We start from the raw sequence: 60,032 nt of genomic DNA, 5'->3' as shown, positions 1-60,032 counted from the left end.
TGCATCCCAAATGCAAAAATACCGATCGCAAAGGGGCAGATTCTGAGAATCTGCCAGTTTGCAACCGTTTCTCTTTTGATGCATGTGGTCCAATGTATTGTTCAATGTAGGAGTGATGCTTGTAATGCTGCTGCATGTTCTATGTCCGGTTACGGAATAATGTATTGTTCAATGTGTGAGTGAATCTTGCAATGCTGCTGCATGTTCTATGTCCGGTCGGTTAAGGAATAATATATTGTTCAATGCGTGAGTGAAGCTTGCAATGCTGCTGCATGTTCTATGTCCGGTTAAGGGATAATGTATTTTTCAATGTGTGAGTGAATCTTGCAGTGCTGCTGCATGTTCTATGCCGGGTTAAGGAATAATGATAGTATTGATCAATGTGTGAGTGAAGCTTGCACTGCTGCTCCTGTACCGGAGGCACCCTCATTACTTCGACTCCTCCTATCTGATCCACGTTACTTGAACTGCATTTACTAGCACGCCTACTATTACTTCGACTCTACTGCTGAGACATACCATTGCTTTGAGCGTGGCATCCAGACTTCGACTCTAGTCTTGGGGAAGTAGAACGTTTGAGCAAAATGAAAAGTAATAACAAACAAAGGAGATCTGAAATTGTAATGAAAAAATGCTAAATTCATACTTAAAAAGAAACTGAGCTGTCAGTGTGATAGACATGGGACACTTAAAAATGTATATATACTTTTTTTAATTTCCTTATTGTTACACGTAAGCCAGTGTTATGGTCAGGCGTAGAATGACCATTAATGCTAGCTGGAAAAAAAAGAGGGTTTTACATTTGGCCGATGTGGTGACATATATCCCTATTCTGTACCTTTTGAGTGTGCGAGGGAAGTTTAGTGCTATCACTTTCTGTGCTGTACCTTTTCAGGGTGTTTTGTCGCCATGGTGGGAGTCGAATCCGATGCTAGTAACGAGCATTCAAACACTGACCCATTTAAAGACTGAATAACAGAAATAGTGGGCCACACAATGTTTAGAGCTGCATTGTAAGGATGTACAATATTTATCGGACTATCAACAACTACAGTAAGAAAATAATTATTGGAACTTAGTTAAAGAGTATTTAATGGAATATGAAAAAAAACTTGGGGATCACCTAGTCGAAATACGTTTTGCCAAATGGAAAAAGCACAAAAATAGGGTAACAGATGCATCAGTCAAAAAGAGTTCACTCTCACCCAACATGCCAATATTCACACAAAACTGGTAGACAATTTTCTCTAAAACAATATGATCATCTAAAGTGCTATGTTTCACTAGAGCGAGTGACATTATGTACCCTGTGACCTGCCTCTCCTTTCTGCCTCTTCTCGACTCCTGTCATTCGTCATTTCTTTCCTCTCTTCTTTCCTTTGATTTGTTTTACTATGATGGGATCTCTTAAAGATATTGCTAAGTATGGAATGTAGCGTTTTTACTATTATTATTAAAACGAAACCACCGCCATGCCATGCTGGTTCCACCATACCGTATTAGCTTCAATGTACTGAAATGTTGATTTGCTTCACCGAAGATGTAATTAGGGCTGACAATATATCCAGCTCAAAGTCAGGCAAAAAGATGTTGTTTTAATATTTGTTAATGCAATAATAGAAAAGTTATTAGAGCATTTTTCTAATTCACTGGGGCCGATGTGATCCAGAGTTATCACACTAGACTAGGAGGTCTGCTTGGAATTTGTTGTTAACACTAACGCTACATATGACTGACTGCCCGGTGGGTTCTTTTCTTTGCCAGTTTTACTTTCAGCATTGAACTAAGTTATTAGATCCAAATTGTACCTGGACTCTAATTTGTTCTATAATTGGATGGAAGTTACGTTCCCTACAACTGGAGTTTTTCAGAAAGCTGAGCCTATTTGTTCTAGTTATTTTATGTTGGTCTTTTATTGCTATTGTTCTCATCTCAATACTAATGCATAACCAACTTCAATTGGTCTAGTAAGTGTAATTCCCTCACTCTTGAGACCAGATCATTTGCCCACACTAGCTCAGTTATTTCATCTTTCCAAGTTATTTTTGATCAGTTACCTTACGGGGTACTCGCACTCGTATCATGCTAGGAATCCATTCTAATGAAATAATATCTTCAGATTTAATATGTGACAACTTGGGAATGTCTGCAATTAATCTCATAATGGAGCCCCTGCTAAATATATCATAGGTTTCTTCTGAAGCATAATTCAGAGCAAATATCTGTATTTTCTCAGAGATCTATAAATCCCCAATTCGAGAATCCCCCACCTGATGTTATTGCAATGAGTCTAATGTTCTTGCACTGTCCAACTATTAACTGCACAGATGTTGCCTAGTTTGACATTCTTAATAGTATTACATTCCCTATCCAGAACCCTAGTTTTAGAAGCAACCTTTATATGATCAGACTGTGTCTTACTCGTCCATATTAGCTCTGGGGCCAAAGATATGTGGCTTACATTCACAACCATAGTTATTCTCTAATATGTGAAGCAGTCATCTGACTTGTCTTCACCCTCTTAGTGATCGTAAACATTCCAGACTGATCACCAAACATTAATTAAGTAACTGGTCTGGCCTCTTGTATGTGAAGTACATGTGAGGCTTGTTCAGCTGTTGTATATTACAACCTTATTTCAGTTTATGTAAAATGCTCGTTCTCTTGAGATGCTACTATTCAACTGAAAGGCACAGTCTATATTCAATGGGACTGTGAGCTCACGTAATTTGCAAATTATATTCTAAAAGTCTACATTTAATCTCTTACTCACGTCTGATGCTAGTGCACCACACATTAATTGCTTCCCTGAAGCAAAGTGTGAAAAACAGTATGAACTTCTTTACTAACCATGGTTACAAAAGTACTTTTTAGGTTTCACCTGCACAGCTCTTGCGCTGTGCTTGAGAAATCTATTATTTTTAATATAAACTTAGAAGGGACTTACATCCCGCCTCCTCTCTTTCCTGGCTTCTCATTGGTTTCTGTGCGTGCCACTTACCTTTCCTCAATTTCTATTGCCTGCAGCATATTATCCTGTATTTACCAATACTTGTTCCTCTTCGCTTCGCTTATCAGTTTCCCGCAGCCAAAATACTAACAACATCCACTTTGGTGGAACTATATTTTCATAAAGTTTTGCCTTTTACTATTGCAGCATATTTATATAACAATGTATCACCCAGAGAGATTAAGTGACTTGCATGGAATCACAGGATGTTGCATGGCACCTCAGAGACTCAAATGGGATACCCAGCTCTCGAGTCAGCAGCTCTGGCCACTAAGCCACATCTTCACTCCCATGGGGGAACTCTTTTCTTCTACCTGTCGATGATTGATGAAAACAGCTTTTTTTTATTTCACAGGCGAAACCGATGCATTACCAATGCTTGTTTCTTGTGCTTTCAGTAACTTTAGCATTTTTATTTTTTAGAGAGAACCTTTTCAAATAGTGGTTCCCCAATTATAGTGTCGCCCCTAGGTTCTCCTCTGTAACAAGCTAAGGTTTCAAAACTCCTAAGGACCAGGAATTAGGGAGGGGGGGGAGGAATCGCAGGGCCTCTATGACCTCTCCTTAGCATTCTGCTCAAATCTCTTTACCTTCCCCAATCTGTATTAAATACATCTACTTGTTTTCTTTTCTGTCATCCACATACGGATGATTTTTTTCCATTTTCTTCTGGTTCCCTTTCCCCTGTGAGCTTCATTATCTAGCCTCTGTATGTACTATGCTCTACCTCTCAAACTCGACTTGTACTTCCCAGATCACCCTACGTTCACTCCCAGCTCCAATCATGTTCTCAGATTGCTTATACACTCTAGAGAGCGCACTCTCACGTCTGCTTCTAGTCTTCATTCATTCCGTGTTATCCTCAATGATCCTTTGCTATGTCTGGTCCATGATTCCTCTGCTTGTAATGAAATCATAGACATTCGTTTTTAGAATGTCTAGATTTGTGCAGCAGTTTGTTGAAAGTGCTTTATATATCTAAAGAAATTAAATGAATGATTGAAATTCAGTTTGACATGGATGTACCTGATTTTTATATTTGAGACATTTTATAGTTAACCTTATACACCCCCTGAAATTAACCGGAAGGATTGTGTATTGGAGTTAATGAAGTGATAAATGTAGGAAACAATGTTCAAACTTCATTAGTAAATGAAATTTGAACACTATTATATTGGGATTGACCTAGAGATGTCTGTCCGCCTTCTTGTGATTTCTTTTTTGATTATTTAGTGCGTTGCTTCTCCATATGTATTGTGTATGTATAGTGCTCGGTAACCCCAGACGAGGTCACAGGAGCCTCACCCTTTTATTGGACCCTCATGTGGTGTCCCTTAATAGGATGTAGGTAGTAGTTTGGCCTAGTGGGGAAAAAGGTGGATACAATGTATGAGGTATGGAGCAAAGATGACCTGGTGCAGGGGAATATAAGGATAAACATAGAAAGGCATGTGGTACTTACCATATTTATGTATTGTTTGTTAGAAGAAGTTGCCCTAGATGACATTAAGCAGGTTATTTCTGTACATAAGTCAGCATGCAGTTGTGTGTAACTAAAGAAGGATCCTCCCAATAATTGAAGGTTAATCCAACTGCACTTTGTGCTTACGGGGGTGGGGGAGGGAGGGAAAGAGAATTGTCAGGTAGTATTTGGAAACAGAGGTGGTAGTTGCTCAGTTATTTTTATTTTTTTTATTTACGGGATTCACACTGCAGACGCTCTTCGTGAGGTTACTAGTCACTTACCATGGGTGGTTCCTTGGGTTCCTAGCACTTCTACGTCCTCCCGATATGTCTTGACTCGAGTCGTGGTTCCTATACCACTTTTTAGGTCTCGGCGTCAACGCGCGGAAGCGCGTCTCCGCCGAGATCTTTTGTCAGCGACTATCATTCCCAGGAGACAGTCCTGGCCACGCGCATCCTTCCAGGCAATTTGTAACTGGAACGCGCGCTGTGGCCAGGCGCTGTCTCCTGGGAAGCGCAAGCACCACACACGCATGCGCATACACACACACACGCGCCCATGCACGCACGCACATACATACATACAGAGACACCACCCCTGACTCATACACACACGCGCGCACACACACAAGTGCACCGAGGCCCCCCCTCCCCCTCCCCCGCCGTCACCGTCGCACACATACATACACACACACACACACGAGCATACACACACACAAGTGCACCAATCGCGCTCCAGAACTTACCTTACCTCAGCACGCGGCGCCCAACCTCCTGCTGGCGCGGCCCCGGGGTTCTACACCGCCCACAGGAGCCCCGGGCCGCGAGACGCTACGACTCCGCCTGCCTCCTCTTCCGGTGTGAACGTGGCCCCGCCCCCGTCACAGGCGACCGTGCCTGACTTCCGGGGCGGCCGCGAGTTCAAAGCTGCGCTGCTGATGTCCGGTCCCAGGGGCCTGTAGCAGGTCCTTATTTCGTGCCACCACTCGCCATGCCCAACCCACTCGCGGTAGCTTGCCTCGCTTTATGGCTCTCTCCACACGCCTAGCGGTTGCCACTTCTCACCTCCTTTGCAGAGTAGGCCTCAGCTAGCTTCGTGCTCCATCTACCAGTTCGGGCCGAATTTGCAATCGGCACCCTGGGCAGTTCTTTCAGGGCTTGCGGGTAGGTCTCTGTGCCCCACGGGGGGGTGGGGGGGAGAAACACCAACCTCAGCGAGCAGCTCCGACTTCACCCGATGGGCACACCAGGCCGCAGGTTGCCTCGTGGCACGGCCTACACCTCCTCGGGCTCGCGTGATGTTCCCAGGTGGGCGCTCCAGTCAATCCTCCCCTCACCTCGCCACCAGACTCCGCTGCTCGTCGCTTCCCTCCGCTATCTTTGATCGGCGTCAATGTCGGGGGACAGATGCAGCCCAGTATCCTGCTTCGATCGGTGATGTCGGGGGTCCAAGTTTTGCTGCCGGGATGGGGTTTATGATGCGTGTTTCTCGGAGTACAGCGGGAGCCTCACTACAGTGCGGCCATCACCTAGCGCCCCTCACTTCACGGAAGGTTGAAAGATGACACTTAGTATCACCGGTTCGTGCAACAGAAAGAGAAAAGACCATAGAAATCACTTAATTCGGTAGGTGAAAGTGATACACACCATGCCGATTTATCAGCCAACAGTGTCTATAAGTTTACGCTGTGTGCTGTCTGAGAGGGAGTACAAACTTCCACAGAGACCAAGCAGAGTGGTGAGTGCAGAGTGGTGAAGAGTGGTGAGTGGTGCAGAGTGGTGAGTGCAGAGTGGTGAGTGCAGAGTGGTGAGGGCAGAGTGGTGAGGGCAGAGTGGTGAGGGCAGAGTGGTGAGGGCAGAGTGGTGAGGGCAGAGTGGTGGTGAGTGCAGAGTGGTGGTGAGTGCAGAGTGCAGAGTGGTGAGTGCAGAGTGGTGAGTGGTGAGTGCAGAGTGGTGGTGAGTGCAGAGTGGTGGTGAGTGCAGAGTGGTGGTGAGTGCAGAGTGGTGGTGAGTGCAGAGTGGTGGTGAGTGCAGAGTGGTGGTGAGGGCAGAGTGGTGGTGAGGGCAGAGTGGTGAAGGCAGAGTGGTGAGTGCAGAGTGGTGGTGAGTGCAGAGTGGTGGTGAGGGCAGAGTGGTGGTGGTGAGTGCAGAGTCGTGAATGCAGAGTGGTGAGTGCAGAGTGGTGGTGAGTGCAGAGTGGTGGTGAGTGCAGAGTGGTGGTGAGTGCAGAGTGGTGGTGAGTGCAGAGTGGTGGTGAGTGCAGAGTGGTGAGTGCAGAGTGGTAGTGAGTGCAGAGTGATAGTGAGTGCAGAGTGGTGGTGAGGGCAGAGTGGTGGTGAGGGCAGAGTGGTGGTGAGGGCAGAGTGGTGGTGAGGGCAGAGTGGTGGTGAGGGCAGAGTGGTGAGGGCAGAGTGGTGAGGGCAGAGTGCAGAGTGGTGAGGGCAGAGTGGTGAGTGCAGAGTGGTGAGTGCAGAGTGGTGAGTGCAGAGTGGTGGTGAGTGCAGAGTGGTGGTGAGTGCAGAGTGGTGGTGAGTGCAGAGTGGTGAGTGCAGAGTGGTGAGTGCAGAGTGGTGAGTGGTGAGTGCAGAGTGGTGAGTGGAGAGTGGTGGTGAGTGCAGAGTGGTGAGTGCAGAGTGGTGAGTGCAGAGTTTTATTTTTGATTTAAAGAAAAAAAATGTCATGAGCAATGCCAATAGCTCTACCTTTAATGATGCCGAGACCATTGCATTGCAAATGCTTGTTTGTATATGGTTTGGTCCCCCCCTGGGGTCCACTGTGTATTCTGTGCTATTTACTGTGTTTCTTTGCAAAGTATTGTGTACATCGTGCATATCTCCGGATAGGAGATATTTGTATGTGTTAGAGAGTATTCTATAATAAATACATATTTTTGTAAATAACTTGTGTGGTTCTTTTCACATAATCTATAATATAAGATTGCATTCTGGTCAAACAAGCTGCTTTGCACTCCTTCTGGACTAAGCCGGAAGGCTGCTCTCCACAGCTATCACTTAGAGAGCTTTCTAAGGTTCTCCAAGACCTCTTAAATCACCATAAAGATTGTCTGGACTGGTGGATGGTGCCCACTTACATAAGTGGATATCATACACCAGGCCAGCTTCTCACAGTCTCGCTGTCCAACCCAGGAATTTTGTGGCATCTCTCCAGACCCTGACTACTGTCATTGTATGTTGCAGTATGTCTCGGTCTCTCTTCACCCCACAGAGGAGATCTTCGTGTCCCCCACACCCCATCGTCTCTATATTCACCCTGTATGCAGGGTTCTGGCAGTCACCAAAAAACAATTTGTTAATCACTAGGAGTTGTGAGGACCAGTAGTATATTAAAATGTCTGGGACTGCCAGTTCCCCATCGTAGACTCCTCTTTGCAGTTTAACCAACACTAGTCTAGGGGTCTCCTGCCATCATAACCGTTGAACCTCCTGATCTAATTCTTTAAACACCTCTGTTGAGATTTTGTAGGGTGAGTTTTGCATAACCTACAAAAACCGTGGGAAGCTCATCATTTTGTTGAGGGCTGCTCTTCCCATTAGCACCAGCGGCAAGCTGCCCTAGAGTGTCACATCTCCCCTAAGCCTTTCCAGTTGGGGGAGGATATTTCTTTTGAGGAATTCCTACGGAGCTTGTGTAACAAACATCCCCAGGTAGCGGAACCCTTCTGAGGAAAATAGAGCCAGACAATTGTGTGGCATGCGGGGCTTTTCTCCCGAGAGTGGGTAAATCACCTACTTTAAGCAATTAATTTTGTAGCCTAAATGAGCCCCAAATAAACGGAACACCTGCATGATACAATCTACAGAAAAAGTGGGTTGTGTAACATAGAGGATGTCATCAGCTATATCGTTCCTCCCAGCCCCCAGATGTCGGAATTCCCCGTATGAAGGGTCCTGACGGACCCATGCCGCCAGTGGCAAAGCAAATAACATGGGGGAGACGTCCCTGGTGAGTGCCTCTCCACAGTTCAAAACTGCAGGACGTTGCTTCTTTCACCCTTACTCTGGCCATAGGAGAACGGCAGAGTAGCCTGACCCAAGCATAAACTACGGACCGAAACCCAGCCTTTACCACTGCAAACAAGTAAATTCACTCAACGGAGTCAAAAGCCATTCTGGCATCCTGTAGCATCTGAAGCAAGGGCTTAGCAGCGATATCCGCCAAGCCCTTATATAATTCAAGTGGCAGGCCATTAGGGCCCAGTATCTTCCCCGACTGTAGGTCCCGCAACGCTTGGGTCAGTTCGTGCTCCGTCAGGTCCTTGCGGTTGTACGCTGTCAACTCCTGAAGAAACACGTCTCTGAGGAGGTCAGTGCAGTCAGCTGTCTCCATGGCAGTCTTGGGGGCGTAAAGGGCCTCTGAGGCAAAGGCCTACTCTAAGGCTTCGTTGAACGAATGGTGGAGGCCCAATGTGTCCAATATAGTCAGTACCCATGAGTGTTCCTTGTACCGTTTGCCGAGCCACGCCAGAAGCCTACTGCCCTTTTTGGCCACTTCATAGAGGATGGATGATGGAGGATATTTTCCGGGCGGCCTCAGAGCCTCTCTAACTTTCTAGTCACGCCCCCCTCCCCCCAAAGGTACCATTCTTTATCTACGGTTCCTCCTATGGGTGTAGAGTTTCAATCTAGGCTGTGTTAAAAATGGGCCAGTGTGCTCTAGTTTGTCTTGTGGGCTGTGAAAATAACTTTGAAAGAGACACTTCTCACAACTAATAACCAGTGCAGTGCTTTGAGGACAAGGGTTATGTGTCAAGTCAGTTTAGGCTAAGAACTTGTGTTGTGGTAGCGCACTTGTTTCTTTGTTTATAAGTTGCTTTGTAAGCTTTGTGTAAAGCCTATTAGCATATTCTGGACATGACAGCATTACAGGAATGGAGTTTTGTACTGCCTGGGGGAAACTCAGATAGTGGAATGTCACTCATAATATTCGGATTGTGTTGAAGGGAACTTTTGTCACACTGTTGACCTGACTTTCAAGGCAGGGCTTTGAGTTTATAATTGCAGAAAAGTTCTTTCTTCTGTCGATTGTTGGTAGGGAGATCCAATTTCCTTAAGCCAAACTGCAGTTAGGACTAGGTTTTCCATGTACCACAAGCTAAAACTGTTTTGAAGGATTTAGTTTCAGTTGATCTTCTAACATCCAGCTGTCTGCAGGCACTCAGCAAGTCCAGGAGTCGCAAGGTTCGATGGTTTTACCAATTTAACACCTTGACCGCGGCACGAATTAAGCCACTGTGCTGGTGATTTATTGAGTGGGCGGGGTTCAGACGGTCCCCAGCCGTCCTCCACACACGCCCACTGTGACGTTGGACTGTCGATGCATTGAAGGGGTTAAGAAAAAAACAGTAGATATAGCAGGTAAGTTTGAAGCAGTTCATAAGCACAATTAGTGGGACTGGGTATAAAATAGGAATAGAAGAGACAATCACTGGACCTTCGGGGACATCTTTATTGAGAGTGCCTCATAGAACGTCTCGGCTGTGGCTGGGGATTTCAGAGGAGACAGAGGAAGCTGTCTCTGCATACAAACAACTTTGTAGACTAATTGTGATTTGATATTTCCCCTATTGTCACTGTGGAACCTTACTCCTGAAACTGGAGAGTGTAGAAGATCGTTTGAATAGAGAGAGTGAAATACTGAGAGCCAGTTAGAAGGTTAAATTTTTCTGTCAATCTGAACTGGAGTTCTAGGATCCTCCCTCTATATTGAAAACTGTGGACCCTATCTGAGGATCCCATCCTGATGATCTGACACTTTAGTATCCAAATACCTTTTTAGCAAGAACATTTACCGCAACGTTGAGCAGTTGCACAGAAAGCGAACAGAACTTCTTCCTGAACTAATCTTTTCAAAGCTAAAAGGGTCTCATTGTGGTCAAGTCAAGTCAAGATTCTTTATTCGAATTTAAAAAAATTCACAAAAGTCGCAACGTAACAGAGTATCATAAAATAATAAAATCCCGTTTAAAAAACTTTACACAAATTTCCAGAATTTACAACAAATTATTGTAGCAATTAGGACAATAACAGTTCATGGGTTTTCCATCATTTTACGGGTGCGAATGATCAATTTCAAGAAAGTGCTAGTGCGGAAGACTAGTTCTTCAGTATCCAAAGAGAGCAGCAACAAACATGATTCTCCCAAGGAGAGGGGTCTGTATTTTTTAAAATATGGAGTTAAAAACCATTTAATATATTTTAAATAGAATTTACAAAAGAAGAAAAAGTGCAAGTCATTTTGTGTGCTCACTCCATCACAAGGACATGGTTTACAATGCATTTTTGGACAATAACCCAAGGGAAAACATAACAAAACTCTTACGTTTCCAGCCCTTAGGCGAAACAAAAGCGATCTTTCCCAGTTAGTCGTTGGTAAAATAAGGTAGAGAGGTAAGGGATATCTAAACATTTCCTTATTCATGTATGCTACCACAGTTGTTTTCCCAAGTGCCTTCTTTGACCTCTCTGAGTTGTAAAGTGCATATAGTGCAAGTTGTAGCTCCCTCTTATCACTAGGCACAATTCTGGTGGTGTCCAGGAAGAGATGTCCTTTGCCCACGCTACATAAACTTTTATAGACTCCTGATAACCAGGGAATCTCCATACCTTTATCACAACTGAGACAGTCACTTATAATTTCTTGCGTCAGGGTGGCTGAATTATTCCTCCAGATGGATAGCCAAAATGACGCTGGTCTTGTCCCAATAAAATCACAAATAAAATGCAGATTAAGTTCCATGTGACAGATATACTCAGAGGTAGAAAACGGTGCACCCAAGATTTTCCTGCAAAATCGATTTTCTTCTAATTGGATGCAATGGTTTTTTGCCAGGCCCCATATCTCTGGCCCATACGTAACCACTGGGGCACATTGCAATTTAAAAATGTTTTAAGATGGCCTTAGTGGCACCTACTTTCCTCGGGAGGGGTAAACTGAGGATTGAATTGATGGCCTTTGAGAACTTGCTTGTGGAGTGGGCCAAATGCCCAGTCCAAGAGCCGATCGCAGCAAAGACCATCCCTAAATATGGGAATGAGCTGGCAGAGTGTAATCTGTTGCTCCCCACTGAAATGGAATTGAGCTGTCGCTTCCCTGGCCCACACGACATAATAAAAGATTTTCTAAAATTCACGCGTAGGTCCAGGTCATCCATATATTCAATGAAAGTTTTCACCAGGATACGCAGGGAGTTAGGGGTGCGGCCCATAAGGACCGCATCATCTGCGTAAAGTAATGCTGGGAGTAGTTTCCCTTAGATTCTTGGTACATCTGGGGTTGCCTGTCTTAGGGAGTTACTCAGCTCATTAATGTAAATAATAAAAAGCAGGGGTGCTAAAACGCACCCATGTCTGACACCTCGTCGCACCTTGATCGCGCCCGAGGTTCCCCCCCAGTCCAATCCTTACTTATGCCTTAAGGTCGGTATGTAAAAATGCTAGGAAGTGTACCAGGGGTTTGTCTAATCCATAGTCCAAAAGAATGGTCCAGAGTTTCGCCCGATTTACTAAATCAAATGCGGACGATAAGTCCATGAAAGCTAGGTAGACCAGTGATGATCGAGCAATATTGTATTTACCAATTACTAATTTGAGATTCAAACACTGCTCGACCATACCGACCTTACTTCTAAATCCCATCTGGCAGGTATCCAATATCCCGCTTTCCTCTGTCCATTCCAGGACCCTATTATAGAGTACCCTCCCCGGATCTTCAGCGTGTTGTCCAACAGCGAAATCGGCCTGTAATTGATTGGGTCAGATCTATCTCCCTTTTTGTATATCGGCACGATAATGCTAGTTGACCAGGTGTCGGGCATGGGAGCTAAGGGCACACTGTTAAAAACGTTTAATAAAATTGGGGCCCAAAGATCCGGCTTCCACTTGATAATGTCTATTGGGAGGCCATCAGGACCAGGCGCCTTGTTACCAAGGCTCTGTTTGATTGGCTACTTCTACCTCGTGTAGCGTAATTTGTAAACAACATAATTCTCCTGGTGTATAACAGGATTCCTGTTCTAAAGGTGCAGCATATATATTAGAAAAATGGTTCTCCCATATATCGCTCGAAATGGTACAGCTGATAGTTGCCAAATGTTGACCCATATTGCGCATATTCCTAACTGTGGGCCTAAAGGATTTTCCGTTCTTCCCACCTGCGAAAGCAACTAGGGCCTCCCAATGCTCTATCAGTAGGGTAGCCTTTCGTTCACCCATCTTGATTTTATATGTCTTCCTAGCTGCTCTTATCTCAACTGGGCACCTAGGTTTGGAGGACAGAGCCTTACGTAGGGTCCTATTCGCCTAAGAGCAACTATGATCAAACCATCTAGGATCTTTCTCGGTCTTGTGTGGTGGCACTAACAAAAGGGATTTTATTACGGAGCATAATTTGGTAAACTCATCAATTTTCCTTGTTTAACTCCCATCTGTTGATAGGCAGGAGTTAATTAGTTGCCCGTGTTATGCTAGCATGGTTTCTAGTATACCACCACTGTCTACTCCCCTCCATTTTATCCTTAGATTATTTGTTGAGGCAGTAATGTCTCTTGACCCATGGGCAGTTGCATACACATGCCTAGTACCTACACATAAGGCTACTGATAACGGATTATGATCTCCAAAGCTTGTTGGGAGAACTTTAGCCTCTATGAGCCGATCTACTAAGCATGGGGACATAAAGATATAGTCAATGGTTGAAGAGCAATCTCTCCCTCTAAAAGTCGGTATCTGTTGTTCTTCCGCAAAATGGCGCAAATCCATTACGTTAGTAAGAATATGTTCGTTAATAAAACGTTTCAATTCTGAGCCCCTTCGAGTTGCTGAGTCAACTTGGAGTTTGTCCGTGCCTTGAGATGCCCCTAATATTTTCACATTAAAATCTCCTCCAAGGAGGATCCCTATGTCATCGCCCATGACATGTTGTTGGGCTAGGTCTGATATTATTTTAAAAAGTTCAACAACATTCTTATTGGGAACCGAGTTGAAATCGTTATTCTAAAAGTTAATCAGATATAATGGTACCTGTCTCTTATATTTTATTATTTTGATATTTAGACTGGTGGTCGGTACCTGCGCCACATTACCCTATGCTGAGCTTATTTTTACATGGTGTGGAGTTTTCACTATCGGTTGTCCCTCCTGGCAGCTTGCACTTGGCAACTTAGTTGGAAGTCAATCTTGGTCATCCAAGTTGGAAAATGCCTGTTCAAAACGGTTAAAAATCGGGACGTTATAATTGTATCACCCAAGATTTTGTGTAGCGGATAGACTGTTACACCGGTGGGGAGGTATTGTATGTGGGTTTCGATAGAAGAAACCCAAAGGTAAAATAGGAATCTCCTCCCTTCCCATGTGCGTTGCCCCTGCCCTTTCTAAGATAGTTCTTACTAGCTCAGGAGAGCCAAAATTCAGAACTATGCAGTCACCCTTTACATATTTATTTGAGCTTCCTATCCACGGCACCCTACGTACCATTTTGAAGTCTTCCAACAGATGGTTGCCCAGTCCAGTTCTAATGTTTACTAAGTGTAGTGCTTTATTCTTTAAAGAGGTCCAATGTTCCTCCGAATTGGGTTCAATCGGTGGGACATTCGAAAGTATGACTGTATAAGGTGTGCATTCTGGTGGTAGGCTAAAATGTCCCTTTCTGCTCTTGGTGGTAGTTTCTCCCCTGTCTTGTCCCGCTAAACCATTATTATTTCCTCCTGATTTCCCTCCTGCCCCAGTAGAACTAGCAGCTATCGGCTGTGCGTTGTCTTTATTGGATTTTTGGGCCTGCGGGTTTTCTACTGTTATGGTATTTCTAGGTGCTGAGGCGGTGTTAGCCTCTGCGGCCAAGTGTACTGGTTGTCTACTCAGAGCTGAAGGACCCTTATTTATTAATTGGCTAGTGGGCAACAGAATTTATTTATCCATGGCATTCAGGCGGTTTTCAATAGGCACAAGTTTGTCTAATAGTGGTTTTAGCAATGTGTTTAGCCTTCCCTCCATTTTTGCCACAATTACATCTTCCAACTCAGATGAACGTTGTTCACTACAGTCTGTCGATGTGTCTATGGGAATGGAGGTGAGGCTACCAACTAACGTTTGTGTTTCCCGGACCTCTTTGCCGGGTGTGTTGCCAGTTGTTTTTGCCATTTTACGGGTTTGATATGTTGTAAGCGGTGCCTTCCCTGCCTTTCTTTTCCTTGCTGCTGCCTGGGCCTTACCCCCCTTAGCTTTGTGATGTGTCTGTCGTGTAACTCTAGCTACGAATGGGGAGGGTGGTGGTGTTGGTGACAATGTTATGGCAATAACATGTGGTATTGCTGGGGGTTCTATAACAGTTATCAAAGGTTCTAGTGGCACTTGTGGGGTGATGATCAAACCAGAGTTATTAGAACTAACTTCCTTACGGTTAGTATTAATGTTGATGAGGGAACCTCCCACTGGGTTTGGTTCTATTGAGTTCCTGCATGGTTCTAGAGAGTCTTCTCTGCGTCAGTTCAATTTCCTTTATTAGGACCAACTCTGCTCTGATGAGGAAGGCATAGAGGGTGCCCACTGCCCCTTGGCCCCCTCTTTCTTTGCGAGTGCACATAATCAAATATATAAACAACCACAATCTAGCAGCAATATTCAAAAGCACGATGTTGAAAAATCAAGAGTCACTGACCATTACAACGTTTTTACAATGTCCGTGTGTCTGGTCCAGGATGATCCCGATGGGTAGATGTTAGATAGGTGGCCCTGCCCTGCCTCGTTCTGCCCGCCCTTTGCCCGGGCTTAGCCCGGCGCGACGCGGGGGCTGAGCGAGATTTAAAGCGCCTCCGGGCGCGGCAATGACTGTGGCGGCTTCCGCCGCTGAGGAGCCTGGGCGTTGAAGTCCTCCACTCAGCGGCCGGTGAAAATTGCAGCGGCGGGAGGGCTGGTGCAGCAACCAGCGTCAGGAACCAACAAACAATGCCCCCAATCGATCGCCTCATTGTGGTATTTTGGTGCCAAAAAGAAATACACTTCTGCATATTTGTGAAAATTTGGCGAACATTATTGTTTTGCTGGAGCTGAATGTATCTATTTTTAACCAAAATAACTCCAATATGTTTGCTGTCTTATCATCCTTGTATCAGAATTCCTGCATACATGTGTTCTGTTATCTTTAACATTAATAACGTTCTAACTTGGTTTGAGCCTTTTACATTCATTCTTTATTTTCGTTACTATTATTTTGATTTGTTGCACATGCACCACATTCAGAGAAAGCCTTGACGCTTGAGCTTAGCTACCAATAGTGATACCCGGGTTCCTTTCCAGTTTACCTGTTAGCATGAAGGCTACTTAGACCTTGTGGAAGATCTATCAGAATCCACATCAATGATGTTGCCTTAATAGATCAACAATTTGATTTCTAACATTCACCATTCTTATGTTTAGTAGACCTAGAATCCACAATGTCTTCCATGGCTTATTTTTGCTAGGCTTGGGCGGAGTTTGTGGAGTTCCGTGTGACTAAAAACCTCCGCCACGCTATGCGGCGTTGCGCAAACGGCAGAGTTCATTTGGTCTGCCACTCGCGTTGATTTTCAGTGCCGGGTGTTTGTCCCGCACCGTAAAATCAGCACAAATGGCACCATGTGCAACGCAAGAGGGTGCTGCTTCTTTTCTGCCACTCGAGTAGATTTTCTACTCGAGCAGCATCTTTCTCAACGCAAACTGAACGTTTCTCAAAGTGAGCGGCCGTGACCGCCTGCATTGAGAAACCCGACCGCCTGCGTTGAGAAATCTCACCAAGAGGTGGATTTTCCTTGCTCGGCAACTTGATGCTGGGGAGTGAGAGAGAAGAAAAAAAAATCTGCTACTCAGAGCGGAGTTTTTTGGAAAAATGGAGTGGAGTTAACCGCCCAGGCCTAATTTTTGCACCAGTCCTTTGATGAAGCATAAGATCTTGTACAAAAGGAACATAATCAATCAAAGAAATGTTTTCAAACATCTGCAAAAAGCTAGTCAGAGGTCTGATACTGTTAATAGACATACCGATATAGTTCACCACTCTGTACATAGTGTGTGGAAGAGTAACAAGAATCTAAAAATGTGTTGTTACATAAACTAACCAATGCCTTGAAGGTACATTGTGATGAAAAGGTCTGGCAGCGTGTCTAATTTTTCACTCTAAATTGATTCCCTTATTAGGCCTTTTAGATATCCTTATTGAAGCCAGTTAGAGTTGAATGATTCTGTAATATGCTACATTACAGAGCAGCAGATTTAGATGGGACTTCAAATTTGAAATCCAGGATATAAGGTGAAGACTCTAGGTCTGAAAAGATGTACAGGAGTTTGTCATACTTTAAATAGTAATAATAATAATAAAAAATAATAATAGCAGTTTCCAGCGGTTCGTTCATGGGAACCTACAAATTCAGCCCCCGATTTTGAGTGAATTAGTGTTGTCCAACCCCTACGCAAACTCCTGTTTGCGCATAGGTCGCAATTAAGAGTTGAGTGTTATTTAACATACCCAATAATCACTGGGTGCATTAAATAACTCACTCTTTGTTACATTTCAGTAGGTCAAACTTGCCGGAAATTAGCAGGCAAAATGTATAAAGTATTTACAGTTCCATGTGGATTTGGGTCACTAATCAGGAGAATCCACGTTATTCCCTAAAAAATCATTATCCGTGTTATTTATTGCATCCGATAAATAATGGACCCTCCGTGATCGTTGTTTCTGAGGTGCAATAAATAACACCTTGAGTCCAAAGAACTTTGTATCAGGGCCCAAGGGTTTTTATTTCATATTCCCTAAAACGTATGGGAATACTTCGATTAAAGCTTGATGAAGGTTCTCAATAGGGTATACTGTAAGATATCTGACAACACAAAGAAAAGTTAAGGTGATAAGCTGATTTTGAGACCTGCAAGTTTCAAATCAGAGTACCAATATTTGATCTTCGCCTGAAAGAGAAACCTGCTGGTCCATCATCTAGAGTAATCACATGGAAAATGGTCATTGCCATATTTGGTGGAGAGAAGCAGTGTTTGTGTATGGGTGGTCTTCCATGTAGGACATTTGTGTTTTGTAAGGAACTATTAAATGTATTTGTAATGTAATGTAAATTGCATTTATATAGCGCGTAAATCACCCGAAGGTCTCAGAGCGCTAGCATAGACATCAGACAGAAAAGTAGGTCAGAGAAATTAGAAAAGCCAGGTTTGAATGACTTTACGGAATCTGAGATAGTTAGATTGTGCCCTGATAGATAGGGGCAGGGTGTTCCAGGTTTCAGGAGCTGTTTTACTGAAGGACCTATCACCATTTCTCACAGTGCGAACTTTAGGAACCTGTAAAAGCTGCTTGCTGGAAGATCTAAGAGCTCTGGCTGGTTTGTGGGGTTTAAGCTTTTTTTCCAGATAGACCGGCCCTTATCCATGGATGATTTTGTGTACTAAGCAGCACAGTTTGAATTGGATGCGTTTCTTAATGGGTAGCCAGTGCAAGGTCTCAAGGGAAGGATCTGATGGGGTACGGGAAGGAAGGTCATGTACCAGTCTGGCAGCAGTGTTCTGCAATACCTGCAGTTTTGCCAGAAGGTTTTCATTTATGGAAGTTAATAGGGCATTCCCATAATCAATACGACTAATGATAAGGCCTTGGACTAGGGGCATACGAGACGAGAGGGGAAGCCACTTGAAAGCTTTCTTCAGACTGCGAATCAGGCCAAAGCTAGTCTGCACTACTTTATTGACATGTTCAGTCAGTCATAGATAGCCTATTGTCGACATCCCCAGATTCCTGACCGAGGGCCTGGGGGGAGGACACGGTCCGAGTGTGATTGGCCACCAATCGTCAGTCCAGAACTTGTCTGCTGTTCCGAAAAGCACAATCTCAGTTTTTCTGGCATTTAGTTTTAAAAAATTGTTGGTCATCCAGCTGTCGATTGCAACCATACAATTTTGGAATCTTAATTTGGTTTCCACAGGATCAGGGCCGATTGTGATCAGCAGCTGAGTATCATCAGCGTAAGATACAGTGTCAAAGCCGTGGGCTCTGACCACCTTCGCCAAAGGAGAGACATATAGGTTAAAAAGCGTTGGGCTCAATATCAAGCCCTGGGGAACACCTTTATCATTTTCCTGGTGGCTGGAGGAGTACATTCCGTTGAACCTTTGAGTGCCTTTTGGACAGATAACTTTTAATCCAAAGTAGCGCTGAGCCTTGGACACCAATCTCTGCAAGCCTCTCCAAAAGAATGCTATGCGAGATGGTGTCGAAGGCAGCAGAAAAGTCGAGCAGGAACAGTATGGCCGATTGTCCTGTGTCAAGGGTCATCCTGACATTGTGTACTATTTCAAGCAGGGTGGTCTCGGTGCTATGGAACGCCCTAAAGCCGGATTGGGAGGAGTCTAAAAATTGGTTCTCCTCTAAGTAGGAGCCTAATTGTTTATTGATCAAAGATTCCATAACCTTGCCAAACAAGGGCAGGAGAGAGATAGGCCGATAGTTCGAAAGCAGTTTAGGGTCGGCCGAAGGTTTCTTTAGGATAGGTCTAATAATGGCCTCCTTCCAGTGCATGGGGACCGAAGCATGGGCTAAAGACAGATTAAGAATCTTTGTGAGGTCAGAGATTAAAGCGTGCGCAATTTTCGCCAGGATCTGAGAGGAGGCAGGGTCGGCCGGGGATCCTGATTTGATGTTACGAAGGGTGGATTCTACATCTGCTTCTGAAAAGGGAATACATTCCTTAAGGGCTATATCTGGGAGATTCAGGTTTGTGGTGGCTTTATGGGATAGGGAAACAAGCTGATTAGACAAAGTTGGTTGGGGGAAGAGTTTATGTATAACATCAATTTTTTCATGGAAATAAGAAGAAACAGAGCTAACCCAGTCTTGGGATGAGGTAGGGGCGGGCTGACAGGTGGGGGGATTTGTAAATTCTTTCACGATTTTATATAGCTCTTTATGGGAATTGGCTGCCTGAGTTATTCTGACCTCGAGATGGACTTTTTTTGCCGTGGCGACTTCTTTCATATATACTCTGTGCAAAGTTATATATTGTTGCCTGTCAAGAAGGGTTTTGGTTTGCTGCCATTTCCTTTCTGCTATCCTGACAGCTCTTTTTGTTTTTTGCAGGTAAGGAGTAAACCACAGGGAAATTTATCAGACTGTAGTTGACTGCATATTGATGTCATTCATACAGAGTCTATCCAAAGAATCAGCAGGCTCACAACAGGCATCCTCAGAGACTACACATGTTCTGACAAGTAGTACTAATTTCTGAAAGATGTACTTCTTGTTTGCAGACAGGCCTGATACTTCAGCACTGCCAAGAGAGCTTCATTGCTACATATATGTGCCCTCCTTTGGCCTTGATGGCTGTTCCAGCAGTGCCCAGTAGGACTTTCTCAACTTTGATGTCAATGTCAAGGTACATTTATGAAATGAACTGCCTCAGCTTATTGGGTGAGACAAGCCATTCTTCTCACAACACTGCATTTAGGTTTATTACAGACCATGAAAGAAACTCAGATGCTTTCACAAAGGACATCATGACGGATGGATTGTGAATTTTCACAGGAGACTACTTTAAGAAGTTGTGTTTTTCTCTCTACTATAAAGATAGGACACACATAGACTCATGCAGTGAGAGGAGCCATTCAAATGATAAGAGAGAACATGCCACCAAAGGCAGTCAGACCAACCATCCCCAATAGGTAACCACCCCAATGTACACCATAAGCCTCTTTATTGAATAGTGACTATTCCAGCGGAGATAGGATGTCTCTTGCAAACATGATTGCTTTTTCAACGACTGAAAACATTAACCCACGCTGGATGGAATTTGAAAGTGATTTTTTAAAGCTATAAACACACACAATCAAAATATTACAATCTTCAAATTTCAGAGGTAGCAACACTGATGTAAAAGCATTTTCATCACTTGAGATAGTTCTGGTGGTTTAGTGAAGTTCATAGTCAATTTGGGTTCTTCATATGTTTTTCTTCATCCAGAAGATAGGAAGTCCTCGGAGGTCTCTGTGCGGTGTCTGCAGCAGAGTCTGTTCAAAGCGCTTTTGACTTTCTTGAATGTTGGAATCAGGTGGACCCTTTGTGGCATTGTGTGAAGATATTCCTGGTAAAACAGGGGCTTTAGAATTATGCTGGAGACTTGCAGGGCATAGAGAGGAAGCCATTAAAGTACTAGGTGGTAAAGGTGGGGGTGGAGGTGGAGAACTCATTGAACATCCAAATGGATCTCTGCTATTGAGAAGTGGTAAAGGTGGAGGCGGAGGAGGTAGGTTCATGGGGAATACTGAAGGAGCAGATGAAGATATAGGTGGCAACGGTGGTGGAGGGGGAGGAAGAGGAAGAGCATTTTGGCAAACAGTAGAAGGTGTGGAAGCCAAAGGTTGCAATGATGTACAACCCAGAATGCTTAGCGAGGAAGGTGATGGAGGTGGCGTGGTTTCGATTGAGGATCCATCACTGAAACTGGGCATTGCAGAATGAGTTGTCTTAGATCCTGATTCACATGTACTTGCAGATGGCTGCCTGGAGAGTGCCTCCAGAAACTCCATTGATACAAAAGAGGACATGGCTCCTACATTCTGGACTGGCTCAGACAAGGCATACCCAAGATGGGCATAGAAGTGCTGCTTATCGTGGGTGGTTAGATGAAGCTGTCTGAATCCACGAGAGCGGGCATAGCCCTCGGTGGCTTCCATAAGCTTCCGTCCAAGACCTTTGCCCCGGAATTGTTTGCTGATCACCACTGACTCAACAAACAAACTTCCGGGTTGGCCCAAAACTCGAGCCAGCCTAGCGTGTCCCAAGAGGTGACTCTGGACCTTTACATCCTCACCAGAGCTTTGGGCTGCCCTTTGACTTTTGATAAGCACTAGGCATACTGGAAAATCATCACAGGATTTCTGGAGAGAGTGCATGCGAGAGGCTTGGCTTCTTTTCCATTCTTCATTGATGAGATCAGCACAGGCTTCAACGAGATCAGGCCTCAGGTGAATAGGAACCACTGCAATGGCCTCAGGGGTGGAACCCATTGCTTCACTAGGGAGAAGAAGCAGCAGAGCCTTACCAGTCACATTCGAACTTCCTTCCAATGAACAACATGCATCAGAATGGTAAACAACATGTGTACACACTCGCATGCAAAAGTGAGAGCACAGGCGATTGGAACTAGAGCATGGTAAGCACAACTGATAGTGCTCTTCCACACAGAAGGAAACATAGCGACAGGAAATCTGAACAGATCACCTGTGTCACTGAAGACCATGTCTATTTGTGTAACCTCTTTTATGGCATATCTCTTTTCATCAATTAGAAAGCAAAGAACTAAAAACAACAACATATTTTCAAACTACGTGTAATACGAATTATCTGAACAACAAGTGTGCTACCAAATCTAGAATATGGGATCTGGTTAATAAGGAAAGTATGCAATTACATGACGTGCACAATGCAATACAGACTATGAATCATGAATGGTAATCCTGCTGCTCCTGTACACCCTCATATTTGCTAGATGCTGGCCTGTCAGCATCTTTCAGTTTACTAAATTTCACTTTTCTGTTCAAAAAGGCATGAATGTAAATGTATAGGCATTTATATAGCGCACTACTTACCCGTAGGGTCCCAAGGCGCTTCGACCGCTGCGAAACCCTTCCTGGCTTCCCTGAGAGATGGTCCCTTAATGGGTATCTCCAGGGTGAAACCAGGCATCCCCGGCGGTCTGGTGGGGCCGTTAGTGAAGATGAGGCAAGCTAATGCCCAGAGTTGCCGAGTATGATCGCTGATCAGAGTGGGCACCAAGGCGAGAGAATTATCGAGTCCGCTGACCCTGGTCCAGAAACTTGCCGCGCCGGGAATCGAACCCTGGTCCCGGGCCGTCCTCTGCTCTCGGGTCTGCCGCCTCTAACCAGTGAGCCACACTACTTCACTGGAATCATAGACAATTGCCTATCTTTTTGCTATGTACTGCTTGGTGCTGTGGTTGAGACCCAGACCTTTATGAATATTCCAAAAGGCAATAAATAACTTGATGGTTATTTCTGATGACATATGTAGTTGCTGTCTTTATTTGCATTACCTTAGATATTGAATGCCAGCATTTTTTGTAAGGAAGGTAGTACATCACATATTCACATCGGGTGGAGGAAAACGCAACATGATCCACTTCGTTTGAGACTTCAAAAGTAAATGGTACCTAAAAAGTAGACTCTCGAACAACAAACTAATATATACCCTTTTATTAGCCTTCCAGTAAACATTTTACCTAGAACTAGATTTCAAAGCATGGATGAATCAGTAGAGCAGGCCTCTTTCACAGGACCCTGACTTCAAACCCTTGAAAGTCACCAAGCTGTATCGAATTGGAACTTGGCATCTTACGAGAAGCAGACTTCATGACACATACTAGTCTCCAGTACCATGTCACAGTAGAACCTGGCATCCATGAGTTGCAGCAGTTTACTAGGTGAGAATTCATGTTTACCTGGTTTCATTTGACTTGTCAGATTCGTGCTGCATGTCTTGTGTGAGCCCGACCTGAAAGTTTCCATGAAATGCCAAAGTCCAAAGAGGCATAAAGGTATTTTACAAAGTTCTTAAGTATTATCTGAATGAAAAGTGATTTCAATAGACTTACCGGCTTTGCAGTACACTTCAGTGTTGAACTCAACCACAATGGTTGTGGCAGTCTTCCAAACCACATTTACGTGCACCCTAACCGAAATGAATGAATGTCCTTAGCTACATCTCACTAGAACCAGAACTATATAGACAAAGGGCCTTATTACGAGTTTGGCGGTCTTCCTGTAGGACCGCCGAGCCAGTGGTGAACCTGCATGCCGGATTAAGACTTGAATCCAGGGCAGGCGGGCGGTGCGGTGGCGGTCCCCCGGGGGCGGCATGCTTTGGCTGAGGGTTACAGCCAGCAGTCATGCCACCACCGTGGGATTGCTACCGCATCGGGTGCACTGTGTGGCATGCACGATGTTGTCCATGCCACACAGTGCATGCTGAAGCATGCACTTGTGTCGGGGACATTTGCCCAGAAGCCCTGTTGGGGGCACTTTTCCCTACCTTTTCGACAAGCATTTCATGGCGGGGTCACCGCAATGATATGCTTGGTGGAAAGGCAGGTCGCAGTTCATTCAGTGGTGCCGGCATTGGCACCACTGCTAACCTGGCCTGCTTTCCGCACCGCCGCGGGATCCTGGATCCTAATGGTGGTCTTGTGGCAATCCCAACGCCACCATTGTAATAAGGTGATCAGATCGCCGGGGTGGTGGTGGTCGGACCAGCTAGAGTACGGTGGTCCCAGGACCGCCGTACTTGTAATAAGCCCCAACGTTTTCATATGGCACGTTTCCTTTAACTGTACTGGTTAAAGCATCAATGGGCTTACCCACCAGTCAGGGCACTATTCACCACAACTCGACAATAACCGCAATTATCTAGTGGACCATATCGCAAGCCAACCCATCATCAATATATGTATTAGTTGCCCAGGCTGCACATCGCCTAGCAAGGATTAGGAGGGGGTTCCTTGATAGCAGAACTCCATGGAGAAGGACCTCGCCTCAAAGACCATTTACAATTCAAATGTGGTTGCCATGAGGATCAGTTTCAAAGGACAGGGCTGTGGTGCGGCTAAACGATACCTCCGACTTCACGCCTTTTGGTTCCTTTGCACAGTCATCTTCCTGTTCACAGGTTTACTTTGCTAAACCCCATGTAAAAACACATTTTTATCTGACACTCATAGTAGAAAGCGCCTGCCCTTGAGAAAAGTAACACGTTTATCTGTAGTGCCGAAGAACATAAGAACCTATATTCTTATACTACCCCGTAGCCAGTGAAGATAGCTCAGTGTGAAAACCTAGTGCAGAAAGATCAAGGGTGTGGAGGCAGCTGCACAGAAATTCTGCCCCAGATCAGGGGCAGAGTAGAACATAAGTACATACATGTTTAAATAAATTGCGTGAACGGGGCAAAGAAACTCTTATGAAATGAAGGAAAAGCGTGGTACAGATGTTCCGGACTAAACAAAAGGGGCATAATTGCATTTATGTAGCGCTTCCTACACCAGAGCGCATTGCGGCGAGGAGCACACTACTCCGGAAACCACGGTTTGCGGTAAATAGGTAGCAGGTTAGTAAATTGTGCTTCCTTTTTCTGGTAAGATTAGCTGCGCTAGTGGAAAAGGCGTTTTCTACAAGTCTTGAGAGAGATTTTTGATCTAATGACTGCTCTGAGCAGTAATTCAAATGTACCAGCTGCTAAAAAAAGCAAACTACGCAGGATACCCAACAATAGACCATCAGAATACCCACTCCTAAGGCTAGCAGCCCCATTGGGTTCATGACCGCTGTCTGTCACTTTGCATGCATTTGTCTGTATGTCCAAGTTCCTTCTCTGAAGTCCTAGGCTCACTCCAAAGAGTTTCTCCACCCCTGTGCTCCAGCACCTATCCTCTGTGTTTCTCCACCCCTGTGCTCCAGCACTTATCCTCTGCGTTTCTCCACCCCTGTGCTCCAGCACTTACCCTCTGTGTTTCTCCACCCCTGTGCTCCAGCACCTATCCTCTGTGTTTCTCCACCCCTGTGCTCCAGCACCTATCCTCTGTGTTTCTCCACCCCTGTGCTCCAGCACCTATCCTTTGTGTTTCTCCACCCCTGTGCTCCAGCACCTATCCTCTGTGTTTCTCCACCCCTGTGCTCCAGCACCTATCCTCTGTGTTTCTCCACCCCTGTGCTCCAGCACCTATCCTCTGTGTTTCTCCACCCCTGTGCTCCAGCACCTATCCTCTCTGTTTCTTCACCCCTGTGCTTCAGCACCTATCCTCTGTGTTTCTCCACCCCTGTGCTTCAGCACCTATCCTCTGTGTTTCTCCACCCCTGTGCTCAAGCACCTATTCTCAGGATTTGCTCTCGGGCTTCTTGCCCCTCTTGTTTCAGTAATGTGGCTCTCTCTACATCTCGAAAAAGCCTCGCCAACCCAACCTTCATTCTCTTCCGTTTTGGTCTTTCGCTACTGAACTCTTTCTAATAAATAAGCGCTTTGATGTATCGTAAACGCTATATGAATACAATTTACAATTTCGATTATCACAGTTTACATCTTTGCAGTCACAGTGTAAAAGTGCTCATGATAAAAATATCAATGGCAAAATAAATAAAACCCAATCAAAATACCAGCCTACAACACAAGAGAGGGGTGGGAACTTTTACCTCAAATAACTTACACAAAAAAACATTCACAGCACCTAGAAATCAGAAACTGCCAAGGCAATGTCAAACAAAATACCGTGGTTTGCTGTTGTATTTTTGTGCTAGGCTTTACTTGCTCTGTAAAACTACTACAATCTACCCTTTCACCTACATTTTAGGGGTGTGGATGAGACTGGATGGAAGGCTTGTCCCCTGCATACCTTGGCCACTCTCAAGTGGGTTAAAATACTCTGCAACAACACAAACGCCCATGATAAAGATAAACTTTGGAAGGGAACCAAATATAATGTAAGTTAGTATCGCACTGACCTCTGCAAACTATTTTAGGGAAGCCCAGATCTTATGAATTTTCATTTATTTGAGATTTGTAGACAACTGTGATTTCCTGAAGTGCAGTTTCCAAACTTCATGAAACGGTTGGAGTTTGTGCGCTGCAGTTAAATATGTGATGAAATGCCACGACAATCTCTTAGCCTCGCAGTTTGTTGAGAGTGTGTCCACTGCATGACGCTTAAAAAAGACCATTACTTGCACCTTGATTCTGCACTACACAAACCCTTCCCATTAGGGCCTAGAATCCCTATTTTTATCCAATAAGATAAGCAAGTATTTGCAATGCAATAGGTCTCGTATTAACGCAAGTTTAAACTATTGGCATTGTAAATGACAATGCCGATTATAGCTTCATCTCCCGTAAATGCGAAACCTATTGCATTGCAAATGTTTCTTTAAGTTTAAAACTGAGCGTGACGCCGCTTCAAGGACACCGTGCTCAGTTTCTTTTTTTTTTAACTTTAACACTGATCATGGTGTCCTTGGAGCAGGCACCCCGCTCAGTGTTAAAGTAAAAAAAAAATAGAAAGAAACCGAGCGCGGTGTCCCTGAAAGGGGCACTGCGCTAACTCAAAGTTAAATGATCGCAGTGTCCCTAAAGTGGGCGCCACGCTCATTATGCAAATACCCAAAAAAGCACCCGCCATTGTCCCTATCATTGACAATAACAACAAAAATAGTGCTCACTTACTAGATAAAGCAGTCCGTGTAACGTGCCAAGTAAAAGGTCCAGTCCTTATGGGCGGTAACAAATGGCGACAAGGCGGTAACACGAGGGACTAACAAGCCTCATAATGAATCGGAAGCCAGCATTTACCAAGGACAATGACACCAGCCAATGAAAAATATGGGAGGAGAGTGTGCGAGGCTTCCACAGCATACTCTTCTACAGCATGCCTCACAGAGCGAGCAGAGCATGCGCGCTGCTGAAAGGCTCGACCTAAAAAAAAACACAAATGACTCCCAGTGCAGCGGTCTCAGTCTTCATGAGATCAGTAAAAGGAGTACTATTAAGAACGGTAATAATAGCACCTATTTTTCATGCACATAACTACTCAATTTATCGACATTAAAAAATCTATTGCCATATTTGCAAGGCTCAGGGGGTTAGTGTGGTCCAAATGGTTACAAAGGCCTGTAAATCATCCAGAATTTGGCTTTCCAAGACACCTAAAATATGCCTAAAGATCTTGACACACCCACACTATCATCCAGGTAGGTCCACACTTTTTATATTTAAAGAAACAGAGCCAGCTGCACATTTTAAAATTTAAAATGCGCCCTCTAAGTAACGTTGCATGAGCATGGCTAATAAAACCTGTTAAAGTACGACATTATATAAACCTAAAATCTGTTAAAGTGATAACAAAGGTTGAATACATTTCAATCAATTGATCAACAACCAGTTGGGTGCTATAAAAATCTTCCCATTAAAATGACTTCACTCTCAAAAGGCAAATTCCAAATCGTGCAAAGACCTTCATGTCACCTTCTACCTATAGCAAAAACTTAAAAGCAGCAACAGCAGGGCAGGAATATGCCTAATACATAATTTAATCAAACAATGAATAAAAAACAATAACACTAGGAATATGGGGAAATGGGTAGTAGTGTATGCAGCGGGACAACTATAGCTTAAAACTTTACTTTCAAAAACAGTAATACAATTGTGAAAACAATTAATTGGGCATGCAGAAGAAATATCAATCGAATTAAATGCAATGTTGTCTAGCTTTCACTAGTCTATTTTCCACCAACATCATAAACTTCGTAAAAGCAATGTTCAGTTGCAAGTTCTTCAGGTCCAGGCATGGAATTATTGCCTGCCTTCAGAAGTGGATGCCCTTTTTGTTGGGTCGCGCCTAGAGCCAGCGTGCAAGCACTGCTCTGCGAGACTTATTGTAGAAGAGTAGGCGAATAAAAGCTCCGCCCACTCTCCACCCATATTTGCCAATGTGTCATTGTCTGTCCTAAATGCTGGCTTCTGATTCGTCAATAGGCTTGTTAGTCCCTCCTTAGTACCGCCTCTTCTTCATTTATCACCTCCTATGGCCACTGGCCCCTTTACTTCGGTTATTACATGGTACGTGTTATTTAGACTGTGAGCACTATTTTCTTTAAGGAGGTTCTCCCACTGCAGGCACAACATGCTTAGGTGCCTTCTTTACTCCCCCCTCCCTCCCTCCCGTTGGCATGCCTTTTCCACACCCTCCCTCTCGTTGTTCGTGCCTTCTCACCCCCCCTCCCATTGTCCGTGCCTTCTCCTCCCACCAGCCCTCCCTCCCGTTGTCTGTGCCTTCTACCCCCACGCCCTTCCTCCTGTTGTCGTGATGCCTACCATGTGCAATGCAATAGGTCTTGCATGGAATTATTGCATGCCTGCAGAAGCAGATGCCTTTTTGTTTAGAAGTTCTCTCAAAAGGGATCTCAGTTCAACTAGTAGACGGGAACAGATGCAGATCATGTGAAAAATAGTCTCCACTGCTGAATTGCTAAGTCTGCACCCATTGCTTTGCTTAAATTTGATCCAAGGTGGGGCAAAGTCATTTGTATCCAAATATTTTCCGAAAGAGCTCATAATATTCATGCTGGCAGTTTCCATCCAGGTCGCAGAATCAAGAGTGTCAGGCTTTGCGGCCTTTAGCTTGAAACATGTTTTTATACAAGCACCTAGACTTGCAACTGCCTTGCAATTTAAGCCAATTCCATGCAGATTTGGGCCAGCTGGGCATTTCTTGGGAGGCGAAAAACTTGCCTATATATTTTTGCAATGATATTATACAGAAAAGTTCACGCTACCACAAAAGGCTTCACAGTCAAAAGTTTGAGATGGCAGCAACTTGACATTCATTATTTTGACCACTGGTCCATCGTCATTCTACTCAAGGTTCTGTTAAGAGGAAAAAAGGCTTTCAGCAGTACATTAGCTTTTAATGTAATGGCCTGCTTATGAGCTTTCAGATTGCCTCGAATGTCCACAATAACTCCTAGGTACTTATACTCCGATTTTCTTTCCACTGCATTGCCACTGATGAACCACTTGCCTTCTTTATTCACTTATGTGCCGACAAAAGGAATTTTTGCTTTTTTCCAATTAATTTCTGTTTTATTGGTTGCAGAAAACTCATCCAGTTTCACAAAAAGTCTTTGCAACCCACCCCGGTTTTACTGAGAAGTAAAACATCATTGGTATACAATATGCATTGTAACGCCTCTCCTCCCCACTTAGGGCAATGACCAGGCACCTTACCCAGCTTGATTGTAAGATCAGCAATATACAGGTTAAACAAGAGTGGCGCAAGAACACAGCCTTCCTTCAATCCAAACTCTGTTTTTATTTGTGAGAAGGTAGAGCTGCCACCAATCTTTATTCGTACACATGTATCTGAGTATAGTAACTCAATCCCTTTCAGCAGGGTTGGTGGGATCCCCCATTGGGAAAGTTTTAACTATAGGATGTTTTCTAGATACTCCATCGAATGCAGTCTTAAAGTCCACAAAGCAAAGATATAATAAAGTTTGCTATGAAAAGGTTTGGTCACTTATTAGGGATAAAGCCATCAGATTCGAAGTTGTTCTCATAAAGCCTGTTTGATGCCTTGTGGTACTTTTTAGGTCGAGGGACCGTAGGCTCTCACTGCGAAGCAGTGGGGGGCGGAGTGCCGAAGAATTAATGTTTTGGAGTTAGGGGCTTTGAACCCGCCTCTCTCCTCCATTCTCCTCCATTGGCTGGCTTCCTAAACAGAGGCCAGCCATTGGAGGAGAAGGGAGTCACTCCAATAAAGCCCCGTCTCTTTCGGATTCGGGGGCGTGCTTTTTTCGTTCTTTAGCCCTGTGACGTCACCCGTCACTCAGAACGCCAAAACACACCCCCGAATCCAAAAATGTTCGGAGCTTTGCGCCGTCATTTCTGCCCGACTGCCTGACGCGACAGACCGTTTCCCTGCCCCTGCTCTCTCCCTCCGTTGTTTAATCCTCGCTCTCTCTGCCTCCCTCACTCCCCGCTCGAGTGGTGACGCGCCCCCTTTGCCTGCTCTGTCCCTGCTCCGGCTCAGTGTGCTCGGCTTGGGGTTTGGGCCTCTCCCTGCTCTGTCGGGATCTCCGCTCCGAGCGTGCCTCCTCCCCAGAGCCTGGAGAGATGCTGCGCTGGAAGCCCCGTTCAGTGGCTGTCCATGTGAAAGCACGCAAATGAACGAGTGATTAATCACACCTGTACTGGATCCCGGGCCGCAGCCTAGCCGACGAAGACTTGCCGGAAATATATAGAGCCGAAGGAGAGTGCAAAAGAAAATAAAACTGTGATTGTTAGTTTGACAAACGCAGACCTTGTAGGCGTGTGCTGTGTTTATCAGATTGGATGAGCTTGCTGGAGGAGGGGCCAACAGGCAGGGACACTGATCAGCTGTTTGTTGGAGGGCGGTGATTCTAGGAGGGAGGGACGGGGCAAAGATGCAAGTTACAGAACATCCAGTGTTGTTTTCTTTTCAGTTCCGATCAGCTGAACTCTTGTACCGTAAGGTGCACCCCGCTGACCGAGTAGGCAGATCGCGCACATGAAAACGCCCATTCCTTACAGAAAGACCCACGATTGCCTGTTACAGGCGGGATGCTGCTGCTCCACGAGTGGTGAGACTGCACTCCTTCTGGCGGCCCCTGCTCTCCGCGGCTGCACCCATGCTTCTGGCCGGTCTCTCCGCTTGCGCCGCTGCGCTGCTGGCCCTGCACCTCGTGCTGCGGCTCTTCTTTCCCTTTTTCTGGCTGGACCTGGGCTACTTGCTGAAGGTGCTCCGCAGCGGGTTGCGCGTGAAGCTCTACAAGCGCAGAGGTCGCGTGGAGACGGTCCTGGACCGCTTTCTGGCCGTGGCAGAGAACGTGCCCGACAAGACGTTCCTGATTTTCGAAGGGCAAAGCCACACCTATCGGCAAGTGGACTGCAGGAGCAGCCGGGTGGCCCAGGTCTTTCTCCGCCATGCATCGTTCAAGAAAGGGGACACGGTGGCCCTGCTCATGAGCAATGAGCTCGACTTTGTGCACGTCTGGCTGGGGCTTGCCAAACTGGGCTGCCGGGTGGCCTTCCTCAATGTAAACGTTCGCTCCAGGTCACTGCTGCATTGTTTCAGCAGCTGTGGTGCCTCGGCGCTTGTGGCGGTGGCAGGTACGTATGATGTAACTTCCGCAAGTGACTTCAAAGCGATAAAGCTAGTTTAAGAAATCGGAGGTTTCTTTATACAAAGTAATAGAGATGTTAAGTAACTTTAATGCCATGTGAAACCGTCAGTTAGCCCAGACGCTTTGCCAACGCACTTCGCACCCCCCTTCCCTCCGCCCGCAGCTCTCCTTCGTCCCGCTCTCGCCCCCCCTTCCCTCCGTCTGCCCCCCTTTCCCTCCGCCCGCAGCTCTCCTTCGTCTGTCTTCGTCCCAACAAAAGCACATCTGTAAACACTGCCTTTCCTCTGATGCACCACGTGAAACTAGGCAACAACGACCACTCACCCCCAACTTTCGGGGCAGTCTACTTGGTTTTATTGTCCCCTAAAAATGTTCATCTGACCTGTGCTTTCCTCAGCTAACTGTTTCACATCTCCCCCTTGGCACCTTACTCGCCCCCATCCTCACCGGTTCCTCCCACCCCTCAGCTCTCGCTCCTCCTGGCTTCACTCCCTCTCCATGGCTCACTCGACGGATGCACATCTCTTCGCGCGCGGACCCCGGCAAAACAACATCAGGAAAGCACGGCCAAGCTCGGCAGGAACTGGGGCTCACACAGTGTGGGACCCCGGGCCTCGTGCCAACCAACACCAGTCACATGGGTGGGACGGGAGGGGAGCAGGGCTGGAAAGACAAGGGAACCACAGAGCCTGTGTCAGGCACCGTCACACCTCAGGACAGGCAGGCTCGCGTCTCACGCGAGATGCGTGGGAGTTGGTAGGACCGTTGCTGATAGCCGTACCGAGGCGCTCCAGAGGGCTGTGCTTGCTCCCCTGCCCCCTGGCTGTGTTTGCTCCCCTGCTCCCTGGCTGTGCTTGCTCTCCTGGCTGTGCTTACTCCCCTGCCCACTGGCTGTTTGCACCCCTGCCCCCTGGCTGTGCTTGCTCCCCTGCCAGCTGGCTGTGCTTGCTCCCCTGCCCCCTGGCTGTGCTTGCTTCCCTGTCCCCTGGCTGTGCTTGCTTCCCTGTCCCCTGGCTGTGCTTGCTTCCCTGCCCCCTGGGTGTGCTTGCTTCCCTGCCCCCTGGCTGTGCTTGCTTCCCTGCCCCCTGGCTGTGCTTGCTTCCCTGCCCCCTGGCTGTGCTTGCTTCCCTGCCCCCTGGGTGTGCTTGCTTCCCTGCCCCCTGGTTTCCCTGCCCCCTCGCTGTGCTTGCTTCCCTGCCCCCTGGGTGTGCTTGCTTCCCTGCCCCCTGGTTTCCCTGCCCCCTCGCTGTGCTTGCTTCCCTGCCCCCTTGCTGTGCTTGCTTCCCTGCCCCCTTGCTGTGCTTGCTTCCCTGCCCCCTCGCTGTGCTTGCTTCCCTGCCCCCTCGCTGTGCTTGCTCTCCTGTGTGTGTATGTGGCTCTGGGTGTGTGTGTGTGGCTCTGGGTGTGTGTGTGTGGCTCTGGGTGTGTGTGTGTGTGTGGCTCTGGGTGTGTGTGTGTGTGTGTGTGTGTGTGGCTCTGGGTGTGTGTGTGTGGGGCTCTGGGTGTGTGTGTGTGTGGGGCTCTGGGTGTGTGGCTCTGGGTGTGTGTGTGTGGCTCTGGGTGGGTGTGTGTGTGTGTGTGTGGCTCTGGGTGGGTGTGTGTGTGTGTGGCTCTGGGTGGGTGTGTGTGTGTGGCTCTGGGTGTGTGTGTGTGTGTGTGGCTCTGGGTGGGTGTGTGTGTGTGTGGCTCTGGGTGGGTGTGTGTGTGTGTGGCTCTGGGTGGGTGTGTGTGGCTCTGGGTGTGTGTGCGTGGCTCTGGGTGTGGGTGTGTGTGCGTGGCTCTGGGTGTGTGTGGCTCTGGGTGTGTGTGTGTGTGTGGCTCTGTGTGTGCGTGTGGCTCTGGGTGTGTGTGTGTGGCTCTGGGTGTGTGTGTGTGTGTGTGGGGCTCTGGGTGTGTGTGTGTGTGTGTGTGGGGGGGGCTCTGGGTGTGTGTGTGTGTGGGGGGCTCTGGGTGTGTGTGTGTGTGTGGGGGGCTCTGGGTGTGTGGGATGGGCTCTGTGTGTGTGTGTGGGGCTCTGTGTGTGTGTGGGGGGTGTGGCTCTGTGTGTGTGTGTGTGGCTCTGTGTGTGTGTGTGTGGCTCTGTGTGTGTGTTTGTGTGGCTCTGTGTGTGTGTATGTGTGTGTGTGGCTGTGTGTGTGTGTGTGTGTGTGTGTGGCTGTGTATGTGTGTGTGGCTCTGTGTGTGTGTGTGTGTGTGTGTGGCTCTGTATGTGTGTGGGTGACTTTGTGTGTATGGCTCTGTGTGGGTGTAAATGCAATAGGTCATGCATTTGCGAGCTATTAAGCTATTGGCATTGTAAATGGCAATACCATTTATTTATGATTTAAAAACAATAAAAAAAATGTCATGAGCAATGCCAATAGCTCTACCTTTAATAATGCCGAGACCATTGCATTGTAAATGCTTGTTTGTTCTGTTGCCCAGGAGAGCAGATCTTGCTATAGAAGTCTAGCAAAAAGTTTGGCCTCGACATCTAAAAGAGTAATTAATATGTAATTTGACAGGTCTTTCAAGCTACCCCCTTTAAAGATTGGATGGGTTACTGCTGTTCTCCAGGAGTCCTGGACTTCTTCATGTCATAGGGCACAGTTGTACAAAGGAATTAATTTATTTGCCCAAAATTCCGGCATTGCCCTAAATGGAGCTTGCTGGAAACCATTAGGGCCAGGTGCGCACTCCGATCGGCTATTTGTTATAATCTTTTGAAGCTGCAGAACGTTGTATGCAAGCTCAGTGCCATTCCTTTGAAATTTTTTCCTCGGAAGAGGTTTTGCTGTGGCTGGTTTCATAAATGGGAACACCTAAAAGATAGTGAGTTAATATGCGAGTTTTCCAAATGTGCCTTCGAGTTGGGTCTAGTTCGACAGCACTGCCATCTGCAAGACATATTGTTACCAATTATTTCAAATATATATACAGTGGGCTTTGGCTCCCCCCAGAGGAGCATTCCACTCGCAACTCTTGTTATTGGCTGATTGGGGTACGATTCTGCCTCCTTTGGAGTGCTAACATTCCAGTGCATGCGGGACAATTTTACTTTTCAAACGTGCACCGATACATCACATATTAATGTACTGTATACTGAAAGCAATCTGTTTTTTTCGTTTTTTCCACTGCAGCAGGCATTATTTTCATGTTTAAATTACCGGGACTCAAAATGCAAGTCAAACCGATTAGCTTTGACAATGCTGTTTATTTCTATTGCTTGTAGTAGCTGCTTTTAGAATTTCTCTTACTTAGTTACCCTCACAACTTATGACTTTTATTATTAATGCGAAAACAATTGCGCTCCAGGCACTCCCATGGACACAGCTCTGGCTCCCCATTTGGCCAATGTCAGATTCCTGGATTACTGTGAAAGTTTACAGTAAGAAGCATCTTAAGTGCCCAGGCTGGGGCACCACTGTCGTGACGGGGAATCCAAGAGCACCACAAAGAAGCTGCAACTCTCTTTGCTCAAGGAGAATAGGAAATGATGAATGTAAAAAGCAAATGTGTTTCAGCTGCTGAATTTTATAATAAAGAGGAATAGTGCACACACAAAAAATAATGGTAAATCAGTGAGGTATACTAGTATAAACGGTGATGTCAGGTTGTCCAGGTCAGGTGGTAATAGATTTAGGTTTAAGTGAATTTACTTAGAGCTAGCGTGCGTGGTCTAGTAAAAGTTTTTTAAAAATACAGGACATGGTTTATATTGAGACTCTCACGTAGATACAAGTATTTAAGTTAGGGCCATGTATAGGCATCAGGCCTTCTACCCAGCACATCCCCTTTTCTCTGCTGTAATCAGCTTTTGCCTCACTAGCAGTTGCCACAAGACCTTTCAACACGTGTGTGTAACACACTAGATCAGATTAAGGCCGGGGTTAGCACTTAGTTCTCAGGAAAATAAACTACTTATCACTCTCTGAGAAAAAGAAGTAATGTCCTAAACTTCCTCAACAGCGGTCACCACACAGATCCACTTCTGTATACATACATCTGTTTATTCGACCACGCTTTCCATCTGCTACCTATCCACCTTTCTCTGCATTTACCATGCCTTCCTTCTACTCACAACACACACATAACCAACATTAATTTCATCGAACTACTGGAGTAACCAAGTCACAACACCCGCTATTACCTAGATCCTAGCTACTCCAAGCTCCATTGTTCCATTGATGAAGAACAACATCTGCATGCAGATCTATGCATCACTCATAACACCCCCTCACCAGTCAATCACTCCTGTATCACCCATGCCACTGCTTTGTTTGTGGTCCCAAGAGCCCATTTGAGATTGAGAGGTATATTCAAAGTACTCCATACTTAAGTAACTCATTCAAACACATCTGCCCCAGACCCTATCAGCCCAGCAGTAAAAAGGTATAATAAGCACTGATCCATTAACAGTGCACGAGAAAACAACGTGTTAAGCAGTAGTTTTTTAAATTGCACAATGGTGCAATATTTCGATGTAAAAATTATTTTCAGAACGCCAACTGTGATGAATAATAACATTTTTTGTTACCACACCCACTTTCAAGAGCGAGCCTTAAAGTACCTCATGGATCAATTAACCACACCGTTACTATGAAAGGAGAAGAGTACCTTGGAAACGTGGAGCATCTTGGAATGAAATGAATGACAGGTTATGTGGCTTAAGATAACCATATATTTTAAAATACTTTAAACCCAACGACCCACACATATTATTCACACGATTAACTACATTCTCTTTAGGAAGCGTAATACTTTTTTTTTTTTAGTTAAAGGAGAAGTGGCATTTACTTTTAGAGATACAAAAGGATGTAAAACCCTTTAGCAGGCCATATCAAACTAAAATAAGTGACAACGTGGACAGCAGGAGACGGTACCGCCCAGCTCTGTAGCTCTCGGAAAGGGGGTAGCAGGAACAGTATTGGAGGCCCTGAAAACCCCTTTTCCTATGGAAAGGCGTCCCTAATGTTCCCTACCAATAAACGAACTTATTAAAGTGAATATATTACAGGCAACTAAGAAACAAAATGTATTGTACAGATTTTGTGGTTTACCTAAAAAGCATGTTTATACGAATATTCAAAGTTCTACTGTTTTAATGTGGATTGGCTCTCAAAGCCATTTTTTAAATTAAAGGGAAATATGTTATTTACCAACAATGTTTTTTTTCACATTTTTCTTTTACCTATTACAGCATACACCATGAGACAATGGGTCAGCCCACTTCAGCCACCAGCGAACTGTATTGTGCCTGACGGATTTCTGCCCTTCTAGAAGTAGCACAACCACACACAAAGTAGTTCCTTCAATGCCAACGACCATTATGCCAATATGTGCATTTTGAGACCAAAAATATATTTTTGATTTTAGCCAATTTTGTTTTTAATTGACAAGGGCTGTAAAGCTTTCCCAACAATAAAGTTTGGCAAAAACCGCAACAAAACAAGTATTGGCAAAAACAAAAAGCGCAGGCAGTCAACTCTCGACCTATTGGTTTTGCAAATGATAGTTTCATAGAGGCTTTACCCTGCTACAACAATGACCACTGGCCTGACAGGCCTGATTCACAAAGTCATTTGAGAGTGTAAGCTGATCCTATATACGCACACACGGCTTTGTTAATAATTCAGAATTTACGTTTGGAACTCACAAAGCATCGAATTACACTTGTAAAGGGATTTATTTATTGTATGATATTTAAAAAGAGCACATCCTCCCTCGGTGCAGACAGTTGACATCCAAGGGCAGGGAAGGCCTAAAAAGAGTTTGCATAACCCACAAACTCATAAAAGTTGTGGATATTCAAAAACTTCTCGCCTACCCATCGAAAACCGAGGAAACAAACCCTGGAAACAGTAACATATACTCCTGTGAAGAGCAGGAGCAAATCTGTCCTGACAGTGACAATAGAGCAGCCCCAAAAAAGGGCAAACGTAGAGGATTTATATATCCCCTTCGAAAATATGTTTGCACTTTGGGCTTCACAGAACTAATCTATCATTATGACTGTTGCATGTATTCAGGGGTACTAATGGAGCATTTTGTGAATTCCGGAAATTTGTAAATCTGCACCATCGAAGGGTGCAGACTTTTTAAAAAACAAAATCTGGCACCAAGTCTCTCAGTAAACAGATATATCAGCAGTATGCTTTACGTGTACACCCTATCGCTTCTTTAACAGGAGCGGAGGAAGGGAGAGAAAAAATGGCAACTTGAGTGAAAAAACACCAGTAAGACCCGGACTTTAGCCTAAAATGAGCCAATTTCACACAATTTGCCTTGCCCAAACACAAAGTCTGCTTGCAGCACTTAAGAAGAGTCCAGGGTCAGGACATTTGAATTCAAAGGACTCTCAGACCAAAAGCTCACCCTTTCCTGGGTGTGTTCCGAGGACGGAACAATGGGCTACATAGATAGCCTGGCGGTATTGTTCTTAGAGGGTCACCAGGAGTAAATCGTGAGCCATAAGGGAGACATAGACCTAGTTTGCCCTGCAGTGGGAAATTAAATCAACAAAGGTACTATCAGAAGCAACCAACCTTCAAGGTAGTCAAGCTCCAAGACAGAACTATTGTCATACCACAGTGCGCCTCTTCAAGGGCTTTATGTTTAACAAGGTCAACTCAACTTTAAGAACCTACATTAGCTCCCACTGCAGGTCTCTATTAGCTCCAAGACTAGTAGCATCACTCTTATCTCGAGAAACTAACCACCACAAGTGGGTAGTGCCACACCAGGAGTAGAACATCTTCTGACTAGAAACAAAGCGTAAGTAAGAAAAAAGCAGAAGGTCGGCTTTCTACAGCTACACACAAAAATCTAAAACAATGTTCCCATAAACACTGTAACCAATCCACACCTTACGAGATTTGGAAAGAAACTAAAAACTCCTCTCTTCAAGCATTATCATAACCCCTCACACGAATCACAAATACACACACCTACGCTAGCTACCTCTTGTAAATAACTTGAATTTGAAATGTACCACCTGGGCCTTTACATACTGTTCAGCCCTCTGTTGAGTCACAGCTAGGTTTGCACTATAAAAGCGCTGATACATACTTGCATACAATTTAAAACAAGATGGTTGATGCATCATAACCCTGGTCATGGGCAAAAGCTGGATCAAGGTTATCCAGGCAAAGAACTGGTCACGGACCACTAGTGCGTGATCGCTCATTTTAATGAACCACAAATAGCTCCCCTTAATACACTGCTGCCAGGTGAGGCTTGCTACCTTCTTTTGTAGCCTTTCCTGCCTGTCTCCTGACTTACGGAGACGTTTTTTTTTCAAATTAATTGTGAATCGGCATCAGCTATTTGGCCATTTGTGTGGTTGCATAGCGGCAAAGAAGAAACACATTTAACTGCTCCTGGAAAAGGCAGAGAATGTCCTTGTCAAAGCTCTAGGGGAACAAAGTATTTAATTACTCTTCTATTCTCTGAGTACTTTAGCATACAAAATAACATAAAAATACATCCTACGCAAGAGTTTGTGATATTTCTCGTATGTGGCAGAAAATGTGCTGCACATGCTTTCCTTGTGATGGGAAAACATAACACTCCTTGGATGCCGCTAGTTGTGCTAGTTGTGTGCGTGTGTGTCTGAGTGGGAGTATTCATGTGAGTGTGAGTGTGTGTGCATGTGTGAGTGTGAGTGTGTGTGCATGTGTGTGTGTGTGTGTGTGTGAGTGCATGCGAGTCTGTTTGCAAGTGCATGCGTGTGTGTATGTGAGTGTGTGCGTGTGTGTCTGTGTGTGTGAAGAATTCTCTCATGCTGTATTTTGAGAAAGCTTTTTTGTATGCTGTCTATGTTTGTAAGCGCTGCGTTTAAAAAACAAGACGGAGGGAAGGCAGAGAAGGGGAGAAGCTTGGCAATGAAGCCATCTGGTTTAAAAGGGGGAAGGCTGTCGTTTCTCTGACATACAAGATAACATAAAGCACTGAGTGATGTTACCATAGTGTAGCCCACTTCTTGGTAAAGTTAGTGGCAAAATAACAAGACGGTTGATGCATCATAATCCTGGTCATGGGCAAAAGCTGGATCAAGGTTATCCCGGCAAAGAACTGGTCACGGACCACTAGTGCGAGATCGCTCATTTTAATGAACCAAAAATAGCTCCCCTTAATACACTGCTGCCAGGTGAGGCTTGCTACCTTCTTTTTGTAGCCTTTCCTGCCTGTCTCCTGACTTACGGAGACGTTTTTTTTCAAACTAATTGTGAATCGGCATCAGCTATTTGGCCATTTGTGTGGTTGCATAGCGTCAAAGAAGAAACACATTTAACTGCTCCTGGAAAAGGCAGAGAATGTCCTTGTCAAAGCTCTAGGGGAACTAAGTATTTAATTACTCTTCTATTCTCTGAGTACTTTAGCATACAAAATAACATAAAAATACATCCTACGCAAGAGTTTGTGATATTTCTCGTATGTGGCAGAAAATGTGCTGCACAAGCTTTCCTTGTGATGGGAAAACATAACACTCCTTGGATGCCGCTAGTTGTGCTAGTTGTGTGCGTGTGTGTCTGAGTGGGAGTATTCATGTGAGTGTGAGTGTGTGTGCGCATGTGTGTGTGTGTGTCTGAGTGTGCATGTGGGTGTTTGTATGTGAGTGCATGCATGTGAGTGTTTGCAAGTGCATGCGTGTGTGTGTCTGTGTGTGAGTGCGTGTCTGTGTCTGTGAAGAATTCTCCCATGCTGTACTTTGAGAAAGCTTTTGTGTATGCTGTCTATGTTTGTAAGCGCTGCGTTTAAAAAACAAGACAGAGGGAAGGCAGAGAAGAGGAGGAGAAATGCGACACGGCGGGCAGGGGAGGGGGCGGAGCGGGGAGAGACAAGATTACAAACAAGACTGAGGGAAGGCAGAGAAGGGGAGGAGAAATGAGACACGGCGGGCAGGGGAGGGGGCGGAGCGTGGAGAGCGGCGATGAGGGTGTGAAGCAGCAGAGGCCTTTGAAGTGAAGCTAAGCTTCACTTCAAAGGTGTGGGAGGAGTGCTGCTGGGCGATTGACTGGCGATTTGATGATGGCGCACGGGCACAGCATCAAATCGGCAGTCAATCACCAGTCTAGGTAAACCTTATTTAAGCCCCTATAGTCTCGCTCAATGCGCATGCGCATTGAGAGGCGAGACATACAAACAGTAGGAATAACCATCCGAACTGCCTCCTCCAGGTTAATGCGTTTGTCTTTGATGTTTTAAACACAATGTATACATATTGTACAAGAACGGTTATTTAAAAATAAATAGATACAGCATTTAGCTTCTTATGAGTAAATAATCATTTACAAATGTGAGAACGCTAAGATGCTATATCTACAATGTACATCTTGGTAGGCTAGAGCGGATGGACTAGGTGTAAAATTTTAATGGACTTTGCTAACTCTCCATTTTGGAGGCACTCTGTAACGAACCAAGATAACTAGCGGAGGTCAGTAAAGGTAACTGTACATGGGCATCCTACGTTTAGACCCAAATCCCGAGGTGTCAGAATCATTTTGGGATCAGAAAATAAAGAACTGCTGATGAGATATGGAAGATATGATCCGTAGATCAGTATCTGGCATCCGTAACATCCACAACTACTTTTGGGCCACCTCTGTCCCACCTCTGACTCCTACAGTAGTCAGGATTAATAAGAAAATGTGTGGTAATCCAGTTACCTACCTGTAGGCATTAACACTTTATTGACAGACAGCACATCATTCCTTAACTCTCTCATACAGTGTTGAATTAATATGTAATGTAACAAATGGCTCATCAACCTTCCGAGATCACTTGAACCCTGCATTCATCTGCCACAGACCCCACTCATACTGCCATCGAGCTCAAAAATATTCAGACTGCTCCTAGAAACAACTGAACTCATCCCAGTACATGGATCAATGACCTTTCCAACAAGGACAAACTTGCCTTACAAGATGTCTATAACTCCCAAACATCCTCTAAACTGTTTTCCTTACAAACCTCTTTGCCCTTCAACAATGCCCATTGCCACTTAACACAGACCATTGAAACGGGTAGTGCACAATAACCTTATTCAGGTTTCACAGGACTGAATAATAAACAATAAAACAATTTGTTTTTAAAGAGTGCTTCGTATCACACATCTGTCTTTCCTAGGTGCTGTAAAAACAGATATTACTACTGTCCAATTTATGGCACGTAATTTACTAACTTTGGAAGGACGAGAGGCCGTGTCGCCCTTGCTGACATGTGCACTTGTGACTGACTGGTCACTACCCATGCCAGTGGCGAGTATTCAGCTCCGTGAGCCATCCTGCTAGCTAATAAGGACCTTCATACTGATTTGGTATGGTATGTATTACCATTTTGCAACCGATTTCTGGTCACAAAATAGTTATACTTTACCACCATTCTAAACATGGTGGTAAACCATTTACAAATAGGAAGGAGTCCCCTTGGGACCCCTTCCCCTTTGAGAATGTTGAAGAACTATTTTTTAAAAGCAGGCAATTCTCACACAGACCACTGCCTACTCTTAAACAATGAAACTTCCCATTTAAAACATTTTATTTTAAAAAGCATCCAATTTTTTTTAAAGAAAACAGATTGCTTTTTAATAAAGCAATCTTTATTTTTTAAGGCAATCACAGACAGGATGGCCTTCAGACCTCAGTGGCTACCATCAATGAGATGGCTATGATCCCTAATGGGTCGCAATTTGAGACCTACCTCATTAATATTCAAGAGGTAGGTCGATTGGCGACCTACTAAGGATCGCAGATTAAGAATGAAACATTTTTTACATTTAGAATACAGATTACCGAATAGGGGTTCAGAAAAAATGCTATTTGGGAATCGTCATTCTAAAGGTACGTACGTCTACCTTTACAAATAATGATCTTCTGTGGCCAGGTACGCAATACAAATAAAATGCAACTGATGTGGCACGGATATTTGAGTGTACTATCCGTATAGATAGAAGACTTTGGTGAAGAGTTTTGCCATTTATTTAGATTCACTGGGGTGAGATCTTGTTCACTGCGCTGCCTTCACAGATTGGCATTTGGTGCAATGTTGTGCACAACAGGTTGCAGTGTATTTACATAGCTTACTCTCAATGGTTTTAAGACATATATTGGTGTCGTGACTGGGATATGCTGTTGAGGTAGCTACACCAGTTACACAATATTGGTGCTGAGTTCAGGGATTGAGGGTGACTGGGTCAGGTAGACTATGCAGGGTGTTATTTAGCCTCCTGCAGCCCAGAATGGCCCCCATTCCCCATAAGGCCAATTAAAGTATGTGGGAAATATGAGTCTCAGGGCCAAGTGACATTCAGCATGAGGGCAGCATCATTTATCGTTACACCACTAGGTCGGATGTGTTCTGTTGGGGCAGAGGAGCTTCCAAACTGTGCTATAACATTCCTATTGGGTGGTAAAATACCGAATTCAGGTGTGCATGCACATCTGTGCATGCACACCTGTGCAATGTGGCACACAGACATGCCCTAAGGGCATGTATGTGTGCCACATGGCACACAAGTCCGGAATTGGGGTGCCAGAGGGTGTCAAAGTGACACCCCCTGCACCCTTGCTGAAATCGGTATTTACCAAATCGGTAATGCCCATTGATTCCTACGGGCTTCAATGCCCATAGGAATCAATGGGCATTACCGAATCGGTATTTACAGAATCAGTAAATACCGAATCTTAACGATTCGGTATTTACCGAAACTGTATTACCTACACCCCCCCCCCTCTATTTTACCACTTCCTAAATACCGATTCGGTATTTAAGAAGTGGTCAAATTTAATTACCTACATCGGGCCCTATGTCCTTACCTCAGGGAGGTGGTACTCGCAATGAAGGCATGAGCCTACTAAAAGACAATAGCAACACATGGACGTCAAATTAAGATAAATGATAACTTATGTAACACCAATAAAAGTTTGCCCTCAAGTGGGTAGGCCGACAGATTCTCATACAAGACTTTCTATGCCAGTCATACTGACCATCAACTACCCACGGCTCCCTCCTGAACTCCTTGAAACATGATCCAAGTTTCAACACAACCATTAGCATATGGGGATGTTCTCCGATAAGATGCATGGGCTGAAGATAAGATTGCATTACACAATTTCACAATACAGTGCAATATCCTTGCAGTTGTTCTAATTGTACATCTTATCAGCTGTGAGGGTTCCACAGCCCTATCGATAACACATCTGCTGTGCTGCCCTCACTGACATTATAACGGAGATGGGGAAGCGGTTGAATTAAGGATCGTGACTTTAAGCGGTGATCGCAGTGTCAGCGCCAGTAAGTGATAATGACAGAGGAGTACAATAGGGAACCGCTCTACTGCACTCTACGCCACTGCACTCTACTTTACACCACTCCACTGCACTATATGCCACTGCACTCAATGGAAGTGCACTCGCCTCTGTAGTGTAATTGCATGCTGTCCTCTCTTGCACGTGGACAACATGTATGTGAGCCTGGTGGAAGATTTAGCTTAAAAGAAAAGTTACAGTTAAAAGGCCTTGTCCAAAAGAAACTCCAGTACACCCAAAGTCTTTAGTAGAACATGATACATGATTGCAAAAGGTTGATCAGGATTTGACTTTTTCCATGTTCTGAGGGAGAGGGTACAGAGCAACCAAGGCTGGACCGCGAATGCTGCTCTTGGAGTTAACATACATATACAAATTGCTCCCCTCACACTTGTTTTCTGCTTAATGATTTAAAGCACATACATCAGGACTATTTCTGAATATGTGGGTTTATTTAGTTTCACCCTTCGCTTTTTAATTTCAAATACAAAAATTATTTTTATAGCATGTTTGAAAAAGACACGCAACATGTAACATTAAATCATAACACTAAATGACAATTATGCAACACATTAAATCCAATACATCAAATTAAACAAACATGAAACATATATGAATAAATGAGTCCAAATCGTAATGAATCCTATTTCTTTCGTGGCCTTCTTAATGTCATTATTCGTATCCATTTGGCCCTCTTCTTTTTCAGACTCTTTTGTCCTTCAATGACCTTACAGAATATATAAATAAGTGTCTTTTTGATATCGGCATTTCAAATTTGATGAGTTAAATTGCCGTCATATGAAAATAATGTGCATATATGTTTCATGTTTGTCTGGAGAGAGATGAATAAATCAGCAAAGCATTTACATACAGATCTGAAATTGAAACTAATGAAACAGTTCAATCCCTCAGGGTCTGTCAAAGTAGAAACCACGTATCAGCTCCTGCCAGAAAACGGTCTGCTTATAGAATCACTGGTTGCTGGTCAAATAATCTAGGGAGATTTACATCACAGGACAGCCAGTTAGAGCTGCTGTCCAATGTGCCAGCAATGCAGGAATGAAGAACGCCTCTCAAGTATAGTATCAAGGTTAATAGAGAACCTTCTTCAGAATGATCTTCCTCACAAGAAGCAAGGGATGTATCCCAATTATGCGTGAAAATAATGTATTTTAGTAATGGATTATTGCTATAAAGATTGGGTGCAACCAGTTAAGGCTTCAAAGCACTCGGGGTGGAAGGTGAGAGGGGGGAGGGGGGGGGGGTGGCACAAGAGAAGAGGAAGCTTCGATAAGAACCGAATCCAGATCTCAGTTTGCCTGCAGAGGTGTACAATCCTTGCAGTATGTCTTCTTACAGAGGGACAAGAGCAGCAATTTCTAAAGGGTGAAGCATTGGGAAATCAATAACCTAACCCAGTACTGCTTTCAATGCCTAAAGCTTCTGCTTTCATGTAATATGAGAAATACAGGAAATAAACCAAAAACAACACCCAAAGTCTGCTCTCCAGCCAGTCACTAACAAAAATATCCCTATTGCTGTGCTTTTACAGCTATCGAACAAGCAAGCGAACAAATGACCCTGGCAAAAGGCCAATGAATGGGCTTTATTCTCCATATAAATTCTTGGTAAACTGGCAATATGTCTTTTTCAACCAGAGAGCAGTGCAGTCTGGTAAGCTTGACCTAAAAATGCGGCCCTGGGTTGAGGAAATTGCCTTCCAATGCCATAAACTTTTTTCAGTAGAAATGCTATGTGCAACAAATCAAGCACTTTTAGTCAAGTAGTCGTCCCCATTTTTAGGTTTCGCCTACACAGCGCTTGCGATGTTGCTGCGAGACATGTTGTTTACATACAGTGGGCTTTCAGCCTGCCTATAGCTTGCCACTTGTTAATGTTAACATCACCCTCATTGTCCTTGTCCCCATTTGTCATGCCATGCGGGTGTTCTGTCCTCTTCTTGTGTTTGGTCCTCCCTTAGAGAATGGATCAAGTACTTGTGTCCATTCACTGCTCCCATTTTTGGAGCTACTTTTTTCTTTGTGTTAAAGCTAAGGCTGCTTGTGCTTGCTTGTGGTTTCACTCCGTCTCCCATATCCCCATCCATGTAGCTTCTATTCTCGCTGATCCGTCCCCTGCCCATGCTGCTTCTTTTCCCTCTCACTCCTTAGCCTGTACTCTACGCCATTGCACAGTACTCTATGTCAGTGCACTCATGCCACAGCACTCCACTCTGCACCACTGTGACACTGCACTCTACGCCACTCTACTCCACGACACTGCACTCCATGCCACTGTGCTCTTCTCTGCACCACTCTACGCCACTGTACTCTACTCTGCACCTCAAGCCATTCTACTGTACTCTGCACCATTCTACGCCACTGCCACCTGCGGCACTGCACTCTACTCTGCACCACTCAGCTATACGCTACTGCGCTCTGTGCCACTGCATTCTTCTCTGTACTACTCTACTCTGCATCACTCCACTGCACTTTATGCCACTGCACTCTACACCACTCCACTCTGCAGCATTCTACTCAATACCGCTGCACTCTACGCCACTACACTCTACACCACTCTACTCTATGCCAATGCACTCTGCACTGCACCACTCTATGCCACTGTACTCTACGCCACTCTATTCTGCGCCAATCTAGCCACTTCACTCTACTCAACACTACTGCACTCTATGCTACTTTAAACCATTCTACTGCACTCTACACCACAGAAGTCTACTCTTCACCACAGTACTGTATGCCACTGCACTCAGGTTTACACCACTCTCCTCTGCACTCTTCCCCACTGCACGCTATGCCACTGCTCTCTACACACACCTCAATCCAAGTTCTGATACTCCATATAATTGGATAGCAAAGTGCTCACAAAGCACTATCAACTAAAATACAAGAAACAATACAACACACCAGATTAGACAGAACAAATTCCCCAACGTCCTGTACAGATACACAACACTGCCCTGATATGCCATATGATTGTGTATCAACGTGACCACAACTGCACTAATCACTTAAAACACGTATACACACAAACAACAGTACAACGCATTAGTCAGAACACTCTACACATATCTAACACAACCCAAATATGCTTTAAGGTTCAGTAGCAACATGCTCATAGCACACACTATCTGATGCTGCACAAACAAATTAATCAGCGGATCATGCTTAAACAACGTAGTCATTAAGCTTAATTCAACAAGCACAGCCTGAATATGTCTGAAAATGCATAGTCTAGAGCGACAACACCACTACTACAGTTAACACGCTCTTGTAACAACAATTTAGGCAAAGTACCTGCCAATTAACTCAGGTATCAACTAAACGCTTAACAAGACTTCCAGCCACTTCCATTTAACTCTGAAATTCATTGATATATTATTAAAAACATATTTTGTAAATAACAACCGAAGCACAAATACACTACCTGTGTTACACATACAACCCACACAGACAATGGTATAACGTTCGAAATAAGGGGAGACTTTACCGGACTTTCGTGGCACTTCACAGTCATACTAACAGCTGAATGGGTGTTATATAAATATCCCTCACGTAACAGACAACTTACTTGTGCACTAATTTGCACTAGAATGCATTCATGAAATTGACTTTCTTGCTTTGAAAAAAGAAAGGGAGATTTCCTGCGGAAAACAGGGAATCACATGCCATACTGACCAATGTACAGCCTGGCAAGTGGACAGTCTACATTCTTACGGTCTATATTCAGTTATATTTACCTTTGTAGTACATGTCAAGCCTGGGCACTTCCTTGCAACAATCAGGGAGCTTCACCATGACAGTGGCTGTGCCCGGACCATGAAGTGTATCTAATGCTGAACAATGGGAAATTGTCATGCAAAACCATGTTTGTGTAGAGCAGTTTCTAAGCATAGCCTTCTGAATTTCTAACTTCCTCAGTCCTGCGTTCTTATGGATAAACTATGCCATTCGTTCGCTGAAAACCATGCATTGATAGTGTATATAGCTCTCGAGAACCTTTTTCAGTCTGCGACCTCCAGCAGGTTTACTACCACCATGAGACAAAGAAATGTGGGCTTAGCACGACACAAAAATAATGATTTAGTGCCCCAGCAACTGGGTGTTGTTCTTCAACTCTCGGAGGGTAAAAGGTGCAAAGACAGTGCTTCATTTGGGGGCTCGAAGTTGCAGGTGACGTAAACTGGTACTCATGTTTCGCAAGAGTGGCTTACTTTTAATAAACAGATTTTCATCCGGAGCAAGAAGCAGAAAAGGGAGAAAGAAGGGGGACAAGCGTTTGAAAAAAAGACAGGAAGTGTAGTGGGGTGGAAGAAAGAGTCCACGAGGGGGAATCAACGCTCGGCCCCCTTGGCATTCTGCAAGCCCTGCATTCGGGAGCCCCAGTGGTGGGCTCACTGTGAAAACTTTAGGTCAGTGCATTTATCTGATTAGAAATGAACAGACAAAGGCAACCCTCACTACTAGGTAAACCGAGGGACTGTGGTGGCATTGAGCACATCAGGGCCTGTAATACTAAAAACTGGCGACACCACCGACCCACTCGAGTTACTAAGTACCAAAAATATACATCCGACAACCACAAATATTAACAGTAGGCTGCATCGCAAGCCTGCGAGCATAAGGAAGTCACAGCAATGGCAGTTATTTGGACGATAAGGGGTTGTGACATACCTCAAGCGTCAAGGTCCCAGATCCTCTTTGAGGTGCCAGCAGCCAGACTGCAAGAGTCACAACTGAGCTAAAGATTAAGTACTGCTGCAAGAGGAAGTTCACAAACTTCCTTCTTGTCGCAGCACAGCCCCCACGACATCAAGTAATCCCTAAAGTCCAGGCACCGTTTCATTTTCCAGACTGAGGGTGTCGTCCACAGTCCCCCTCAAAGCCTTAAGACTGCCTGGCAAGGCGTGTGCCTACAGGAGCTACTCGAAAGGGTGGGCTAGCACGAGGGTTCAGCAACCAATACCCAGGTTCAAATAAGAAAGAAGCACCTTCCCACATTATTACCCAAACCCCACACGAGAAGACTCTTTCAATCTTCCCAGGCTTACAACCAGACCCCTGTCTAGCTAAAAATACTTGGTGCTGAGGTAGAGACACAGGCTCCTTTCATAAATCTTTAGTTCCAATTTATGAACTCCTTAACTTATGCATGTGATGCTCACCCGCACTCATTTTTGGGGACCGGCTCTTATTTTTATTCAACAGACTTTGATCCAGAGTACGAGACAGAAAAACGCAATAGGGGAAGAGAAGGAGCAAGTGAAGGACAAACAGTGACATAGGCAGGTAAGAACAAGAATCTGCACGAGCGAGGTAAAGAAGGCAGGGTGTGGTCTGAAGGTGGAGTTAAGAGGCATGAGGTAGACTCAAGCATAAGCAGCCTTAGTATATGGCACCCAGTTCTTTGACAGTGCTGACCGTAGGCTTCTGAGCAAAACCTTGGACCCCGGCAGTTAGTCTTTAACAAATTAAGCACTGATGATGAAGTTTCATCTTGATGACCACAATCAGCGACCCAAGAGTTATGTTGCCATTCTTCAACATAAAGGCAAATCAGGGTGTCACCTGTGGCTTACAGTACATATTCCTGTCAGGATGAATGACTTCATAACCCTTATAATGACATCAGTGAGAAAGTAGTCTGTGCTGGTGTCTGAAGGAGGTGGGTACCAATTTTCATTTTTGGTGGACCTGAATTTATTTAGAATCATCAGACTTTGGCACAAAGTAAGAGAAACAAAGGCTGGACTTGAAGAAAGTAGGAGGAAAAGAAATTTGGGAACACAATAAAAAAGGAGAAATGAGAGATAAAAAAAACTGCAAACGTGCGATGAGATGACTGGTAGTATAGGAAAGAGGCATGAAGCGGAATCAAGACACGGCAGCCTTGGTATTCAGTAACCTCTGCATTCGGAAGTGTTGGAAGGCAGGGTCCAAATAAAACCTCCTTCTTTTATTTGTCTTTTTTTTCAACAACTTAATCACTAGTTATTGCTTTGCCAAAGTAAGGTGGCATAGTCTTCTGTCTCTCACTCTGCCCTAAAAAGACTTCACATCAGGGCTGTTGCCAGGTTCTCCAGATATGCAGGGTCTGAGGTTTCACATTTAAATTCAAACGCGTTTACACCAATTTCAAAATCTATCTTAAGAGATAAATATACATTCAGGGGAGATGTTGTACCCTTATATCAGCAAATTGTTCATTGGTTTCCAGGCTGATGCAGGGATGGATGAAAGAAGTTTATCAGGTGGGCTTACATTACATAGGCCCGGCTTGCTGTTGCAGCAGATTAACGTTCCTGAAGCATGCAGGCTTACTCGATTTCAAACGGTGATCTAACCGACGCCCACGAAACACTCCGGGAATACGTGCCGTCCATTTAAATAAGTCACGAGCGCAAACTACCCGGGTGCACCAAGACAACTAATATACGCACACCTTCTCTCTAAAACAGAATCAGAGGCAGGAAGGATATTCGTTTCTATTTACAAAAGAAAAAATCGTTGTCATACAAGAATATCTTGAGGATCTCGATTGGAAAACCGAAAACGAGTGCATAAATTTGAATGACACCGTATTTGAAACTTTACATCGGCTTTTTTAATATTGAGGAGTTTGGGAAATCGTGAAATTTCAAATAACGACCCCAGAGAGAAAAATAATCGATACAACTCACCAAGATGCAATTGCATAGGTGACATACAGTTTGTGGAGAAAATCATAGATACTGTCCTGAGGAAGGAGGCCATAATCATTCAAGGCTTCCGAAACGCGTCAACGCATTTATAAAGAGTTAAATTCAGAGTTGCCAACAAACATATTGGTTATAAGGAAAGAACATCCTTCCCAGTGTTGTCAAACAGGGGGTCCGAATTGACAAGATTAAGACAAATACTATTGTCTTTTCCCATTCTTTCTCCATTTCCACATTAGGTGGTTTTTATTGTACAGTATATGTGTTTTTAATTAGAATTGCATAAGAATTCATATGTTTTTTATTGAAATAAAATGTATATTTTTACATAAATATTGTTTTTTCCTTCTGGTGAGTGTTCCCCGAGCTAAATTTTGAAAGTTGAGAGAGTGATGCAGACTGAGTGAGATAGGTCTCTGAATTCCGTTTGGATCTGAGATAACTTGATCTCCCATAGGGAAAACATTTTTCTTTACTTGATAGTTACCATGAAAGAAACATGCAGTATTGGGCCCCATTTTTTTTCTTTCAAAATTTGATTTGGGGAGAAATCACTATCCAACCCTCGCACAGCGATACAGAGGCAGAAACTCTTTTTTCCACTTACAACATAGGGTTAGAATTATATTTTCAATGGCTGCTTTTTGATCCTACATGGCTCATGTGTCTTGCAATGTGCCATTTATATGATGTACTTATAGAAACCTCTGCACCACATACAACTCCTGCCACTAGAAATCCTACACGAATTAGGGGCTTATTATGAGTACGGTAGTTCTAGGACCGCCGCACTCAAGATTGCGGACCGAATACCTAGCTCCGCCTGCCGTATTAGGAGTGCTGTGGTTGGCCCGCCAGCAGCCCGCCACAACACCGCCGACACTGCCAGGATCCTGAGTCCCGCAGTGCCGGCGGTGTTGAAATTGGGGAGGAATGAAGTCTGTACCGATCCCAGCACCGCTGTCCATATTACGACTTGCCCTTCCGCAAGCCTTTTCATGGAGGTGATCCCGCCATGAAAAAGATGGTGGAAAGGCAAGGAGGGGGCCCCAACAGGGTTCTGGGACAAATCTGCCCAAGGGGGTGGCACATGTTGTTATCACCTACAATTGCAATTTCATGCGTGCACTGTGTGGCATGGACAACATGGTGCATGCCACACAGTGCATGTACGTGGAGCAGGCTATCTCATAGCAGCAGTATGTGGTATAGGCTCTCCTAACATACCACTGCCATGAGAGCACTGTAGCACCACCCGCCTACCCTGAATTACAGTCATAATCCAGAGGGCTGCTGCAAAACTGGCTTGGTAGTCCTCCTGTGAGTGCAGCAGTGGTAGTCTCATAGAAGGACCACCAAACTCATAATTAGACCCTTAGTACTGTTGGCTGTAAGAAGGTGCCATCATGCTGTGACGGGCTTGTGAGCAGGAGCACGGATTCACATTGAGGATACTAATGCAATAAGTAGGGGCTCACGTACATGGTAAGTTGGAGAAGAACATTATGGAACACCTATGCTGCCGGACAAACAAGCATTAGCAAAGCCAACAGGATCGTTGTTACACACTGACGTGCACTAACTCACACGCAAGAATTGCTTTGACAATGCTTGTGTCTAGCTACCAGCTAAGCTCCGATCATAGTGAAACAGGAAAAAAGTGTGATATTTATCAAACCAACATACTTTGAAACCACAGGGATCGGAATTCACTGCATACGATAAAGAGTACCCAATTAGGGTCACAGACCTTTATAAATTTGGCGTAACGTGGTGATTTTGCTGATTACTGCATCCAAATGCTCATGTTTTGTTATTTATTGGACATTATGGCCCAAAAGGTTTTCTGACATTTATGCAGGCTGAATAAGACTTATCACATAACTTTTAATTGCAATATTTGCGGTAACTCATTCCGTAATTATTTTGACTGAGCATAATGGTTAAGATTTATTGAATGTATTCCCAGTCCCTTAAAACCAGTGCCATGTTCTAACGGTCCACTAGATGTAAGGAGTGCTATGTGGAGAAGTGCGGCTCAATGGTTAGAGCGGCAGACCCTGATGCAGAGGTCTGGCCCGGGACCAAGGTTCAATTACCGCCTCGGCGGATCTTGGGCTCATAATTTCTCGGACCTGATTTCTTGCCTCGGTGCCTATTCTAATCATGGGTCCCACACTGCAACTCTGGGCAATAGCTTAATTAGTCTCCACAACAGCCCCCAACAGCGCTGGGGATGCCCAGGAGTGGACATTTCACGGGGAAAAACCAGTAAGGGTTCCCTAGTGGTATGAGTACAGCGCCAGGACACTCAGAAGTATCAGTGTGCTTTACAAGTACGGCTACATCTACATGTTCTCCTGTTCGCTCGCTATAACAGTAATCGTACGGCCAGCTGGTATCGCAGTCTCACCGGTGTCACTGAAGGAAATCGGAAATAATCTCCTGCTGGCAACCTAGGAGGACACAGTTGGAAGTGTTCTTTCTTGCAATTTTCGGAAACTAAACATTTCCCTGATGCCTCTGAAGCCCTCCTGAGCACAGAAGACTCCATGAACGCTTCCATGTGCGCTGTTGCCATTTGCTTGGCCCATGCTGGCGTGTTTCTCAGTACTCAAGGGCTTTAGCGATGTTTCTTACCCCCCTCTTCCTTCCACCTCTGCATATCTCTTCCGTGCACATGCACACCGACCTGAGTGAAATTCTCCAGATACAGCAGAGCCAACTCGGGGCGCGTGCGCTTTCTATACTGAGAGAGACAGCCCGTCTCATGGTAGTTAAGCAGTAGGCCCTTTTAAGGAATTTCGAAAATATGCAGAAAACCTTGTTCCTTGCCTGGGAGGAGCTACATGTTCAAAAGCAGCTGTGAGCTGTTGGACTCCTCTGGGGCAAACTCTGGATTCCAGTGAAATTCAGGGCCGGACAAGGAACCAAAACCGCCACTAGCTAAGTGTGTCTTACCACCAACTTAGATAATGCACCGAACGTACGAGCGCAGCAAGCAAGCCCCCTACCACTAAGGAGGGTTGGGGAGGGAGATTCTCCCCCTAAGAATTAAACAAACAAGCCCGCAAGTGGTGCACCTTCGCTGCAAGGAATGCAGCTGCCACCCTGTGCGCCGAAGCTCACTCCCGCAAGCAAAATGCTGTGGGAGTGAGCATTTGACGTGCGCCCACCAATACCCATTTGCAGCCTCCCTTTACAGATTGACAAAGACAAGAGCCAACCAAATGCGAGGGGGGAGTCAGACCCACACAGAAAAGTTTAGACTGATTACATGAATCCTCCTATAGAGCAGCACATGCGCGCTGCACTAGGCTCAACCTAAAAATGGGACTCATTAACCTAGAAAAAATAGCAGCTATGTAGCTGTAAAAGAGTTGCTTGTGGCTAGTCTATACAGAATATGTTTCGTAGGATGTGTAGGGAAGTTTCAACAACTTGTTGGAAGCAATGTTCAGTAGAGAGCATTTTGGTGTCATGCGTGAGTGACCAGAATGCAGGTATTTTATTGTCTTGGTTCACAGTGCTTAATACTTTGAAGAAAAGTGAGAGAATGAGTGTGCTTACTTCACATTTAGTTGTTCTGAATCACTCTCCTGAATTACCAGTTAACCCATTGTCACTCATTTCCCAAGCATGGGTTTTCTTCTTAATAACCTTCACGTTAGTTAGTTCAATGAGCCTATATAAGACTACAATTCCCAGAATACTCTGCTTCTTTTGAGGGGATTATGATGAAGGTAAATGCCCCATCATCAGTAGCCCTATGTACTGGTAACACTGCAGCACAACGTGTGAACTGACTATTACATTCTCCCCCCCCCCCCCCCTCCCAGTACATGCATACATTGACTGTCAGGCTCCATTTTACAATCTCCACCCCTCGTGATTCCAGCTCCTTTCCTCTGCCATATATTGTCCCCCAATGTATGGGTTACCGGAGTAAATGTTTTCCAAATCCCGCACTCGGGGATCTAAAACACAGTCGACGTGATATTTTCGCAGCTGACAGCCCCTCCAGTGTTATCGCTAGTCGGGCTACGATGACGTTCAGTTTACGCCATACAGTTATGACGTAATATCTGGCAGGGCTCGCTGAATAAAATCGAGCAAAGCCTTTTATGTTTTTTACTTTAAACTTGTAATAGTCGACAGCGAAAGTTCGTTCGTGTTGTCGGGGAAGAGGGACTGTGAGCGGATTGTTAGTAAGGGGCCTCGAAGTAAAGTGTTCATTCACGCATGCAGCCACGGTCTATATCGGGAATAAGAGGCTCTAGCCGGGGTTATCAGAGACTCGGAAGGGCGTCATATTAAAAGCGAGCTCAACGAGATGAGGGAGGAAATACGGACAAGGAGCAATCCTCAAGCACTGTTTCGAGGCAGACCACCGCTGGTTAAGGAGGGAGAAGAGTTTGATTCCCTTAAATAAATATACTTACATGGCTGGTAGTGCGAGCCGCTCAGCGACCAACTCTGTTTATAATTAGTTCTCGGGGCTGCACCCTGCCTGCCTTCCTATGTATCTCTCATTTCAGCAGTAGCTAGGTTCCAGCAGTGCATCAATCTGCTGCGCCTCCTGCTGGACCGGAGGACACATCACACCATTTTGCTGTTCAGGCATATAGGAAGATCTGGGAGAATGCGAGCTCCAGTATATATATATTTTTTGCAGTTTTATATAGCGCCAATTGAGGCGAAGGTATTGAGGCGCTTTACTTGAGCACCCGTTACATTACACGAGGACACATTCTTTTTTGGTAGGTACACGGCAGACATGCCAACCCTCCCGATTCAGGCGTGAGACTACCGATTTCAAGGTTAGTCTCCCGCCTCCCGATTCCTGCAAGCAAAAACCCGATTCCTCCGGGGTTTTAGCTGACAGGGTTTGGTATTGTGTGAAGTGCTAATTCTTCCAGCAATATTCAGAGTGGCGATGCAGGGGCTCTAGAAGGGGTGAAAAAACCAACAAAGCGTCATTAACAAGGCAATGGTCTTTTAAAGACCTGTGAAGTACTGGGGCGGCTGTGTGTGTGCCAGGAAGCTGTTACAGCCCGGGCTGCCACACCGGCAGGCCCGGACTGGCCGTTGAGGGCACCGGGCAATTCCCCGGTCGGCCGCATGGTTGGGGGCTGGTTTTGGGCCCCTGGGGCCGTTTTTGTTACAGGGCCGTTATGCTGCAAAAACGGCCCTGTAACAAAAACGGCCGAAAACCGGCCCTGTCACAGAGCGCGGTCGCACCTTTCCCCCCTTCCCTCTCCTCCCGGAGGGGGGGAGGGGGGCCGGCCGAGCACTCTGCCAGGGCCGGTTCTGGTTCCCAGTCCGGCCCTGCACACCGGAGGGGGAGGAGGAGTGCATGCACTGCCAGCAACCTGCCAGACCAGTGCACAATACTTGCATCACCCTCTCTCTGCCTGCCATTGCGCTCTATGCATCTGAAAGGTAAAAAAAACGCGCATTTGCGTTTCAAATGTCCGATCCTGCAGCAACACACTTCCAAAGCCCATACATACATAGTCACATCAGGGCCACAAGTACCCCCCCGCCCTACAATGCCCAAACCCGCAAATAACACACAGACGCAAGTGTTAAGTTTGGGAAAATTTGCTGCAGGTTTATTACATACAACATATGTAATGATGGTGGGTTAACTTACGGGCGATCCTAAGGCAGGCCGCATTCTCGCCACCTGCCCGCCTGTTGAGCCAAACAGCACAGTGGCGAACCACCCAACTGCTGCACAATTACCTTAATTATACTAGACACGCCCTTTGCGAGGCGTGACATGGCAAACCCCCGGTTGCACAGGCCCACAACCGCCCAAAGGACTACTGGGGCGCCAACACGAGTTCCTGCACCTCCCATGAGGTTACAGGTTAGGCTCTGGCACCCCTATGTGCCCGCTGAAGTACAGTGTTTGCATCTCTCTTCTTCCGGATCGCCCAGTAACTCCGCCTGCAACGATAAAGCCAGCAAAACACACTAGGGTCTTGACTCGTCACTCAGCGCGGCTGAGTCAAACTGAACTATAAAACAACACAAGCGCCACTGCTGAGAGATTCTATTGACCAACAAGGCTTAGTACATATGGAGGTTTAGAATAAAGCATAAACAACCTGCTCAATTTTTTAGCAACATAAGGAATTTATTCCCTTTTCAAAATTTTTCATTGTTTGTAACACAATATTTTTGGTGCATGGAAAAGACAAACATTTTTTATATATACACAATAAACAACAATATCATGTAAAACAACGTAAACATTTGCACACTTCAAACATACGTGGCCTTCCAGTCATACAACACACATTCATACACAGTGATCAAAAAACAACAAAGAGAATGTAACCACGTATCGGTCATAAATCAATTGAAGGAATCCCTTGAAGTTTTTGCAATTTCTAAAGTCTTTTTGACATAATTTCAAAACGAGAATCCGCTTCTCTAGATGATAGTAAAGGGACTTGTTTTAGCGCAAAACATGTAGACCAGATATGGGGGAAGGATGGTCGACGCGTTTGGAACCCTTAAGAATAGCGGGGTTCTCCTCAGGACCTAAATTGGTTCTGTGAAAACAATCAGAATGAGGTGCTTAGTGCGGTAATATTACAAATGGGAAGTGAAAGACACGTACCCCGAGTCAGACCAAAGCCTACCTTAGCCATTGAACCAAACATGAAAGAAATTCGAAGATGTTAATTCAAGAGGTTTCACAGTAGAGTGCACACAGGGGCTGTGAATAAAAGAAATAAACAAACGCGCTGAGTATCAAATATCTGGAGCCCTCAGCTAAGTAAGATGTGCGGTGGAGGGGCTGTTACCTGCAATAACGCCGGCTGCTAGCTAGCCGTCGGTTCCATGCTTCTCCTCACTCGTGGAGAAAAGTGCTGCTTCGCCGCTTAGTCGCTGCTACGGGGAAATGAACATTGGCAGTTAGAATCTTGCTTGCATGAAATTGACGTTCCAAATCGTCGCGGGCACCGCGTTGGGTTACACACGTACCGGGGAGAAAAAGGAGGCCTCCGTCCTTGAATTCGTGGTGCAGAATGAATCACGACTGCTAGCCGTCGAGAATGGCACTTCCTGGTTTAAAGAGCTCCCAGGTGATTCTGGGACTTGTAGTTCACATATGGTGAGAAAGACGGCAAAGAAGTGTGTCGACTGTTCTCTGGTGTTCATCTGTCTGCCTAGACAGTTCAGGTGTTAGATTTATAAATCTCTGACATCTCATTTAACCCTCGCAAGGCAGTATTGAATTTCATTATTAGCAATGCCTCACGCTGGGCTAGTTTGGCATCCAAGTCGCCACCCCTTGGATCTTTTTCAATCTTGGACAGTACTGTCCATCTTAAATCAGTCTGCTTGTGTTTCATATTTGCCCAATGGTTGACTAATGGGGCATTTTCAACTCCTCTCCGGATTCGGGATTTGTGCTGTGTAATCCTGCTCCTCACTTCTTGTGTGGTTTTTCCGATGTAGACCAAAGGACACGGGCACAAGATGGCATAGACCACATTTTTAGTTTTACAGTTCGTGAATGCGTCATGCTTCCAATGAATATTTTCAAAGGTGAAAACAGAGTCCTCAATAGTTTCATTGCAGCAAATGCATGTTCCGCACTTGTGGTGACCTTTGGTGGGAGGTAGTCCAAAAAGGCTTTTTAATGTTGGTGCTTTTACTGACGGGAGGGCAGCTCTTACGATGTGATTGGCTATGCTTTTTTCTTTTTTGAACGCAAACAATGGGGGTGCAGACAGGTCTTCATGGAGGTTTTTTAATAAATGCCAGTTAGACAAAATCAATTTTTTATGTTGGTTTGCTGCTGGGCAAAAAGTGGTGACACATACCATTCTTCTGAGGTCTTGCTTAACTTTCTTTTCGAGTAAGGTCTCTCTGGGGGTCCACCATGCTCGTTTAAGAGAATTCTTTAATAGTTTTTTAGGGTATCCCCTTTGTATAAGACGGTCTTTTAGATGGCCAGCATGCTTGAAATATTCCTCTTTTGCAGAGCAATTTCGACGTATCCTAAGGAATTGTCCATAGGGTAAGTTTTGTTTCAGATTACGTAGATGGTTACTGGTGAAATGCAGTGCTTTATTTCTATCAGATGGTTTTCGAAATAAAGTGGTGCTTAGTCCCTGTGCTTGTGGTTGAATTTCCACGTCAAGAAATGTAATGGATTCGTTTGATGCTGTGGCTGAGAATTGAATGTCAGCAGTTCTTGAATTAAGCCATTCAACGAATTGGTTCAGTTCCTCATGGCTTCCTTTCCAAATTAGAAACAAGTCATCTATATAGCGCATGTAGTTGGAAATGCGATGGCCGTATGGATTGTCATTGTATATGAATTTTTCTTCGAACAGTCCCATGAACATTATTGCCAGCTCTGGGGCAAAGGGGCAGCCCATCGCTACCCCCTTTATTTGAAAAAAGAACTCTGAGTCGAAGGTAAAGAAGTTCTTCTGCAATGCTAAGCGAGCTAGGTCAAGGATGAAATCAGTTGGGACTCTAACTGGTCTCTCCCGATTCTCCAAAAAGATGGTTAGAGTTTCCAGAGCTTGTTCTTGTGGAATTTGGGTGTATAAGGACACCACATCCAGTGTAACCAATAGTTGATTCTCACTGTCGAAGTTGATTGAAGCTAATCGGTTAAGAAACGCAGTGGTGTCTCGCAAGTGGGCTGGAATAGTGTCAATAAAGGGCTTTAGAAAGAAGTCGATGTACTTCGCCACCGGTTCGAAAAGTGACTCACAGCCAGAGATTATTGGGCGGCCGGGTGGGTTCACCTCATCCTTGTGCATTTTAGGGAGAACATAGAACACCGGGGTTCTAGGACTTTTGTTTTGTAGAAATATCAGTTCTTTGGGCCCAACAAATCCTTGGTCAAAGCCTCTCTGAATTATTTCAAACATTTGATTTTTAATGTCTAGAGTGGGGTCCTTGCCGAAACTTTTCGAACCGGTGGCGAAGTGCATCGACTTCTTTCTAAAGCCCTTTATTGACACTATTCCATTGCCCCATTAGTCAACCATTGGGCAAATATGAAACACAAGCAGACTGATTTAAGATGGACAGTATTGTCCAAGATTGAAAACGATCCAAGGGGTGGCGACTTGGATGCCAAACTAGCCCAGCGTGAGGCATTGCTAATAATGAAATTCAATACTGCCTTGCGAGAGTTAAATGAGATGTCAGAGATTTATAAATCTAACACCTGAACTGTCTAGGCAGACAGATGAACACCAGAGAACAGTCGACACACTTCTTTGCCGTCTTTCTCACCATATGTGAACTACAAGTCCCAGAATCTCCTGGGAGCTCTTTAAACCAGGAAGTGCCATTCTCGACGGCTAGCAGTCGTGATTCATTCTGCACCACGAATTCAAGGACGGAGGCCTCCTTTTTCTCCCCGGTACGTGTGTAACCCAACGCGGTGCCCGCGACGATTTGGAACGTCAATTTCATGCAAGCAAGATTCTAACTGCCAATGTTCGTTTCCCGTAGCAGCGACGAAGCGGCGAAGCAGCACTTTTCTCCACGAGTGAGGAGAAGCATGGAACCGACGGCTAGCTAGCAGCCGGCGTTATTGCAGGTAACAGCCCCTCCACCGCACATCTTACTTAGCTGAGGGCTCCAGATATTTGATACTCAGCGCGTTTGTTTATTTCTTTTATTCACAGCCCCTGTGTGCACTCTACTGTGAAACCTCTTGAATTTACATCTTCGAATTTCTTTCATGTTTGGTTCAATGGCTAAGGTAGGCTTTGGTCTGACTCGGGGTACGTGTCTTTCACTTCCCATTTGTAATA

The 60,032-nt window shown here is 45.0% G+C and overlaps 1 protein-coding gene across 1 annotated transcript; it reads right to left on the bottom strand.

The window, feature by feature from the left end:
* Positions 1-20,307: 20,307 nt before the first annotated feature.
* NAA80 (N-alpha-acetyltransferase 80, NatH catalytic subunit) lies at positions 20,308-54,719 on the bottom strand. Its single transcript, XM_086936814.1, has 2 exons — positions 54,666-54,719; positions 20,308-21,535 (listed from the first exon to the last, which is right to left on the bottom strand). The coding sequence occupies exon 2, from the start codon at positions 21,526-21,528 to the stop codon at positions 20,461-20,463; it is 1,068 nt and encodes a 355-aa protein (XP_086792940.1). The 5' UTR covers positions 21,529-21,535; positions 54,666-54,719; the 3' UTR covers positions 20,308-20,460.
* Between the last annotated feature and the right edge of the window lie 5,313 nt (positions 54,720-60,032).

Source organism: Lissotriton vulgaris, chromosome 9 (genome assembly GCF_964263255.1).
Source record: "Lissotriton vulgaris chromosome 9, aLisVul1.2, whole genome shotgun sequence".
Classification (NCBI taxonomy): domain Eukaryota; kingdom Metazoa; phylum Chordata; class Amphibia; order Caudata; family Salamandridae; genus Lissotriton; species Lissotriton vulgaris.
The sequence above is the reverse complement of the archived record's forward strand: the minus strand, read 5'-3'. Positions and strand labels throughout refer to the sequence as shown.

What these genes read in the sequence shown, in the direction of transcription:
- NAA80 (XM_086936814.1), bottom strand. Translation starts at nt 21,528, where the DNA reads ATGGGTTCCACCCCTGAGGCCATTGCAGTGGTTCCTATTCACCTGAGG.